The 70,699-nt window shown below is 38.5% G+C and overlaps 6 protein-coding genes, 3 long non-coding RNA genes and 2 other non-coding genes across 11 annotated transcripts; 9 read left to right on the forward strand and 2 right to left on the reverse strand.

The window, feature by feature from the left end:
• The first annotated feature begins 9,407 nt into the window (after positions 1-9,407).
• On the forward strand, positions 9,408-10,702 carry LOC126625706 (uncharacterized). The gene is made up of 2 exons (XR_007624448.1): positions 9,408-9,650; positions 10,502-10,702. It is a non-coding gene; the product is annotated as an uncharacterized LOC126625706 (long non-coding RNA).
• A 126-nt stretch (positions 10,703-10,828) lies between these two features.
• Positions 10,829-11,800, reverse strand: LOC126625704 (uncharacterized). Its single transcript, XM_050294766.1, has 2 exons — positions 11,496-11,800; positions 10,829-11,406 (listed from the first exon to the last, which is right to left on the reverse strand). Exons 1-2 carry the CDS (start codon positions 11,763-11,765, stop codon positions 11,119-11,121), a joined length of 558 nt encoding a protein of 185 aa, XP_050150723.1. The 5' UTR covers positions 11,766-11,800; the 3' UTR covers positions 10,829-11,118.
• Positions 11,801-19,424: 7,624 nt separating this feature from the next.
• LOC126625708 (uncharacterized) lies at positions 19,425-20,127 on the forward strand. The gene is made up of 2 exons (XR_007624449.1): positions 19,425-19,759; positions 19,857-20,127. It is a non-coding gene; the product is annotated as an uncharacterized LOC126625708 (long non-coding RNA).
• A 6,730-nt stretch (positions 20,128-26,857) lies between these two features.
• Positions 26,858-30,241, forward strand: LOC126625703 (serine/threonine-protein kinase SAPK3-like). Its single transcript, XM_050294765.1, has 9 exons — positions 26,858-27,111; positions 28,129-28,203; positions 28,423-28,524; positions 28,651-28,704; positions 28,816-28,908; positions 29,088-29,180; positions 29,377-29,481; positions 29,600-29,698; positions 29,809-30,241. The coding sequence occupies exons 1-9, from the start codon at positions 26,989-26,991 to the stop codon at positions 30,088-30,090; spliced, it is 1,026 nt and encodes a 341-aa protein (XP_050150722.1). The 5' UTR covers positions 26,858-26,988; the 3' UTR covers positions 30,091-30,241.
• A 640-nt stretch (positions 30,242-30,881) lies between these two features.
• TRNAG-UCC (transfer RNA glycine (anticodon UCC)) lies at positions 30,882-30,953 on the forward strand. Its single transcript has one exon. It is a non-coding gene; the product is annotated as a tRNA-Gly (tRNA).
• Positions 30,954-32,360: 1,407 nt separating this feature from the next.
• Positions 32,361-42,957, forward strand: LOC126625702 (uncharacterized). Its single transcript, XM_050294764.1, has 5 exons — positions 32,361-32,958; positions 33,263-33,361; positions 41,222-41,266; positions 42,090-42,227; positions 42,442-42,957. Exons 1-5 carry the CDS (start codon positions 32,548-32,550, stop codon positions 42,802-42,804), a joined length of 1,056 nt encoding a protein of 351 aa, XP_050150721.1. The 5' UTR covers positions 32,361-32,547; the 3' UTR covers positions 42,805-42,957.
• On the forward strand, positions 36,546-39,585 carry LOC126625705 (uncharacterized). The gene is made up of 2 exons (XR_007624447.1): positions 36,546-36,900; positions 37,816-39,585. It is a non-coding gene; the product is annotated as an uncharacterized LOC126625705 (long non-coding RNA).
• Positions 42,958-47,618: 4,661 nt separating the features above from the next.
• On the forward strand, positions 47,619-53,202 carry LOC126625701 (DNA repair endonuclease UVH1). Its single transcript, XM_050294763.1, has 9 exons — positions 47,619-48,578; positions 48,725-48,945; positions 49,027-49,112; positions 49,348-49,509; positions 50,073-51,095; positions 51,648-51,758; positions 51,839-52,099; positions 52,185-52,408; positions 52,793-53,202. The coding sequence occupies exons 1-9, from the start codon at positions 47,722-47,724 to the stop codon at positions 53,001-53,003; spliced, it is 3,156 nt and encodes a 1,051-aa protein (XP_050150720.1). The 5' UTR covers positions 47,619-47,721; the 3' UTR covers positions 53,004-53,202.
• A 3,534-nt stretch (positions 53,203-56,736) lies between these two features.
• Positions 56,737-56,808, forward strand: TRNAW-CCA (transfer RNA tryptophan (anticodon CCA)). Its single transcript has one exon. It is a non-coding gene; the product is annotated as a tRNA-Trp (tRNA).
• A 135-nt stretch (positions 56,809-56,943) lies between these two features.
• Positions 56,944-58,638, forward strand: LOC126627474 (protein FIP2-like). The gene has a single exon (XM_050297037.1). It carries the CDS (start codon positions 57,221-57,223, stop codon positions 58,280-58,282), a length of 1,062 nt encoding a protein of 353 aa, XP_050152994.1. The 5' UTR covers positions 56,944-57,220; the 3' UTR covers positions 58,283-58,638.
• Positions 58,639-66,252: 7,614 nt separating this feature from the next.
• On the reverse strand, positions 66,253-69,480 carry LOC126626817 (cationic amino acid transporter 6, chloroplastic-like). The gene is made up of 5 exons (XM_050296218.1): positions 68,883-69,480; positions 68,551-68,773; positions 67,892-68,222; positions 67,481-67,709; positions 66,253-67,252 (listed from the first exon to the last, which is right to left on the reverse strand). The coding sequence occupies exons 1-5, from the start codon at positions 69,346-69,348 to the stop codon at positions 66,696-66,698; spliced, it is 1,806 nt and encodes a 601-aa protein (XP_050152175.1). The 5' UTR covers positions 69,349-69,480; the 3' UTR covers positions 66,253-66,695.
• Between the last annotated feature and the right edge of the window lie 1,219 nt (positions 69,481-70,699).

A 70,699-nucleotide genomic window follows, 5' to 3' on the forward strand; every position in this document is an offset into this window, starting at 1 on the left:
GTAATCTGTCAGAATGCCGTGGGAATCCTCGTGGGCCACCAACGCTGCTAACTAGAACCTGGAAGGGCGCAAAACAAAGTTGAGTGGGTCAGTAAAAAAAAGCTTTTCGAAAACGTTTCAAATAATAACATTTCTAACCCCTCGCTGTAAAACCTTTGTACTTTCCCAGAAAATAACATAATATGTATATAATCTTCATATATCTCAAAACACAATTATTTATCAAAAATCAGAAAGTATGCCATGCATAAATGTCAATAACTGAATAAGGATGCATCAATATAACAAGTGAAATATTGAATCAACCGGAGACCCTGCAGTTGGTCATGTACGGTTAATTCTAAAGCTCAATATCCAAATCCAACCGGAGTCACCGCAGTGACTTGTACGGCGCTACTCTGCACATAAATCGGAACTACATAAAGTAGTATGTACGATAAGAAAGGTGTAAAAATACGCTCTAGTGCTTCTCTAATCAACAACTGTATAATAATCTAAAATCACCTACAGTCGGAACCACTCTATGGTCTGTACGACATGTCGGAACCCTCTCATGGTTTGTACGACATGCACCTACTTGGATCCAAGGTAAGCGTGTGGTGCGGGGTGAATAATATAAGCACTAACACCAGGGGTGCAGGTTATGAGCTCTCAACATAATTCACATCATCAATAAATCATATGAACAATATAAACTCACCTGATACTCACCTGTGCATCCATAGCACCATTAACATATATATGCGTCAATTACTTATTCATATATTTCATAATATGCATGCATGGCATTTTAAAAACATACTTCCGTTTAAATTCAATTTCTGGGAAATTCAGTAGTATATAGGTAATAACAGAAAATAACTGCCCACTCACTGGTAAGTCGAAGGATCGTAACCCCCGTGACGTCCTTGAATGCGCTCGTCCTTGGGATAGGTATCACCTATATGCGAAACAACTATAAAAATGTTAATTAAAGCACATAACCGACAATTCGTAATAACTTCTTATACGATGCTCAATTTGTGTATATGAATATACCACAGTGACCTACTCGACGTCACGGACGTCGAGGTATTTTTAGAAAAAAATTTGGACTTGCCACGTGCCCCCACGTGCTGGAATGGGCATGGGCCTATGCGCCCCCACGCGCGTCGTCTTCTTCCTCTAGTCGCCGGACTGGTTTCACCGGCGACGGAAAAGTCGCCGGTTTCTGGGAAATTTTTAAATCACCATAACTTACTCATTTCTTCACTATTTTCAACACTCTTTATATCAAAATGAAGATCTTGACGAGATGAACACATCCATACCTGCCTCGTCCCCTAACTCGTCGGGGATTCACCGGAAAAAGCTTTGAAAGTTCCGGCCGAAATTGAAAAGCTCCGTTCTCCGTTCTCCGACGTCCAAATTCTACTAACGAAGTACCCCGACACTCATGAGGACCTCCTTAAGCTCACTGTGAGATTAAAATTCCCTGAAACACAACGTTTTACGTGTGCATGAACAGTGCACATTTTCGGGGTTATGGTTTCACGATGATATCGAAGGTTTTAAGTTCTAAAATTAGTATATTTGAACTCAGGGACTCAAGAGGAGTTTGATTCTTACCTTAGAACCTTCGATTTGTGAAGATTTGAGGGCTTTGTTCTTTGTCTGTACGGTTTCGAGAGGGAGAGAGTGAGAGAACTGCGAGGGAAGAGAGAGAGGGTACGGGGAAGAGAGAGAGGAGGTGTCCCGTGTGTGGTCCAACCAAAACATCACAATCCAATTTTCTTAAGTCCCTAACCACACAAAATACATACAACCTTTAATCCAACGTAAATTTTCCAAAACTTAGGAAAGTATACATTATTCAATAACATGTCACACACATACCTTAATCACCTTAAGGGTAATTTCGTCTTTTCACATCAACGATAAGGTAATTCCGGGACGGGTTGTGACATTAAAGAAATTATGAGTACAAATAAAAGTTAAAAAAAATAAGGGACAAAAAGAAATTAATATATGGGTACAAATTAAAATTTAAAAGACAATTGGTACAATTTAAAAAATGATTGTAAATTAAAAATGGGTACAAACTAGAAATAGAAATATATGATAAAAAGTTTAGCCATAAATAAAATATATCAAATGTAACGTTTCTAACACTAAATGTGTGACGACTCTTCCCTAGTTTTCACTATAATTTCTTTTCCGTTGGTGTAATTTGATGATTTTACCCTTCTTTGGACAAAAATGGAATCTGACGTGGATGTAGTTTTTTTACTATTGTTTTTTTTTCCTGGGTTCCTACTTCAAAAGTTCTCGTCGTTACGAACGCGTAAGCGCGTGTTAAACTCGAATCGGATCTGTAATGAAAAAGTTGTGCTTCCTTAAAGTACGTTAACCATGGGTATTTTTGTACCCACGTGTACAAAATATCAGTGTCGGAAACACTGTCAAGGAGACAAATTTTGTACATTTAAAATTGTACAAAATCCATCCATCCATTCCTTAATTGGTGGATCTGGTCTCCCATTTCAAATCCCACCAATCACTTTCCTCAATTTCCTCTCATCCACTTCTTTTGCTCTCTCCCTCAAATTTGGCACCAATTAGACTTCACTTCATCCTCACCACTCAACCAATAAGAAACCACAATTCTCTTTCTAGCTTGAACTCTCTTCTCTCTACAACTTGCAAGATCGATGTCAAAACTCACGTATCGAACTTTCAACCCACCACCGTTGTGTTCATCTCCTCACCACGAACACAGCCATACCCCTAGATCACGATTTGGACGAGTTTTGACTTGCCAAATTGGAAGGTCTGACTCGACTCAGTTTTTCTCCGACGAGTTACAAGCGATTACAAGTTTTTAGGAAGTCTAAAGGCCTCCACTCAACTCTCCGAGGTCTTTAGTGAAGGTTTGAAGAAGAAACCTCGAAGCACAAGGTTTCGAGAAGTCGGAGTTTAACCTAAACCTTTCAAGCCATTTTCAAGCCACCTCCGTCCACTTTTTGGACTTCCAAAAGATACAATCGTGTTCTACTTTTCATAAGCTTCATTTCCAATTAAATTTTGTGAGAAATGGTTGAGAAATGAACAAGTTTTGAAATTTTGAAATTTTACCCAAAAACCGGCTAAGATTTCCAGATTTCCGGTGAGTTTAGACGGCAACGACCATCGAGGACCACCGGAGAAGACGACGGAATATCCTAACGACGTCAGGTAACGTCGTTACCATTTAACGAAATATTCCATCACTTTAACGGAATATTCTTAATAGCCGTTAGGGCCTCCGTCAATCGATGCCCGCGAGTGGTGGCTCGTAGGGTCGTGCCGTAGGCTGAGCGTCCAGCCCTCGATTGGCTTTTTGTCAATTTGTGTAGGTCCGTGACATCAAATAGATTGATTTCGTATATTCAAACCCTATATTTGAACAAACTACAGAGGTTTTATTTAAATTTCCGTATATGTGTTATTAAACTAATTAAATTAGTAATCTCACGTATAGGGGAAACGTATCCCGAGGAAGTACGGGGTCAAACAAGACTCGGAGGCTTCGTTCCTACTGCGTATCAATGAGTGGGTATTTTGTTTTCAAATATATATATACACACACACACACATACATATATGGTATAGTTTCCACAAATGCTTTTAAATTGGTTTATGCATATTACGCCACAATTTACTTAATTTTAAAATGCTACTACGCGGTTGAGATTTATGTATTGTCATGGCATGTTCATATACATTTTATCTGTTCATAAATGTTGCATTATTATGAGATGCTAAAACAATCCTACGGGATATGCCGGTAAATTTAGGTAAGTTATTATATTATTGCAATCATAGAATCATTATGGCATGCATATATTCATGTAATGCTCATCATTGCTACACCTGGTGTTAGTGCTCCCGCCCCGTGCTAGAGTCAGCCCGTCATGTGTATGTTCACCTCCAGCACTGCACGCTCGCCTTAGATCCAAGTATGTGCTAGCCTGTCATACAGGTTGCATTAGGTGACTTCGACTCTTAGGTGACCGTGCATAGCGCTAGCTCCACATGAGGCGACTCTGACTTGTGTGCTAGCATAGATTATTACACCTAGCTTGTCGTACAAGTCGCATTAGGCGACTCTGACTTGTTTGCTAGCATAGATTAATGAGTCATAGGTGTAGTCGTACAGGTCACATTAGGTGACTCCGACTTGCGTGCTAGTATAGATTGTTGAGCACATGATTATATTCATATTGTCATTGAGATATTCTACTATGGCATATTTCTGGATTTATTGTTGGCATGCATTTGATTTCATACTTATACGTAGTATGATTTCATACTTACGCCTATTCTTTTCTAACCACAATGATGATGGGAAATATGGAAAAATAACCAAATTTTAGATCTCATATAGAATTATAACCACTATTTTAATTTTATGATAATTATAACCAAAACTTGATGTAAAAATATTAATATATCCTTAATACTAGGGTTTCTCATAACAACCACAACACAACCTTTAAACTACCTTAAAATGTTAAGGATTACTGCAGATTGAGGCCATTGAATTAGCTTTCTCTTTAATTAGCAGGACAATCTATGAGAATGTTCTTAAGAAGGTACTAATTTCATGGCTAATTATTATTTTTTAATTAGATACTTGGATTTAGTGTTTCATTGACTAAATTGCATACATTCCGATATATTTTTCCAGTGGATGAAGAAAGAATACGAAATTGCATATGCAAAGTGAATAGTGAAAACAAAAAAGTGATGAAGATTAATTTCTCATTTTAAGATAGTTTAAAGGTTTGTTTTGGTTGTTGTGAGAAACCCTAATATTAAGGGTATATTAGTACTTTTACATCAAGTTTTGGTTATAATTATCATAAAATTAAAATAGTGGCTATAATTCTATATGGGATCTAAAATTTGGTTATTTTTCCAAATTTCCCAATGATGATAGAGTTTTTTTTTTTTTTAATAATACTTGCATCCCCCTCTTGCAAATGATGTATCTTGATTGTACAAAGTTTATAATCGAAACCATTTAATTTCTTAATCTTTATTTGAAGGTCACCTCTACAAAAGTTCATTTCATTCGAATGATTTAGTCATTCAAATCTATGGAACAAATCGACGGTTTAGGTACCAAGTAACATATTCATGATAAACCGTCCATTTATTTGATACATTTGGATGACTAAACGATCTCGAATTCGAATGATTTTTTGTAATAATTAATCTTCAAATTAAGATTAAGGAATTAAATTCGTTGATTATATTTGGTGAAAATACGTTATTCGTCAATCAAAAGATACGCGCATCCCTAAATGGAAAATGCTAAGTATTATCCTTTCTTTTTTATGGATAATTTAGTGATAAAGGTGGTTGTGGGACAAAGATGTGCAGATTTGTAGTAATCTAGGTAGACAAATGGGGGTCGTCTTCCTTCTTCCTGTTGCCTTTTTTTACATGTGAAATGGAGAAAGTCATTGTCAAGTCTCTTTAAAATGGTTAGGGGGTGTTGTGCCTGTCGGGTTGAAATTCAGGCACATATCCTAACCAAGGGATTCTCTACGTTTGCATTTACCTTTGGAAAAATGATAAATACACATCTTTCAAACTTCACACACATCTCTATTTAATAATGTGTTTCGTGTGATTTATTTCATCCACCAACTAGAAATAGAGAAGGATATGTGCAGAGGTGAAGCTAGAAAGTTATTTCATCGGGGCACAATTAAGTAGTGACGGATGCATGACTCTACTCTGTTGTGTCCCTCTCTTTCACCTTTTTTTTTTCCAAATAAAATAAATTTTTAAAGACGAAATAGTTACCTAGAAATTGTTACTAAAGATATAAACAACCTATTCAACAACCAAAACTCGTTTGAAGGTCGTCACCAAAAAGTTTTAACGACCAAAATCATTTATATTTTCTATCCTTTTGTAAATTTTATTTTCAAAATTTAATAACCACATATGCAGGGCCAGGAGACAAATGGGAGGAGGGAGTTAATGGGCCTTTTAGAGCAACTCCACCCCTAAAAAATGCACCAGCACTTAGCCCATTTAATTCACTCACTTAACAGTGATAGACCCAATGAATAGTAATTGCATCCCTAAAAAATATGATGGCACAAACTATCTCCACTCCTACAAAATGTGCTAGCACCCAGCCCATTTAAAATATTATTAATTTTTTTATAAAATAATAAATAAATAAAATTAGTTTTAATTTTGGATAGGATTTTTAACCAATCTTGTCACACCACGTGTCATTATCCAAAAGTACTATTTTGTGGATAGATGTTCGATAGTATTTCAACCAATCCCGACGCGTCATGTGTCACTATCTGTTTACAATAATTTAACCAAGATTTCAATCAGATTTTCAACCAATATGGTCACTCCACGTGTCATTATCCGAACGTACTATTTTATGGATAGATTTTCGATAAGATTTTCAACCAATCCCGACGCGCCACGTGTCACTATTTGTTTACTATAATTTAGCCAAGATTTTGATCAGATTCCCAACCAATCACGTAGTTCCACGTGGCATTGTTTAGAACCTCATCCCTTCTTTTTTTGTCCATATAAACCCTACATCCATCCTCATTCATACACCAAACCCAATCCTTCTTTTTTAGCTCAAAATCCTTCTTCATTGTTTTTAAATCTTGAGGTCTTGCAATGTCTTCTTCAAGGAGATTGTATGAAATCGATGAGCACCAGAAAAACTTGTTGGCACAACAGGAAGAATTGTTCAATGTGGAGGAAGGTGGAGATGAGGCTTTCGCAATTGAAAAGGATGACAATGATGAAGATAAAAGGCAGAGGGCCTCACATTCCCGTTATGTCATGGAAGCTGTGGGTTAGATAGCCAAACCCATACGTGCCATAAACTTCGATAGAAGGAGGGAAAGACAAGGTAAAGATCTCTTGGAAGATTATTTTATCTCCAACAGTGTATTCCCTAATCATATTTTTAGACGTCATTTTAGAATGCAACGAAGTTTATTCGACAAAATCATGAGTGTTGTTTGCAACCATGATCCATACTTTGTGAAAGAAAAAAAAGATGCTTTTCATGTTCTAGGTCTTCTTCTTACATAAAAAATTACGGTTGCCTTGCGGATGCTTGCATACGGAGCATCTGCAGATCAAGTGGATGAGAGAGTGAGGATCAGAAAAACAACTGTTCTGGAGTCCCTGATGCAGTTTTGCTCTGCAAGCGAAGCCCTGTACACCAATGAGTACCTCCAAAAACCCACGCCAAGGGACATGCAAAGGCTTCTGAAGAAGGGTGAGATGCGAGGCTTTCCTAGCATGATTGGAAACATCGATTGCATACACTGGACTTGGAATAATTGTCCAAGTACGTGGCAAGGAGTTTATGGCAACAGAAAATGAGCCAAAAGTATCATTTTGGAAGCAATGACTTCATTTGATACATGGATTTGGCATGCTTTTTTGGTGCTCCAGGAGCTCAAAATGACCTCAATGTTGAGTGAATGGCCATAAATACGAAAAAGCATACTACCTAGCAAACGGCATTTACCCAAGGTGGTCAACGTTTGTCAAAACAGTGCCACATCTACAAAGTGAAAAAGAAAAACACTTCACAAAATGTCAAGAGGGGTGTAGGAAGGATGTGGAGCGTTGTTTTGGTATCATGCAAGCTCATTGGGCGATTGTCAGGGCTGCTACCAGAATGTTTCCTATTGAGGATCTTCAATCCATTATGATGATGTGTATCATCCTCCACAACATGATTGTGGAAGATGAGTATGATTATGATGTCGTCAACGAATACGAGCCAAACACGATGAACAACTCCAAAACATGTATCTATTATGCTCATGACCACACTGAAGATCTTATGCAACACGAGCCATTGGAACGGGATGGAAGTTACAATCACTTGATCGTGGAGCGGTACATAAATATGCAACTACCATACTGGCACTTAACCCATCAAACTGACTTGATTGAGCACTAGTGGAGATTGCAATAAGGTGAAGATTAAAAGGAGCTTGTGGTGGAAGAATAAAGTTATTAGTTTATGTAATTTAAGTTTATATAATTTGGGACTAAAAATAAAGTTATTCATGTGTTTTAAGTTTATTTGGTACTAAAAATAAATAAGAAATAACATCCATTACTAAAAAAAAAAAGAAATTACATCTATTACTAAAAATAAAAAAGAAATTACATAAAGTACTAAAAATAAATAAGAAATTACATAAAGTACTAAAATAAATAAGAAATTACATCTATTGCTAAAAATAAATAAGAAATTACATCTATTACTAAAAATAAATAAGAAATTACATAAAGTACTAAAAATAAATAAGAAATTACATCTAGTACTAAAAATAAATAAGAAATTATACAAAGTCTGATGAGCTAGGATATGTGGTGCTAGGATCTTCGTTGCTAGGATATGTAGTGCTAAAACCTCCTCGACTTGTTTCCTCGTCTCTTGCACGTGTCACAGCCCGTCCCGGGATTTTCTTATTAAGGACGTGAAATGACGGATTTACCCTTAGCGGGTATTAAGGTATGTGTGTGTGTGATGTTATTTGGATTAACTTTATATAAGTTTTGGAAAAATATATTTAAATTGGGATGGATTAAAATTAATGGTTTTGTAAATTTGTATGGTTAGGGTTTGATGTTGGGTTTGTTTGGAGACCACACACACACCCTCGGGACATTTCCCTTTTCCTCCCCCTCTTTCCCGTGTCTCTCTCTCTCCTCCCTCACGACCCTCTCTCACTCTTTCTCACCCAAAACGTACGGCTCACACCCAAAATCCCCCAAAACTCAGTGGATCGAAGCAACCAAGGGAATTCTAAGCTTATAGTGAGCTTAGTGAGGTCCCAAGGAAGCTCGGAGTGCTTCGTTTGAAGGATTTGGAAGTCAGGATCACGAGGGTGAGTTTGGTGAAGGTGTTGTGAAGGAACCACTCCGTAGAAGAAGCTACTTGGGAGACAGAAGATCGTATGAGAGAGATGTACCCAAGATTATTCTATGGGTATTAAGTGGTTTAATTGATTATGGGAATTTCAGGGACGAAATTCTATAAGGAGGGGAGATTGTCACAGCCCGTCCCGGGATTTTCTTATTAAGGACGTGAAATGACGGATTTACCCTTAGCGGGTATTAAGGTATGTCTGTGTGTGACGTTATTTGGATTAACTTTATATAAGTTTTGGAAAAATATATTTAAATTGGGATGGATTAAAATTAATGGTTTTGTAAATTTGTATGGTTAGGGTTTGATGTTGGGTTTGTTTGGAGACCACACACACACCCTCGGGACATTTCCCTTTTCCTCCCCCTCTTTCCCGTGTCTCTCTCTCTCCTCCCTCACAACCCTCTCTCACTCTCTCTCACCCAAAACGTACGGCTCACACCCAAAATCCCCCAAAACTCAGTGGATCGAAGCAACCAAGGGAATTCTAAGCTTATAGTGAGCTTAGTGAGGTCCCAAGGAAGCTTGGAGTGCTTCGTTTGAAGGATTTGGACGTCGGGATCACGAGGGTTGAGTTTGGCCGGTTTTGCTTGGATTTTTCCGGTGACACCTATCCCGAGGACGAGCGCATCCAGAGACGTCACGGGGGTTACGACCCATCGACTTATCAGTAAGTGGGCAGTTTTGTTTTCGTATTACCTATATACAACTGTTTTCCCAGAAAATGCGTTTATATGAAAATTATGATTTAAATTGCCATGCATGCAAATGTTGAGATATTTAGTTTGATAATTGATGCATATATATGTTAATTGACGCGGTGGACGCACAGGTGAGTTTTTATATTATTCAGATGAGTTATTTTATGAGAATTGCATTGAAAGCTCATAACCTGCACCCTAGGTGTTAGTGCTTATATTATTATTCACCACACCGCACGCTCGCCTTGGATCCAAGTAGGTGGATGTCGTACAAACCATGTGAGGGTTCCGACATGCTAGTCGTATAGATCACTAGATGTGATTCCGACTAGTGGGTGACCTTAGTTATGCGTGCTGATGATTGATGAGAGAAGCACTATAGCGTATTTATACACCTTTCATCGTACAGACTACTATACGTAGTTCCGAGTGATGTGCAGTGTAGTGTCGTACAGCTCACAATTGGTGACTCCGGCAGGGCCGTATAGGTCACTGTGGTGACTCCGGCTGAGTGGGATGTTAAGCTTTAGAATCAGCCGTACAGGACCATTGTAAGGTCTCCGGTTGATTTATTATTTCACCTGATTGATATTGATGCATTTCTGATTATATTTGGCATGGCGTGGCATTTTATTTCTGAGATGTTATGTTGATGGATATGAGCTGAGTTTTGATGATATGTGTATATATATGTTTATATACTATTTTTCTGGGAAAGTATACAGGTTTTACGGTGAGGGGTTAGAAATGTTTTAAATGAAATGTTTTGGAAAATCTTTGATTTTACTGACCCACTCATCTTTGTTTTGCGCCCCTCCAGGTTCTAGTTAGCAGTTGGTGGCTCTCGAGGTCTTTTTCCGGCATTCTGACAGACGCTCTACATGTAGGACCCACCTGCGGGTGTTGTACTTCTATTTTGGTCCTACTTGACTGCACTTAAACCTATGCTCTGAATTTATGTGTTTACCTTATAACTCATCCTTTTACTCTAGTAGGTGGTTCTACTAGAGATTGGTTTGAATTCCTTCATATTCTGTTATATCTTGTTTCCGTGTCGCACTTTTGGTTACGTCACGCTCACGTGACGGCCAGCACGCCTTGATCCTCTGGGTCGGGGTGTGTCAGCACGCCTCCTTCGCACCAAGTCTTTTTTTTTCCGATGTCCAAAAATATTTAGAATTCGGAAACATTCCTTCTAGAAGCTTGTTCATAATGTCACGATCTGCTTGAGCCATCATTTCTTCTCTAACCAGTTGGCTTTCTTGATTAAGTATTTCTCTGTCTTTCATTAGCCGCATCACGTCTCTCAGTAGCTCCTAAGATTGTTTCCATAGCCGTAGCTTTTGCCTCATCTCTAGCCGCTTCTCGTGTCATGTTCAATTCACCTTGGCGCGCAAGTTTGTCCATATATTTTGTGTAGTCATTTTTGGAAGAACTTCACTTTTTCTTTGCAGCCTTTTTACCTTGAGGCCTTAGGGACCAACGAGTCGGCTGCGTCTCCGGCACTTCTTCAGGCATCCATTCCGTCTCTTCAAATGTGTTGTCTTCCTGTTCCACCGAGTGTGCTTCTGGCGAATTGTGTAGAGGAATGTCATGCATGACAACTTCTGGACCGATTGGCACAATTTTGTATCTGGGACAATCTTTGACAATTTCCCAACATTCCCATTTGTTGAATGATTTGTTGCTGTTCTTCGCATTGTAGAATGTTTGTGCTTGCAGTGTCTATAAAATGTGGGTGTAACACAAATAAATAAATAAATAAAAATATTGATGCGGATGTAACACAAATAAATAAATAAAAATATTGTCACCTGATCCACTAAACTTGTCCTACTACGCAGATTACTGGATGCATGAGAGAGAGCGTTTTTCCAACAAGTAAACGCTATGTTGAGTTTTTTCCAACGACCTTGAAGACCTTGACTACTTCTTGTGCGATCTCCAAGCTTCTCACAAAACTCTTCCCTAATCATACCCCACATTTCTCGCAACTCCATCTCATTACCCGTAAGCAGGTCATGAGTAATGTGAACCCAACATTGACACAAAGTAACATCTTCGATGAGCTTCCACGTAGCCATTTTTTCCACAAAAAAATATATGAAAGCTTTGGTTGAAAGTGTTGAAAATATTGTAATGTGGTGTAAGGTGGAAGATAATGGCTAAGTATTTATAAAAAAATATAATTTAAATTAAAAAAAAATTGTATTTTTAAACAATTTTTAATAATTTTAATTAACTTAATTAATCTGGACCGTGGATTTGAAAAGGATTCAAATCCAACAGCCTAGATGTTACGTGAGCCAACGCTCATAATCCTGACTGTTTTTTTTTTTTAATGAAAATTGTCGACCGTTGATCTTGGATCGGACAACCCAGAAAGCACCACGTCAACTAGCCATTAGGTTCGAAATTCAAATTTTTTTTACCGTTGGAAATCCAACGACCCATAACGAGCCACGTGGCCACTCACGGGTGCAAATTGGCGCGCTACAACGACAGGCCCCACCGCCTTTTTTTTGTCAGGGACACGCCCCCACTCGTGGGTGTTTCACACGCACCTAACGCAAAAAAAATTTCAATGGCCCTTGACATCAGGCTGAATGCAAACCTGACGTCAGATGGCCCATCCCATAGCTCAACACATTTTGGGCTGGCCTGGAGACTGGCTTAGGTTGGGTGCCAGCCTATTCGCCTGGGCTGGAGCAAAAAATTGGGAGGCTGGCCTATTTGTGTGCTGTGAGCCGGCCTACCCACATGGGGTGGACTAGCTCTTATTTTGTGAAGAGAAATTACTAACTTTAAACTTTTCTGAAAAACGGTGCCACTTATCTATAAACATATAGGATTTTCCCTTGTTAATCTTCGTGAATTGTCATAACCAACTAGGATATCCGCTTCCTAGTGGTCTTAGACGAGAATTGAGTGATACAGTTGCATTGGAGATATGTTGATGTTATTTAATTTTTTTATGAACTCGTCTATTTTCCGAAGAAAGATGGAAGAAGAAATATTTTGTTAAATTGTTTAGAACTAAGTTTTTTTTTTCCAACCCAAAAAATTGAGATGGGGCACCCTTCATCAAATTCGCCACTGAATATGTTGAAGAAGCTAAAAAGAGTGTAAAATCACCTGTTGTACGCCTAATTTACTGAACAATATAAAGGGTAGAGAGGGGTGTGGCACAGAAAGAGAAATGTATTTGTGAGGTGTGTTATGTCACCCCATTGTGCCTTTATTTATGGTAGTAGAAAGGTAAATTCCTTACCCCCAATATGATTACAACTCTAATAGGATAAATCTAATATAAGAGATATGGTAGAATCCCATAGGGATATCCTATATGTTAGGATATACACAATCACATTTCTAATCTAATAGGAGTGCAACACTCTCTTACTTTTGATACTTCCGTTTCATTTTTTTTTTTTCTTCTTTGAAGAATTGTTTCTTTCCTTTTCTTTCTATCAAAGGAAAATGAGTGGTTTGTGAGGTTGCGTCTCTTTTATATATCCATCAATAGTTTTCAAACCCTAGAACATGTATTGTGTGTTCTAAATTTTGTGTCTTTGTTTTGGTTAAGGACGGGCATCCATCCCTTTGTAAACTCGTAATGTCTACAAGCACTCTATGGTTAAGGATGGGCATTCATCCCTTCGTAAACTCGTAATGTCTACAAGTATTCTACATAAATAGCAAGGAAGAATATCACATGGCAGCCTAATTTCGGTTGGACGTCTTGCTCGAGTTTCTTTTTTGGTAGCTCAGATCCACAACACCTATCCATGTAAGGAGAGAAATAAAGAGGACTTTTGTGGTGTTTGAGGGGGAGGAAAGGTGTGGGAGGGACTGGAAGAAGGAACTTTCTCTCCAATTTAGGAACTGTAGTTGACAGAAACTCTTTGAGACTAATAAACTCAACTAAAATAATTATACAAATACTTTTATAATTCATTATAATTACAAGATTGCCACTCAATCCTACCATATTTTTCGACTAGCCAATTTTTTTGGGTCAACTAGCCGATCAATTTTTCCAGCGACCGACCGATCAATTTTTCCAATCTGAAGGTCACTGTCCAACAATGACTTTCAAAACATACATGCAAACCATGTCTCAAAACAAAATTAAAACCTTCCATGTAATTTTTTGGATTAACTACCTAAACCCCCCCCCCCCCACAACCTTTTAATGTCATTCTGATTTGGTCTCAATCTTTTTAAACATTCCAAACAAGTACCAAACCTATTGAAAATGTAACCTCCATTAAGCCCCAGTTAAAAGTATATTAAATTAGCTTGGGCTTACTTTGTCTCCAAAATCAATAGAAGGTCATGGAAGCATAGCCTCCACCAACTAATGGTCACTACGACCCCCATCATGCCATCACCTCCAAACCCAACACAAAACCATCAACTCCACCCTACAACTCAAGCCGCTAGCATCGAGAAGAAGGTCATGGAGATTGCTAAAATGATATGAACTATCATGATGCGGCCACCGCCATCTTTACCACCCACAAAGAAGAACCCAAAGTTTTACGAACTGAGAATCGGCGAATAAGGAAAACACATAAACAGAAACAAGTTCCTTGAAAACCTATCTGAATTCTTAACTCTCTTCTTTGTTAGGTGATTGCCCTCCTATTGTAATTTCAATTTGGATCCATTTTCGATTCAATTCAATAGCTGTTTGATCATTGGATTCCATATTATATCATCTATGTTTCAAATTTAGATTTTGAGGCGACTAATATTAATGTTGACCATAATATACATCATTGGTAGGGTTTGAATAATATATGTTGATAAATTACCTGGAACTTAACGGTTGTGACATCTTCAATAGGTTGGCCCCTTATTTGGAATATTTAAAAAGACTGAGATCAATTTAGAATGACACTAAAAGGTTAAGGAGTTTTAAGTACTTAATCCTTTTTTTTTTAGGAAAACTAATGAAAAGGGCTTGAAAAATTTGAGTTTTAACGATAAAGACAAAATAAAGGGTAAAGTGAATAGTACAAAGATTGATTTTTTAGTGTAAAAATATAATTTTTCGTTAAATTGAACAGTACTGGGAGCTTTTCGTTAAAGTTCCCATTCTATTCTTCATAAAGAAAAAGTGTAAACATAACCAAAGTTTAAACAATGAGAATAGTGCAGCCCCTAAAATGAAGTACATGATGATCCAATTTGGGTCTATAAACCAGATAAAAAATCAGTAGCCCAAAAGCAACCATTGGGCTGATAATGATCCATGATACTTGGGAGTTTTGCATGGCCTTTCACAGCCTTATTTTTGGAATTTACTAGCACAACTTCCCTTTTCCATTTTATTCTTTTAATATTTCCCCCTCCACTTCATCCTTTTTAGCTTTTGGTGATTTCCTTGGTGATGATTAAAATCCTAATGACCCAACCAAGCATAAGACAATAAAACAATAAGCTCCTTTTCTTTTATTTCTTGGTCACTTGTCTTCTGCAAGGGAAAATATTTTGTCGCCACTTCATCCAGCATACTAGTATTTGAGATACGTTTTTACTCATTATTAATATATTATTGAAAATATATTTTGACTTAATCGTACTAGATACAGATTTACTAAAAATTTCTCTCTTTAAATAAAAGTATTTTTCCATAAAAAAAAAATTAAAAAAAAAACATGACATCTTGAAAATTCGGCATGCGGGAACTTCCACTTCCAACTAGACCTGTAAACGGGTCGGGTTTATTGGGTTTGGGTCGGGTTCAACCCGATCCGTTAAGTTAACGGGTCACCCGAATCCAACCCGTTAAGCTAACGGGTCACCCGAACCCGACCCGTTAAGCAACGGGTCACCCATTTCACCCGTTAACACCCGTTAACAATTATTATTATTATTTTTTTGCATAAAGTTTATTTTTTGTTATTAAGACTTTACTAAAATTACTAAAATATCCTCAACTAACGGGTGCTAACGGGTGTTAACGGGTCCTAACGGGTCTAACGGGTTGACCCAAAGTGACCCATTATTTAACGGGTTGTTAACGGGTTCACCCGTTAGCGACCCGACCCGTTAAGCATCCACCCAAATACAAATATTAACGAGTTGGGTCGAATCGGGTTAACGGGTTGGGTTCAAAATGCCAGGCCTGCTTCCAACCCTCTGACAATCGATCAACATCAGATCATTAAGTAAGAAGGCCTCCATTACTTAAACGGTCATTAAAATCAAAGATGTCTGTCTTTACTGTAGTTAGTGGCTGATGGAAGGCTTGTGGGGAACTAAATTAACGAAAGATTACGCTTAGGCATTTTGTTAATTAACGAAAGCTGCCTACCAAATACCAACCGCCATTCGGGACCCACCGGATTACCTTGTAAATTTACTAATATAAGAAAATTTCTGTTTACCAAATCATACCATCACAAAATTGTCCCAAGTACATGCACATCCTCGCCGACCCCTATAAAAATCTTTCTTTATGTTTGAACTTTGATGACGTCATGATTTCAAACAAAAAAACCTTTGTGGACCATTTCTGAGCATATAGGGGGCGTTTGTTTGCCCTTCTTAACCTTCACTGGATTAGATTGGATTAATTATTAATGTAGTCTTGTGTTTGGTGGCTTGTGGGACTAACATTAATGGCACTAGGTGGGACTCGCTTTCACAAACGACTTCACTAGCCGGTCTTAGCGAGAGACCTCGAAACCCACAAGACTAGCTAAGACCTTCCATCGTCCTCTCTTGCCTTTGTCCACTCTCGCTGCATCCTTTATCACCTTCGTCTGCTCAGCTGCTTTGGGTTCATCAACCTCGATTTTCGACAGCATGGGCTTCAATGAAAGCTGGAACTTGGAAGATAGAAAATTTTCGACGGCTGGGTTCATCCATCTATGTCTCTAATTTTTTACGGCATCGACCTCGACCTCGATTTTTTAAGGTTGGGTTCATCCATCTCTATCTCCAATTTTCGACAGCATCGACCTCGACCTTGATTTTTTACGGCTGGGTTCATCCATCTCTGTCTCCAATTTTCAATTTCTTAAATCTAATTCGCAATTTTTCCCAAATTTTCATTAGGAAAATAGAAAATTTGGATCTGCATTTCTTGTCAAGTTTTAGAATATTCTGGTCAAGCATCAAGAGTTAACTCGAATTTGGGGATTAGATTAGGGAGAAAATTACAATCACAATTGAAGAAGCAAATTATGTAGGAAATTTGTTTGGGATTGTGGGAAGAAAATTGCAATTGGTTGTTGCTGCTTGTAATTTCCAACGACGAAGAAGAAGAAAGAGTCCCTACTTGTAATTTCCAGCGAAGAAGAAGAAGAAGAAGAAAGAGTCCTTGTTTGGACCCAATTTGAGTCGTTTGTGCTAATTTGGTGTCAGATTTGTGAATTGCATGTTGAAAATTTTCTATCCTACTTCTTAGTCTGACACTACACCAAACGTTTCACTAAGTAAATCCAGCTTAGTCTAGTCTAAGCTAGTCCAGCTTAGTCCATGAAGCTAGTCTAGTCTAAGATAGTCCAGTGCAACAAACGCACCCCTAGTGGATACCTAGAGAATCTTGCCGACATCTGTTGAAAATTTTGTCTACATATGTTGATAACTATTGTGATCCATAAAGGCTTGTTAAAGGGTGTTGGTAAAAAAGATGTTGAGTCATGTTGAAGACTGTCAAAACTTATCATTTAAGGCATATCATCGAGCACTTGGTGCGTATAATAGAATCTCATACAAAACAAGAGAAAAGAAAGATATAAGAACGATAGAAACAAAAAAGGAGGATGGAGATGTTCTATTTCAATGCTACTGACTCCCTATTTAGTTTGGCATGACTGTTTATATGAGTCAAATTTGAATACACAAATAAATATACACGAGGGTTTTGAAAATGTAAAGGTCATGAGCAACCAATGAACCGATGTTGATTCCACTAATAGGACCTCACAGTGCTGATTTCATTACACACACAAATATTTATAAACTTAAGGCTTGTTCATAAGAGAGATTTATTCTTGCAATGAAAGTTTTTTTTATCAATATTAATGAATGAATGAATTAGATTAGATGGTACTTTATCACATGGAGTCTAATATTATGTTCAACTAAAGGTATGTAGCTAATGACCGACCTATTGGTTCGAGATCCCAAACGCAATTTTGCACAAACAAATGTAGGGTCGGTGAGAGTATCGTGGTCCATCACCATGGCAAGGTGGGAAAATGCCTAACTTGGGGATTATATATTCAGACAAACTGTATGAAGAAGAAAAATTGAGTCTACAACGAATCACTGCGTTACTTTACCGTTTTGTACTTTTTTCGTAACATTTATCAGTCTACAATGTCCTTTGATAATCAAAGTTGTTTGTTTTTAAGTCTATTGTAAAATGTTGTAAAACAAATAGAAGAAAGGAAAAATTACACATATAGTTGTTGACCCTAAAAACTACCAAGCCTACGTGGCGCGCAGGCCGAGTAACTAATGAGCTAACTACGTCATTCGATTAATGCGGGGCATGCCAACTCGTCGGCCGAGTTCGGCCGAGGAGTAAAATATGTTGATGTTGCGTTGGGTGCGCTGCTGAGTTCTCTGCTATTGTGGTCGAGGAAGGAACACTCTCGACCTTCAGGTTCTAGAGCCTGAAGACAAGGCTGCTAGTTTTACGAAGTTCACAAATCATCAGCATCGGATTCAGTCATGGTGATTATATTCATAAGAGTATAAGCACGCCAAATTGACACCAGACTATATGGACACAAGTATTCAAAGCAATGTACGTTTAATCATAAATGTGGTTCGGCCGTCAGAATGCCGAACTCTAAATCCAACTTATGAGTATCCAATCATAAAATAACTAGGCGTTCAATGCACCGAGTCTGGTGATTCGTAACACCTTACTTCACCGAGAAGGTTCGTGAGATGACCTCTGCCAATAATGATTTGCAAACCCTTCTCGACCGAGACTTGGATAGATAACCAGTTGGCCTTGACGCAGTGCTGTTTATCCAACTGAAGGTGCTTCGCGGTTGGCTGATTCTACGACAACAGTGTTGTTTATCCAAACTGAATATGTTCGTCGGTTACCTTCATAGTGCTTTTTATCCAAACTGAAGATGTGTCGGCGAAAAAGAAAATAAAAATCTCAAGGTTGTTGAGAGGTTTCACGTAAAACGAGAGTTTGCGCAGGGCAGTTTGTGTGTTAAATTGGATGGGGCCTTGAATGATGCACTCCTCCCTCTATTTATATTAGCAAACCTGCTTCTGATCAAATCAAAACTATACTCGGATTAGGACTCCTTACCCCGATCCAATCTTATCTCGCCCAATCCTACTCCTATTAGGACTTTGAACTCAACCCCTTATCAGGCCGCATTCATTCCTAAGTTTCAGCATCTTCATCCTACCGAGACTCCTTATTGTATCAAGATTCAACTACCCCATCCTGATAGGACACGGTCGGCCCCTGAGCAAGCTTCTAGGCCAAGAACAATTCTAAACTCAGCCCAAACCAGTATTTTGGGCCCAAACAATAGTACACTTTTAATACTTAATTTTTTTTTTATTGAGACAACACTTTTTAAACATTTCAAAAAGAAACAAAAGTTAATACAAGTGAAAAATGACATCATTAACTTTTTTTTTTCTAAAATGTAAATTACAAAATTACTCTTGATAGTGGTAAATTTTTTCACACACATTTATCTCCGTCATCCTTTATCGTTGCTACCTTCTCTCATTTTCTCTACAATTCCCTCACGCGCCATCGCCTCACATTCAAAACCCTTTGCCTCCACTTCCAAACCCTCACTTATGGCGATGAAGGACCGGCCTCCTTCATCCTACAGCTCCGTCACCACCCCTAATTATACCTCCCTTGTTTAAATTGGCTCCAAGCTCCAGGAAAAACCAGACTGTTGATGCCGCTGCTGCTCTCAATCGGAGGAGCAACACCAGTGGTGCTCTGGCGTAACAGTAGTAGGAGTAGTTGCATAAACCCAAGCTTCAGCAGACTTCTGTTTACGACGACAACGTTTCCGATGAAGGCCTTGATCGCAAAGTTGAGTTGTCACCGCATCCGGTGAGGTTTCTATGTGGATTGTGTACTCGTAGAGTTGTTAATTGAGAAGTCTGTGTGTTTACTAAGTGTGAATTGGTGGTGATTGGGTTTCAATTAGGGCTCAACAGCTGATCACATTGATGACATAATTAGTCTTGTTTTATAAGATCTTATTAAAATTTGAGGGAAGATCAACAGCTGATGTCAACTCACTCTCAAGGCTAATGCTCAGGTGAATATTCATCTTCAGTTTAAATTGTTCCTTCTTTTCTTCTTGTGTAGAAAAAATGTGGAAGTAGCGATGTAACCCATTTATTTTAGTGTACTAGGTTGCCTTCAGCTTCGTTAAACTCTCCAAGTTTAGTTTTAGAAGTACACGGTGGTTCTCATCTCATGTGTCATATGGATATAGTGCTCCTATGATTACACAGGGTTCAGACTCACCAATTTCTCCAAAATAACGACCTAATGTGAAGCAATAAGAAAGACTTGTTCGTATTGGTGCAAGGTCACCTACCAAAAAAAAAAGTGAATACAACAAACTATCAGGCAATAAGAAAGACTTGTGCAGGTTGGTGCAGAAGTTAGACTCTAATGTTTTGAAGAGGTGGATGTGTGGTTCATTTTTTTTAGTTTTTAATTTGGTTGTTGATTGACTCGCGTACTCAGTGTGACGTGTATGTAATTTTGTTCATGTTGTACATATTGAAAATTGATTCTTCTAAAAACTATATAAAATGGTTGTACTAAAAAATATATATATATATAATAATTTATATATTTGAAACTGATTCTGCAAAAATGGTCGAGGATGGGCTGAACTGATTCTGGAACAATGGTCGAGGACGAGTTGAACTAATTCTGCAAATATGGTCAAAGATAGGTTGAACTGATTCTGCAAAAATGGTCGAAGATGAGTTGGACTGATTCTGAAAAAATGATCAAAGACGGATTGAACTAATTTTGTAAAATTGGTTAAAAACAGGTTAAACGGATTCTGCAAAAATAATCGAAGATGGGTTGAACTGATTGATTTTGCAAAATTGATAAAAGACAAGTTGACCTAATTATGCAAAAATGGTTGAGGATGGATTGAAGTGATTCTGCAAAAATGGTTGAAGATAGATGAACTAATTCTATAAGAATGGTCGACGACGGGTTGAACTGATTCTACAAAAATTATCGAGAACGGGTTGAACTGATTCTGCAAAAATAGTCAATGACGGGTTGAACTGATTCTAGTAATAAAGGATACAAACTAATTTTGCATAAAATTTCAAAACTGATTCTGCAAAAATAGTTGAGGATAAGCTTATGACACATATTAATTTTGTTGGATTTGTAAGGGTTGGATTCTATTAACAGCCCTAAAGCATAGGAGTATAGCTGATATTTTAAAACATTGTTTTCATGTTTTTGGTCTGGGCTTTAGTTGTTTTTATGTTTTTGTCTCTCATTAACATGTTAAAAAACTAGTGGCGGTTCTTGAAATATAGTGAAAGTTTTGTCTCTATATATAAAGCTTCCTAGAAGAAACTAGTGTTTTTTAGAGTAAATAAAATGCTTAAATTACCACATCACGTTTTTTAGAGTAAATAAATTATCATACTGTTAATTGAAGAGTTATGTTTTCCTAAATTGTATGGTTCCAGAAAATTGTTTTCAATCACCATCAATCTTAATCTAACAACGTAGGAAAAATTACAATAAAAATGTTAAATGATCATCTACTGAGTATTTAGCTCGAACGACGATTGACCACAATTTCTTTGGATCATAGAGTTAAAGAGAACGAGACTGATTAATTGAAAGAAGAACTAGAATGATTAATTGAAGGATAATTTTTTAATTAAATATTCTTTTTGCATAAATTGTAATATCCCACATCGCTCAGGGGAGTGATCTTTAAATATATATTCCCATCCCTACCTAGCACGAGGCCTTTTGGGAGTTCACTGGCTTCGAGTTCCGTAGGAACTCCAAAGTTAAGCGAGTAGGAGGCCAGAGCACTCCCAGGATGGGTGACCTACTGGGAAGTTACTCGTGAGTTCCCATAAACAAAACCGTGAGGGCGTAGTCGGGGCTCAAAGCGTACAATATCGTGCTACGGTGGTGGAGCGGGCCCGGGAAGTGGTCTGCCCCGGGCCGGGATGTGACATAAATAATCTTTAATTAAATTTCATTAAACATTTGGCCATATATTATTTAACAATTAACGAACAAATTATGTGAGACTAGTACGAAATCGTGATAAAAAAAATTAAAAAAAAAAAACTGAGAGACTTGAAAATACAAAATGTAAATTATCTAACATTTTATTATCGTTTGTCCAACAAGTTGACAAAAGAAAATGGAATCTTGATTCTTAATTCCAAGTCTATTGCTAAACAAGTGGCAGAAGCAGCAGCACTGCAATGTTCCGAATAGGGATAAGCACCGGTTATGGCGAGCAGGTAACCGCAGTTATTTACTCATAACCATTTATGTTAATACCCGCATAACCGTTTACCCATTGGGTAATTGCATAAACGATTATACTCATACCCATAACCGTTTATAAACGGTTAACCATACCCATAACCGTGTACCCATTTACCCATAATCGTTTGCCCATTTAACCATAACTGTTTATCCATTTACTCATTTTTGAACCCGTTTATCTTTTTTTTTTTACCCATTTATCCCTTTTTTTCACTCGTCTACATGTTTTGTTTTAACAACTTGAAAATTACAAAAGAAAAATTTGTCATCATTTTAGTTTTCTGACAATTAAACACCATTATAAGTACATTTTAGCATGCATTTCCCTATTTTAATCATTTAAGTCCTCATATAATTCCAATAATTGAAATAATAGTTTACGAACGATATTTTTCTGCTACACCCAAGCAAGTCTTTAATTATAATTCATATAATTACAAAGTAAAACTTCTAAAAACAGAAAGTAGTCATTATCTTGAATACCAGATGATTCAATGCTCCAGGATATTCTGAAACTAAACACTTTTGAACACTAATGCTTTAGCACGTTCAATCATAAAGTCTCATCGATTCATTGTCACCAAAAGAGGCCTACAAAAGAAATATATAAATTGAATTAGTATCCCATTTAGGAACATCGACACCATTTGTGTGGGTGTAGTTGGTTTCCTCCCTCCATTTTGGTATTGACTTCATTTTTCTATGCAAATATATGTAGTTGATTTTGGGTGACAATGACCCTTTTGTTTGACATTGTGTAATTGTAGTAAAAAATTACTCTTTGTTTTTCTGCTGCTCATTAGATTTCATCATCAAAATCATTCAACTTTCCTGGATTAGTTTGATAGCCTCATAATTATGCTCTTAAATTCTTTTTTTGTTTTTTAGATACTTTGCATTATCTGTTGTTTATAAACTGAAAGTTTCAATATGTGAAGGTTTGGGCGTATGTCAAGAAGAGCATCATGGCTTGGACTTATGCTTCAAGAAAACTCATGACTCATCTGTAATAGAAAATTTTAGGGTTTTTAATTTTTTTTTTAATTTTACATATATTAAATTAAATAGGTAAATAGGTACCCGTTATCATCCCGGGTAATACCTATAACCGCTCATTTAAATTTCACAGATAAACGGTTATAGTTCGTCTAAACGGTTACCTATAACCGTAATAGTGAACTTTAAATAGGCAGGTAACCGCGGTTACCCAAACTCATGGGTATTTTGCCCATCCCTAGCTCCAAAAGTCCCAATGTCGGCAAACGTGACAATCTCCGAACAGCCTCTCATGATTGGTAATGTTCTAAAAAAATGTTAAGGAGACTTTCTAAAATGAAAGAGGATCATTTTAGATTCTTTTTATGAGGATTCCGGAGATCTTCAAATCGTGTTCGTTCATCGTATATCATGCGGTCAGTTTCATCAAGTATTTTTCATATTTAATTTTAAATAAAATTATTTAAAATGATTTCTAACCGCACGATGTACTATGAACGGACACGATTTGAGGATTCTCATTCTTCTCAAGTTACTTTCTTTATAAATTTTGTGCTATTTTATAATTTAATGTTTATTTCTGTATCAAAATTATAAAACATTATACATAAAACATGAGGTGATACTAAATTCATGAAGAGTCTTTTGATAGAGTTCCTTTATCATTTCTCAAAATTTCATTACAAACCTTGAACCTTCCATTCTAGTCTTCTCAACCAAACGTGACTCAACACTGTGGTAGGGACCCAACGTTAGCCAATTACTATGTTCGGACGGTGAATTGAAAGAGACGTAAACCTGCCTGAGCCCGTACCCTTGAAGTTGAAGCACTCAGCTTAAGCATGCGCACGCCTTGAGGAGCCAAGGACAAGGTACAAAAAACATGGACGACTTTAGAGTCTCACAGTTGGTTATGTGTTTTAACAGAAATTTTATTTAAACCCAAATAACCTTACTCTACATCCAATTTAAATTTTAAATGTGAATGATCTTTTTTATCTTATTGTATAATTATTATTAAGTACAAGATAAATAAACAATAAAACTAAAAATTATTAATAAACTCACACCCAATAGTCAACTATTTGTCATCACGCAACCTTTTGTGAATTCGGGTTCATTAAGCATTATGAGAAGATTAAGAAGACAATATGACCTTTTTTTTTGGGCATCCAGGTATCCAATTTTCCTCTTCCACCTCCTCCAGATGCTGATGCCCTGGATAAAGAAAAGCGTTGCTTGAAGAGTCTTCAAGCACTTGACAAAGATGAAAGACTGACACCTCTAGGGAGGGCCATGGCTCATTACCCTATGAGTCCTCGTCACTCTAGGATGCTCCCTATTATTCAAGTCTTGATTAAGAAGAAGAGTTTCGAGGCTAATTTAGTGCTAGCATGCGTAGTTGCAGCTACTGTTGCTTTGAGTTTGAAGATAGCCACAAAGAAAGCTACGGCTTAAATGAGGACGGGAACATTACAGTTATACACAAGCTAGAGAAGTTGGGAAGGAATAAACTAAAAGAACGGTGAAAATGTTCCATGAAATTTTTTCTAATCCCATCAGTGATACTCTATTTGTCGCTTTTGCTTTATAGTGCTATGAACTTGCAGAGATCCTAGTGGAATTGGAATTTATCGAGAGCAACTTTGTAGGGAAAATAACATATGCTTTGATTTTGGGTTTCTATTTTAAATGGGTATAGAAACAAATTTGTGTATTGAATTGGGTTTGTTAGGATAATTTAGGTAGTAAATTTGAGTTACTCTATTTGTCGCTTTTGCTTTATAGTGCTATGAACTTGCAGAGATCCTAGTGGAATTGGAATTTATCGAGAGCAACTTTGTAGGGAAAATAACATATGCTTTGATTTTGGGTTTCTATTTTAAATGGGTATAGAAACAAATTTGTGTATTGAATTGGGTTTGTTAGGATAATTTAGGTAGTAAATTTGAGTTTAAAGAGATATTAATAGTTGAATTACAAATAATTAGGGTGTAGAGAGTAAGTTGAGTGTGGAAAGAGGTTATATAGGTTCAAATAAAATTTCCCGTCTTTTAATTCTTTCTCGAAAAATCGATTCACTCTTTTAGAATTATTTATATTGTAAATTTTTTTATTGTTTATAATTTGATAAAAAAAAATACAATAACCAAGATTTAATAATTTAAATTTTAAAATCAAATTTAGCGTGAGTGTTCAGAAAATGAAAATTGTTGTTTGAAAATGGCTTCTCTAAAATAAATATTGGGTTAACTGCATTTTGTACTAAAAGGTTTGAAAGTCATTTGTAAAATGAGCCACGAAGTTTTAAGTTTGGCATTTTATGCCATGTGGTTTCTGAATTGCACTAATTTAATGTCTCCGTCAATTTAACTGTCTAATTAGACGTTGAGTGCTGATATGACATAGACATGACCCACATTTAAACACTTGTTCACTGTTAATTTCAATGTTTAACATTTACTCTTTTACTTTTTAATCATTTTATGAAATTAACAGTCAGTGTGTGCTTAAATATGGACCCAATATATGTCACATTAGCACTTAATGTCTAATTAGACCGTAAAGTTGACGGAGTGTTAATTTGGTGCAATTTAGAAACTATGACGTGTAAACGCAAAAAATTGAAATTTCATGGCTCATTTTGCAAATGACCCCAAAAACTTTGTGGTGTAAAATGTTGTTAGCTCTAAATAACTTATCAAATTACGATTTCATTTTGAGTCAATTTGACCACAAAAAGATATTCAAAATTGAATGCAAAACCGCAGAGGTAAGCGTTTAGAACATGAGTTAATGCTCCAAGTGTGCGATTTAGGTTTTACTTTTGTTCTTTTTTGTTACAAGGCCTTCCATAGTAAGCAGGAAAAAATGAGTGTGCTATTAATATATTGAACTCACAGTGTGTAACATCTTTGCAAACCATACTCACCCAAACTACTTTTGAAGGCCAAAGCAGCTTGTTTGCAAACAATAAAATATGACTCTTCACAAAGCCAAACATTGTCCTTACATTTTATTACAATTCGAGAGGCACCCCACTCTCATCTGAAAAAGAAAATTTGAACTTGGAACCGCAAAAATAAAGTAGTCTAAAAACTTGACTATAGTTTGAGTGTGTGATTTAAAACATGATTGATCCTCTTTGTGAGGATCCTGGAGATTTTCCAATTGTATTCGTTCATCGTATATCGTGCGGTAAGAAATTATTGTAAATTTTTTTATTTAAAATTAAATATAAACAGTATCTGACAAAAACTGACCGCACGATGTACAATAAACGGATATAATTGAAGGATCTCTGGGATCCTCACAAAGAGGATCGGTTATTTGTACCATTTAAAAGAAGTACGATTCTCTCCCCTCCTCTCTCATTCTCTATTTTATCTTTCTCTTTATATAAAAAAATTAACATAAGATATTAATATTATTTAACCGTGACCGTTTCAGTAGGAGAGGAAATAAGGAGAGAAGAAAATCCTACTCCCATTTAAAATGCGTAGAAGACTCTGACTTTAGGGGACCAGAGAGATTTAAATTTGGGTTTGTAATTTAGTAGGACCAGCTCTTTGCTCTTTTGACGCGTGGTCTTGTCTTGTTTCTTTGAAACAATCTTTTCTTTGGATTGTTTCTTTGAAACAATCTCTTCTTTCTTTATCTCCAACCAGATATTTTCATTTGCATTTTTCCTTTTCGTTCTGATATATTTGTCTCTCTATTATTTGCTGCTGGGGATATTTGGTGCTTGAATTGTTGGAGGGTTTGGGATTGGGATGGAGGAGAGGTATGAGGCAATGAAGGATCTTGGCTCTGGGAATTTTGGAGTGGCAAGGCTGGTCAGAGATAAGAAGACAAAGGAGCTTGTTGCTATCAAATACATAGAGAGGGGGAAAAAGGTCATTGCTTTTCTCTTTTTTTGTTCTTTTTTCACTTCATTTATTTATTGCTTGAATAAAAAATTGAAATGTTTGGACTTTTTTTATTTTTTTATGGAAATGTTACTGCTAATAGTTGTAGAGTTTGTGATGTATTTTAATTTTTGGATGATTTAAGGGTTGTGATTTTTATATCTGCCTGCTGAAAGAAAAGAGTTAGTGGGTTTTTGTTTGGAATTGTGTGTTTCTTTTCCCATTTAATATGATGGGATTAAAGTTTCAAAGACGGTTCATCTGCCCATGCTAATTACCATCGATATTGTCCCCAACTAAATCACCGATATAGTCCCCTGAGGAATGGCTTCAACAAAGTCTAATGTAGTTAACTCTTGTTCTGCTATGTAAAATTACGATGCTTCTTTATAATTTCAGCAGCTGAATATATATGCCGTAACGAATGCCGTTCATCAAGTTCTGAGTTGTGTGATACTGCTTTGTTTTTCTGATCCATGAAATGTTCAACTTCATACCTTATAGCTGCGTTTGTTAGAGATGCTTTAGTTTGGATATGACAAATTTCCAAATATTGTCCGAGTTGAAGGCAAAAGATGGAGTATTCGAAAAGCCTGGTATATTTCTGTGAAGTCAAGCACGCTTCTGAAATATTTATGAATAAAGATAGTGTACCAGTTGACTAATTCCGGTTGCATTTTAGATGTTGAGTTGCAGTTAGGTAGTGCCTACTCTACAATTCCCATCATGCGGAGTTGTGCTCTCAACCTTTTTTGGCACATGATTGTGTTTTGTATCGCTGTAACTTCTAAGTGTATAATTATATCCTTTTTATCATTAGTTAAAGCTGGATATGCAAATTAGGGCTCGAATGCATAGCTATTGCCTTAATTGTCTTTTGCTCGTGTATTTTGGATAACATTTAGTCATCTGATTCATTTCTAGCATTTTCTTCTCGTTGCGTACCTATCATGAATATATATTTTAGTAGGGATATAAATTCTTTTTCGGCTTTCTGAGTTTCAGATTGATGAGAATGTTCAGAGGGAAATAATAAATCACAGATCGTTGAGGCATCCAAATATTGTCAGGTTCAAAGAGGTAACAATAACTTTGTATTAATTCGATTGTGTATTTACACGCACTTCCGGGGGTGCATGTCTCCATGTTTGCGTTTTTCCCTTCCCAGCATGTCATTGTATTATATAATTTTCGGTTAGGATAATCATCAGTCAAACTGGAAGTGATAGCATAGAGCTAGGATAAGGCAGTCTTGCGTTGTAACTTGTACATGAACAGAAGAATCATTTTTGGCTGCAGCTCTTGCTGACTCCAAGTCATTTAGCAATTGTCATGGAATATGCAGCTGGCGGTGAACTTTTTGAGAGGATATGCACTGCTGGTAGATTTAGTGAAGACGAGGTTAGTTTGTTTAGTTTATTTGGCACGTTTGATTCAAATTCCTTTACTTTTTGGTGCCTATCGAAACTATATGTAACTGTTAGTTTTTCAGACTGATTGTTTGACGGTAGTTCCCCTTCATGACAGGCAAGGTTTTTCTTCCAACAGCTGATATCCGGAGTCAGTTATTGTCATGCCATGGTATATTTATATTTGACAAACACAGAGAGACATGCACACACATAACCAAATGTTTCTTGTTTAGAATTAGTCGAGTTTCTCTTCTTACATTTGGCTGTAATTTTACCGCAGGAAATTTGTCACAGGGATCTGAAACTGGAAAACACACTCTTGGATGGAAGTGCTTCACCACGTCTTAAAATATGCGACTTTGGTTACTCCAAGGTTATTATGAATTTCTTGTTGAATAAACTTTGTTTAGTTCAGTTTACGCAGATTATTCTGGTGCTCTGTAGTCTTTTTTACCCATTGTTTCTTAAACAATTTTTTGGTTAGCATCTACTTGCCTGATATGTATAATATATGTATATATATGTAAATTTATATTATTTACTACCTTGCAGTCTGCTATATTACACTCACAGCCAAAATCAACTGTTGGAACACCTGCATACATTGCTCCGGAGGTTCTGTCACGGAAGGAATATGATGGAAAGGTATCTAATTTCTATTTGTTTCCGCAACCAGCCTCAAAAATTCAATCATATTGTGGGATTTTACTGTATGTTGGACAAAAGTAGTTCTGATCATGTAGTAGCTTACACATAATATCATCCGAACTGATACAAACCAATTATACAGTTCATACAATGTACCATAGTATTTGCTTTCTAAGTCGGTACAACTTGGTAGATTGCAGATGTTTGGTCCTGTGGTGTGACGTTATACGTGATGTTGGTGGGAGAATATCCCTTTGAGGATCCTGAAGATCCTAGAAACTTTCGTAAGACCATTGAGGTGAGCTTAACCTTCATCCCCCCCACACACACACATGGTAGTTGTACATTGTGATCTTAATTCCAAAGGGTTATGGCTTTTCGTTCCAACAATCAATTCATTGCAACTTCTGAAACAGAAAATTATGAGTGCCCAGTACACCATACCCGACTATGTACGTGTTTCTGCAGACTGCAAGCAACTACTTTCTCGTATTTTTGTTGCCAACCCTTCTAAGGTAACATGAGTTTCTATTGTTTCATTTGTGTTCACTCGATGCACAAGAACAATGTACGGACTATGGAGATAAATGTATAAAACAGCACTGACAATCCTTGGTCGTTGTAGAGGATCAGTCTTCCTGAGATAAAAAAGCACCCTTGGTTTCTGAAAAATCTGCCGAAAGAGCTAATTGAGGTCGAGAGAACAAACTACGCGGTAGTGGAGCGTGACCAGCCTAAACAGAGCATTGAAGAAATAAATAAGATCATATGCGAGGCAAGGACACCAGGGGAAGGTGGATCCAAAGCAGGAGGTCAAGCCGTTGCTGGGCCGTCCGACTCTGGTGATCTAGAGACTGATTTGGACTCCGAAGTCGATGTCAGTGGTAGCTTTTCAGGCTATCCGTGAGCATGATATCGGAAGGATTTGTTCTTTTTAGAGTTTGTTTACACACACAAAAAATACTTCGCTTGGACATCTCACATTTATGGTGTTGATCACATTCATGCTATGCACATTTGTACAAATAATTTGAACATATTGAAGTGGGATTGAGTTATTTCCATTGTATGTAGATTGTATTTGGACATGTTTTGTGGAACTTATCTTCATAAGTCAGATAGCATGATCTGCATAATTTAAAGCATCTAGTATTTAATAAACTTTTGAATAATAATGATATTTCCAGAATGGATTGATAAAACTGGAGTAGTGTCCCACTGTTTTGGTTCTTGAACTACAAATTCATTTCGTCCAAAATAAAAGGCTGTAAAGGGTGAACAAGAGGAGTTCTAGTGGTGTTGCCCAAAAGATCATTGCTTCACATTGTGACAAATTCAGACATCAATATTCACAAAGTTTCAGTTCATGGACCGAAACTTCAAGTGGATCAACATTTAGATACCAATGTTCCAATTTTCTCGAGTGGATTTTAATCATATAACAAGCGTGTAAGCTTGCCTATCACTAGTGGGTCTTCTAATTACGAGTTCATTTTGGATGGGGCAACATGATCAGTGGTTGGTCATACCACTCTTACAAAAAATTAAAGTCCCTACATTGTGACCTCATCTGACCTAAATCTGGTCCTATACTATGTGAAGTGAGAGTTCCATAAAATTTTGTTCTAGCAATGCGACGATCTGAGAGCTGTACAAATTCATTAAAATTGTAAGAAACAGAGAGGTCTTGCATCAATAGCGTTTGTAGTCCAACGGTTAGGATAATTGCCTTCCAAGCAATAGACCCGGGTTCGACTCCCGGCAAACGCACATGTTTTAAATTTCCTTTTTAAAAGGAAAAACAAACGCCTGAAGACATTCAAACTGACATTTTAGCCCTTTAACCATCTCCATTAAAGATGATCTAAGCGGATCCTATCTAATAGCCCTTTAACCTTGTCGATTGAAGACGTATTAAGCGTAACTGCTTAGTTTCAAAGTTTACCATTACCATTAAAATTCCATCTGGACTTTTCTAACCTTCCAGGCGTAGCTTATCAATTTACCAAATGCTTCAAGGGCACCTTAATTACCGATCAACAACACACACCTTAATTTTACAAGCATAAGACTTCCTATTCACACGGAAGTTTCGGTTCCTATTGGTCAAGTACCCTAATAAGATTGAAGTGGCACATTTAGCTCCAACGATTCAGAAACCCTTAAAAATCATGTGGTATATGCAAACTTCTCGTTTAATATTTGATCTGGATTTTTTTTTCTTGGATTAAATGTCAAATAGTCCATGTGTTATAGTCATTTGGCCAATTTAGTTCCCGTATTTTCAGTTGGCCAATTAGTCATTGTGTTTATTTATGTTAGTCAATTAAGGACAATCCATCCAATCTCTGTTTAAAAATTTCATAAAAAATATTATAACTTAATATAGAAAAATATTTTTCAATTAAAATAGAAAAAAATATAATTTCATAATGAAAAAAAAAAGATTAAACAAACTCACTCTGTCATATGCCTTGTCCTTGACCCAACCTTAACCGCACACGCATGCAACTCGATGAATGCGTCTCTAGATCCACCTTGGCATCAACTGTCACCACGCGAGTTCCATCATTGTAGTCCTGAGAAAATTAACCCGACCACCTCGTCTCCGACTGTATAATCAAGAAACATACCGCAATTGAGAGAGCCATATACTACCCTTTCTCTTTCTTTTTCTTTTTTTAATTTATAGAAAAATACAAATCAATAAGAAATAATATGTATAATAGATAAAACTTCCTATGTGAAAAATTATTAAGGTTGTGACATAGAATTTTTTTAGGGGGGGGGTGTGGAAGAAAGCTAGGAGAGGAGAAACGATAGGAGGAGGTTGGGAAGTTGGGAGATGAGTAATTTTCTTTTTATTTTAATATTTTAATAAAAATGGGTAATTTTATAAATAGGTTTATAGCAGTTTATGCATTTTCTAACCGAAATTAGATGAAATATTCTTAATTAGTTAAAAAAGATGACTACGAATCTACGATGATTAAATTGGTCAAATTGAAAACACGAGAACTAATTGATGCAATGAGTATAACACAATTACCCTTATAGCATTTGAGGTTTTTTTTTTCATTAATCATCTCTTCCCCCATAAATTTGTCCTTAAACAGACCTTAGAAAATATAAAATGACAATGATCCCCTACAATTAGCTAACATATCTTTTGTAAACAAAATTGAAAAAGACAAAGATGACATTGACTCAGTCGCCCAGTTCCCTATTCTGGTGTTCCCCTCTTGCCATGATCAATCTTTGTCCAAAGTCAACGCCATAATCTCCAAGCTCAATTCTTTACCCTTAATCCAGACCACAGATCCCAAATCGCCTTCCGGTCTCACTCTTCTCCCCCAATTCTCAAATGGGTCGGAAGCAAAACGACCCAGAAGCCACCCATTACTTCTCTTTCGTCCTCCTCTTGGTGGTTTTGGTTTCCTGTGCTCTGGTCTACACATTCGTCTCTGCGGTGCTTAAACCCAATGACGCCTCTTCATTCTCGGACGGATTCTCGGAGCTCGAGTCGTTGACGTTGGTTGAGAAGGGCGGCGGCGTTGGGGTGGAGGGGGAGAGTGGCGCCGGGTGTTGCAGAGGGACTGAGAATTTGGAGCTGTGGGGGGCTGCTGTGAAGTGGGGTTCTGAGTTTAAGTTCAGTTCTTCTGAGGAATGCTGCAAGGCGTGTAAATCCATGTGTACTGGGACTGATGGGCCTTGCTTGTGTGATTCTTGGGTGTTTTGTGGGAACAAGGAGGCTTGCGGCTCCAAATTTGGTGAGGTAAGTTGAATCTGGGCACTGGAATTTTGCCCAAATGAATTAACTTTTGATTATTAATTTCGAATGTTTACGACGAATGTATCCAATTTATGTGTAAGTTTTGATTTGGATGGCATTATATAAGCTCAATAAGTCTTAATCTGTGCAATTGATTTCTTGAGCATATTTTCAAAGTCTGAAGAATAATTAGTCTGCATTTTCCTATTTGATAAGGTTGCATCTTTGGATTATGTTTTGTCAAATCTATTCCGTATTTCAGTACATTAACTTGAACTTCTTTTTGGTTGAAACTTTGTCACTTCAGTGCTGGTTGAAGAAACAGAAAGATACATTGGCACCGGAGCGCCAGGAAGTAGGGGAAACAGTTATGTGGACTTCTGGACTCATCTTTGGGAAAGGAGAGGTATGGAAGTTTGGGGAGCATTTGTTTTTATTAATTAATGTGGCTTTGTATACTGAATCTTGTAGTCGTATGTAAGTTTATTTGTTCCCACATGGAATGTTAATCAGTAGAACTGTTGGATTTTATGGAATTTCCATTATATCAGTTCCTACAAGAGGCAACTAGGTTTAGTTAAGTATGAGTTGGCAATCAGAACGTATATGGGTAGAACTTATAGTGGGGTTTTGGAAAACATGTAATTTCTGTTGGGCCTTGATAACAAATCCAGTCTTAAACTAAGATTTCTAGTAGCTATCCCAAATTCAAGATGATCGTGTTTTGCGTCTTCCTTGGAGAAAGAAGATAAAATAATTCCCAAGCATGGTCCTTGCAGATCAGATGATTCATATAATATACAAAAAGAAACTCTAGATAAGTGATTGATTTTTTTTGTCTTTGAATGAGATCTCAATTCCAGTGATGATTTCGGGTGGCCATTTTACCAGAGGTTTGTATTGTATCAATCTAAAGTATATGGGTAACCCAATAATGGAAGTCTCATTACAACAGATAAAAAGTTACTCTAGGGATAACAAGCTCACTGACCCAATAATCGAAGTGTGGAAACTTTTGGGAGAGACAGGTATAACATGGCTCACTGACCTTTTCAATAGGATTTTGAAAACGAAGAAGATGCCAAATGAGTGGCGAACGAGCACTTTGGTGCCTATCTACAAGAATAAGGGCGACGTACAAAATTGCATGAACTATAGGGGTATTAAGCTAATGAGTCATACAATGAAGCTCTGGGAGAGAGTCATTGAGCATAGATTGAGGCAAGAGACACGGGTTTCGGACAACCAATTCGGGTTCATGCCAGGGCGCTCAACCATGGAGGCAATCTATCTCTTACGAAGATTGATGGAAAGATATAGAGATGGGAAAAAGGATTTACACATGGTCTTTATAGATTTGGAAAAAGCGTATGATAGGGTCCCAAGAGACATTCTTTGGAGGATTTTAGAGAAGAAAGGAGTACGAGTAGCATATATCCAAGCTATAAAGGATATGTATGAAGGAGCAAAGACTGCCGTAAGAACTCATGAAGGACAAACCGAAAGCTTTCCCATAACTGTAGGATTACATCAAGGCTCATCCTTAAGTCCTTACCTTTTTGCGTTGGTAATGGATGAGTTAACAAGACATATTCAAGATGATATTCCTTGGTGTATGCTTTTCGCAGACGATATAGTGTTGATAGATGAAACTCAGGAAGGGGTAAATGCAAAGCTTAACCTTTGGAGAGAAGTGTTGGAATCTAAAGGTCTTCGCCTAAGCCGATCAAAGACAGAATATATGGAGTGCAAGTTCAGTGCAAATGGAGGCCAAAACGAGTTAGGGGTGAGGATCGGAGATCAAGAAATACCAAAGAGCGACCGTTTTCGTTACCTAGGATCTATCTTGCAAAAGAACGGAGAATTAGATGGAGATCTCAACCATAGAATACAAGCTGGATGGATGAAGTGGAAGAGTGCATCCGGCGTGTTATGTGACCGCCGTATGCCACTGAAGCTCAAGGGAAAATTTTATAGGACGGCAATAAGGCCGGCGATGCTGTATGGCACAGAATGTTGGGCGGTGAAACATCAACACGTACACAAAATGGGTGTAGCGGAGATGAGGATGCTTCGTTGGATGTGTGGGCACACAAGAAAGGATAAGATTAGGAATGAGGATATCCGGGGTAAAGTAGGAGTAGCTGAAATTGAAGGAAAGATGAGAGAAAATCGGTTACGGTGGTTTGGACATGTGCAAAGAAGGCCTACTGACGCTCCGATTAGAAGATGCGACGATGGGACAGAGGTTCAGGGCCGAAGGGGTAGAGGAAGACCTAGGAAAACTTTGGAAGAGACTCTAAGAAAAGACTTAGAGTACTTGGATCTAACGAAGGACATGACACAGGATCGAGCACAATGGCGTTCTAAGATTCATATAGCCGATCCCACTCAGTGACTTGGATTTTCCAAGTCTCCAACCGAGAAGTTTTCCTCACTCGGAAAATTAAGGGAACACTACCCCAACCTACATGCTCCACTCAGAAAGCTTCAACATACAAGCTTCAATAAAAGAAAATTCAAAGAACTTAGCGAAGAAGGCTTTGGTGTATTTAACACAATACGTTGAAATGAAGGAAAGCTTATTTATTGATATCCCCGATAAGCTACAAATATGTACATATACATGAGTCAAAATAAACACACAAGAGGGAGCCTTCACAAAGGTTGCTTAGGAGAAGTCTCAGCAGTCGGTAGAGCCCCAGAAAGAGAAGGCACCGGAGGGGGATCATTTGGAGCCTCAGTACTGGACAGAACCCTAGAAGGAGGAGGCATCAGAGGTTGATCATTTGGAGCTTCATTACGCGGTACAGCCCCAGAAGACGAAGGCAATAAATGCCTTTGGAACAAACCTACAAATCTCTGATGATCAAGTAAAACCTGACCATCAGTTTCCTTCATCTGGTCAAGCTTCCTCTTCATGTTTGTAGCATAGTCATGTGCGAGCCGGTGCAACTGTTTATTCTCATGCTTGAGCCCTCTAATCTCCTGTTTGAGACTCATCACTTCAGCCGCCAATGATTCAACTTGGCGGGTTCGAGCAAATAGGCGTTGGGCCATATTAGACACAGAACCTGCACACTGAACACTGAGAGCCAGCAAATCCTTAACAGCTAACTCATCAGACCGTTTGGAAAGTAGTCTGTTATCTTTGGGAGTGAGAAGGTTCCTGGCCACCACCGCAGCGGTCATATCATTCTTCATCACGGAATCCCCAACGGTAAGAGGACCAGTAGGGGAGACGAAGGATGGGCGCCATATGTTGTCTGGAGAAGGCGGGGCTGCCTCTTCAACAAGGTTCAAGTCAAAACGACGGTCGGAGGGGCCAGACATTTTCAAAGGTGTTGAAGAGAGAAGAGGTCGGACAAATCAAGATCTTAGAAGTGCAAGAATGAAGCTTCTACTGGTGGAGATTCAAGTGTGCTTTGGAACTTAATGCCAGCCCTTATAAAAATCTGCACTCGACGGAGCTTCAGAAATCGAAGAGGCGCCTGCTCAGAAATCGAAGAGGCGTTTGCTTTCTCAAAAGCTGGGCTGCTTAGAGATCACGAGGGTTGATCTCAAAAATCTAAGAGGCGCTTGCTTTCTCAAAAGTTGGGCTGCTCAAAGACCACGAAGGCTGGTCTCAGAAATTGAAGAGGCGCTCGCTTTCTCAAAAGCTGGGCTCCCCAGAGACCACGAGGGCCGATCTCAGAAATCGAAGAGGCACCTACTTTTCCAGCCTTGTCAGCACCTGTCACACGCACACTCAGCTTTGCGGAAATTATGGGCATTCTGTCGAAGACTTCTGGGGAAGTAGAAAACACATGAATCTTACTGTTCAATCACCCACTTCCCACACGCAACAATAGCTCATGGGTACCACAGAAAACTTTGCCAAAGTTCTCTGCCAAAGTTGAGCACGTGAAGCTTGCAGCTCCTACTACATCGCTCTGACCAAGAAGGGTAAAAGAATAGCAAAGAAACAGCACTAACAAAGTTTAGACCCATAAATTTTGAAGGTCTAGCTACCATATTATTACCCACAAGGGTAAAGGAACAGTACCACTGCTGGATAATTGGACAGTCCCTGTGTGTCAACCTCTGTGCTTCGTGGCAAGGTAGACTAGCAAACATGCCCAACCTTTACTCACATTCGAGAAAACACTCCCAATAAGATTGCTTGCTCCAAAATCGAAGAGGCACCGTCCTCCGAATCTCGAGAGCCAGACTCCCAACATGACTACTTTCTTAAAAATCGAAGAGAGGGTAAAGGAACAGTACCATTGCTGGATAATTGGAAAGTCCCTGTGTGTCAACCTCTGTGCTTTGTGGCAAGGTAGACTAGCAAACATGCCCAACCTTTACTCACATTCGAGAAAACACTCCCAACAAGATTGCTTGCTCCAAAATCGAAGAGGCACCGCCCTCCGAATCTCGAGAGCCAGACTCCCAACATGATTACTTTCTCAAAAATCGAAGAGACACTGCTCCCCGAATCTTCGAGAGCCAGACCCCCAGCGTGACTGCTTTCTCAAAAATCGATGAGGCATCGTTCTTCGAATCAATCGAAGAGGCGCTCGCTTTCTCAAAAGCTGGGCTGCTCAGAGACCACGAGGGCCGATCTCAGAAATCGAAGAGGCACCTACTTTTCTAGCCTTGTCAGCACCTGTCACACGCACACTCAGCTTTGCAGAAATTATGGGCATTCTGTCGAAGACTTCTGGTGAAGTAGAAAGCACATGAATCTTACTGTTCAATCACCCACTTCCCACACGCAACAATAGCTCATGGGTACCACAGATAACTTTGCCAAAGTTCTCTGCCAAAGTTGAGCACGTGAAGCTTGCAGCTCCCACTACATCGCTCTGACCAAGAAAGGTAAAAGAATAGCAAAGAAACAACACTAACAAAGTTTAGACACATAAATTTTGAAGGTCTAGCTACCATATTATTACCCACAAGGGTAAAGGAACAGTACCACTGCTGGATAATTGGAAACTCCCTGTGTGTCAACCTCTGTGCTTCGTGGCAAGGTAGACTAGCAAACATGCCCAACCTTTACTCACATTCGAGAAAACACTCCCAACAAGATTGCTTGCTCCAAAATCGAAGAGGCACCGTCCTCCGAATCTCGAGAGCCAGACTCCCAACATGACTACTTTCTCAAAATCGAAGAGAGGGTAAAGGAACAGTACCATTGCTGGATAATTGGAAAGTCCCTGTGTATCAACCGAAGAGACACTGCTCTCCGAATCTCGAGAGCCAGACCCCCAGCATGATTGCTTTCTCAAAAATCGAAGAGGCATCGTTCTCCGAATCTCGAGAGCCAGATACCACAGACCACTTTTTCAAAGTGCTCTGACAGAGTTAAAACATGTGAAACTGACAGCTCCCACTACCGTGCTATGACCAAGCAGGGTAAAGGAATAGCATTACTACTTGTTAGGGAGACTCCTATATATGTCAACCTCCATCCCCAACGGACAGGCAGACCTGCAAAAATGCTCAACCCTTCATCATATCTGAGAGGGCACTCCCAACGAAGCCTTTCGAAATATTCAGCTTTCTTTCCCCCCGATAATACCTCTGCAAACAAGCTATACTAGAGCAAGAATATCTCATATCATCAGGGTTAAAAGCAAGAGTATCCCATATCATGCTTTTTCCCTGTCTTTTCCTTTGGCCTTGTTTTTACCTGCAAGACAAGGAGAAAGAGAGCAATCAGTCAGCACTTGGAATCAAGCTTCCAGCCAAGAACTGACTGCCTGGAACCCCTTACCTGATTACTTACCTGGCATTGCTCTCGAGTACTCATCTTCAACATCTTATGTTTCCAGGGAAGATTCCGCATCTGCTTGAGGAACAGATAGGGCAAGTGCGAAGGATACAAGGAAGCATGTGGAGACAAGCGTAACAGCACACGTGCCGATACATCCATTACTCTGTCAAAAGCAAAAGTATCCCATATCAGCAGGGTGGAACGTACTCTAGATTTGATGGACTTGTTTTGACCCTCAAATTCTTCAGTCGGCCTTATACTCTGAAGGAAACCAGAAAACCCTCCAGCTCAGTTCAAGAATAAGCCTGTGGAAAGTTACTTCTTCAAAAGCAAAAGTATCTCATATCATCTCTTCTCATTTTTCTTCTCTTTATCCTTCATGCTGCTGCAAGATGGGGAGAAGGTGAACAATCAGTCGGAGCTCTGATTGCTTACCTTGTCTGTCACCTCTTTCAGCAGACCCCCTAGCTCGGCGACTTGGGGGACTCCTACTACATGGTTTGTATCGCGCTTGACCAAGCCTGAAACTACAAGTAAGCTTCAAGTGAAATTGATACATTACCTTGTGCATCTCCACCAGTTAAAGATACCACCCCTGGATGGAGGAAGAGTACTTCCAGAGAAGATGCCACATCTACCTATGAGACAGATAAGGCAAGTCAAGACGACTCCACACTCCGATACTTAGAAGTTTCGTGATTACGAGATCATTCTCCCACAATATTTCTTAATGTCATTTGTACTAAATCATTCACTTGTACTCACTAAAGGAGAGCTTGAACCTATGTACTTGTGTAAACCCTTCACAATTAATGAGAACTCTTCTATTCCGTGGACGTAGCCAATATGGGTGAACCACGTACATCTTGTGTTTGCTTTCCTATCTCTATCCATTTATATACTTATCCACACTAATGACCGGAGCAATCTAGCGAAGATCACAAAAAGCGACCGTTTTCGCTACCTAGGATCTATCTTGCAAGAGAACGGAGAATTAGATGGAGATCTCAACCATAGAATACGAGCTGGATGGATGAAGTGTTAGAATGCATCCGGCGTGTTGTGTGACCGTCGTAGGCCACTGAAGCTCAAGGGAAAATTTTATAGGACGGCAATAAGGCCAGCGATGTTGTATGGCACAGAATGTTGGGCAGTGAAGCATCAACACGTACACAAAATGGGTGTAGCGGAGATGAGGATGCTTCGTGGGATGTGTGGGCACACGAGAAAGGATAAGATTGGGAATGAGGATATCCGAGGTAAAGTAGGAGTAGCCGAAATTGTAGGAAAGATGAGAGAAAATCGGCTCCAGTGATTTGGACATGTGCAAAGAAGGCCGAATGACGCTCCGGTTCGAAGATGTGACTACGGGACAGAGGTTCAGGGCCGAAGGGGTAGAGGAAGACCTAGGAAAACTTTGGAAGAGACTCTAAGAAAAGACTTAGAGTACTTGGATCTAACGGAGGACATGACACAAAACCGAGCGCAATGGCGTTCTAGGATTCATATAGCCGACCCCACTTAGTGGGAAAAGGTTTTGTTGTTGTTGTTGTTGTAGGGATAACAAGCTCATCAGGTTGTTACGCCTTTCGTGCAGGTCAGAACTTACCTAATTCTGATCTTGCTAATGATCTAGATTCATATCAGAATCCCTAAGTATAAAGTAAACTTTGTAGCAATTGAAGACTCATTCAGATAAAACAGAAAGAAGACTCAATATCTTTGCAGCCAGGATTTTTTACGTCATTCATGCCTATCAATTTGCACATGGAATGCAAATGTAAAAGTTTGACTAATATGCCTATCAACCTATTTTTTTTCCTCCTTCATTTTAGATCTAGTATGCTCATCTTGAGCGCATGTCCTGCTGCTGCTAGTTTCTCAGCTACTCCATGTGCATTAGTGTTGTTTTCAGTCTGCCAGAAAATTTTATCTCATTTCTCTCTTTGTTTTACGTGACTAGTTATTGCCACTTATATAATCGAAAATTCCCCAAAATAAGAAATGAAGCTAGAAAGATTTAGACAAAGAGGATAACGGGCTGAATGTGTTATTGTGTATAGTATGAATGCTTAACTTTCTTTGTACAGCAAACAGGCATGCCTAGTAAAGCATTAAGTTTTACCAACTTTCTTTGTACAAAATTTACTGCATTTTCCCCTAATGATTTGTGCCACATGCATTTCATGAAACGAAACTAAAGGTTCAATTCTCTAGATAAAAGGGCAGAAGCATCATTGTAGCTTTTACCATCTTAACAACTCCACTACAAAAAGTAATGCAGAGATCAACAATAATTTGACATTGGAGTTTGACGAGCCGTCAACAGAGAATGTATGATTAACTTAATATACTACTGGTGTAGATTATGTAGTCAGAAGTCAACCATTTTTGTAGATTATGTATCTTGATTTCTTTGTTTGTTGTTGGTTTTCCAGAAATTGGTTGTATGATGGTATGACCAACTTAATATGCTATTGACATGCCTATCTTTTCTTTTTCTAGGGCATTGTTGGCTTGGAAACAGAATATGGAACTCTTCATATAAAAGTAAGTGTTGGTGCCATCAGAATTTTTAACTCATTTTTTCTTATTTCGTTTTGGATACAATATATGAAAATGCTATTTGCAAATGGAATATGAATCGTTATGGCCAGAGGGAAATTTAAAATGCACCAGTCAGAGTGCAACCTCTGGAGTTAACTTTTGCGTACATGAATTTATGTTTGTGTTATATTTCTGACTTGGTTCAATAAGCTCAAGAGAGGTTTCGTAGACATTGCTAAAAATTCGGTATTTCCGTGAAACTCGATTCTTGTTTATGTCTCTTGCCCTCTTGTTTTAACAATGAATGAATAACAACATGAGAGAACATCATCAAGATTAGATTTTCCCTTGACAAAACAAAAAATTCTTTTGAAAAGTAAACTTCATAAATTTTAAGCCTTTTGTTTCGCTTAAAAATAACCAACAACGAAAAAAGAAAAAAAAAACAGTATTTTTAAAATTGGTGTGAATTGAGATGATGTGGTATATGTGCACATTAAATGATATGATTTTGTAACTCTCATGTTTGGATATGCTAAAGTGTTATTTATTAATCCCAAAAGAATAATGTACCGAATTATATCTGTTCATTGACGTTTTGTTGTTTTGATCTTGTGTTACTTGCTGTTACAATTTGATAAGCTGTATACCTCTCACTACAAAAAGACATGGAGTTTTTCGTTTGGCATGTTGTAGGGATTTGCAGTTCACACATAATGCTGATTTTTACCACTCAGCAAATGCCATATTTTTGCTCTTCATTTATGTTTTGTTTGATTTATGACATACACTAATAATTTCTAGTTCTATATATTAATTTGTGCAGCTTTTCCCTGAATGTGCCCCTCATTCTGTAGCCTACATTCTTGAGTTGTTGGCATTGCGCCATTGTGCAGGCTGCCAGTTTTATCGTGCAGAGAGCCGAGGGCAATCATGGGATTCAGATGGAAACCACATAAAAAATGTAAGGCTTGATTAAATTGCTGGACTTCAGTCTAAAATTGATGATATGCATTTGTTAGTTCTGCTGTGTTGTTTATTACCTTGAATGCCCTTTGGCATCTGAATACATGCTAGTTTATGGGAGAAGGGTCACATACGCTTTGCAATTCCAATACTGCACTTAAGAACAGGGGAAATAAACTGATTTGATAACTTTTCCTGTGTGAATTTGATAGACTCCTTTTGGCCCTCCATTTGCACTGGTTCAAGGAACACTAGAAGCTCAAGGAGGCACATTTAAGAAGATTCCGACTGAAGTTTGCCCGACCATTAGAAAGGGTTCTGTAGCATGGATTGGTTCTGGCCCAGAATTTTTTATAAGCCTAGCAAATCACGAAGAGTGGAAAAAAGACTACACTGTCTTTGCTTCTGTTCTTCCAGAAGACATGAGCATCGCCGAGAAAATTGCTCAACTTCCGACCACTCCAGAGGTTTGGAACAGTATCAACGTGACTGTCTTGGAAAAGCCAGTTCCCTTGCTTCTGCAAAGAATCAAGATGAGTCACGGAGATCTCACTGCAAACATGAAATCAAATTAAAAGAATCTATACAATACCGGTGTTTATACACGATGAAATCCGTCCCTTCCGACGCTGTTTTCTCTTATTATTCTGAGTTAAACTTTATACATATATGAGATATAATACCTAGATCGTTTGATCATGGAAATGTTGAGTGGCAGGTTTTGCTTATGTTGCTGTTTATGTTTTCCTGCCTTTTCTCTTATTTTGTCAAAGTTTGTGTGTCTTGCTGGTTTCACTTCACTTAAACAAAATGTAGTGTTTCCTTGTTAAACAAACTTGGGGCTCGTTTGAAAGTACTTTTAAAATGACTGAAAGCGCTTTCAGAGAATGTTTTTATGTTCCAAAAGTACTTAAAGTGCTTCATGCAAGAAGTACTAGTTGTAGGTAACACTTCAAGTGCTTATACAAGATTCACTTGCATTTTTCCAAAAGATTTGTTCCAAAAACATTTTTACAAAAAGCGTTTTCAGTTATTTTAAAAGTAGTTCCAAGCGATGTCTTAAACGACTTACATAAAGCTTTAATGAAAATTAAAACAAGTAAAACTAATTGCATAGTCAAGAATTCAATCAAGAAAGATCAACGGTTCAATTCTATTTTAAAATCAAATGCTTGAAGCGACCCGCCAACTATCATAGATGGATAGTTTTGATGCCAATTTAGTTCTAAAACTCTTTAGCTATGTTTGGGGTTAGGGATTTTTACTCTCAATGGATTTTCAAGTCTCAAGGGATTGATGTCAAACTAGTAAGGAATGAATAAAGGATTACAAAATTCCCCATATGAGCATTACTAATGCATATAAGAGGGATTAGCAAATTCTTCTCATATTTTTTGTAATGCTAGTATGGAGAATCTTCTAATATCGACTATTAACTTTTTGTGGTCCATTTCTTCTAACTTGACCTTAATCTCTTAATAACTTGAAAATCTTGAATCCAAACGTAGCGTATTGTACAATATATGCGAGCGCCATTGCCATAATGGTATATGTTGATGCACAAAATCGGAGGTCTTGAAACAACGTAAATCCGACCGTGAATCTGCAAGTAATGTAAATAATACAAGATGTATCGTGGTTCACCCCAAGATTTGGGCTACGTCCACACTGATTGTATTATATTTCTCTGAGAAGTAAGGGAGAGAGCGTCTGTAATATGAGAGGGGATGTGAGAGGGTTTCAGGCCTAAGAGTTGGCCTCCCCTAATTGTGAGGGTGAGGGGTCCTTTTATAGAATAAGGACTCCTCACTTATTACATATTTGCCCATTCCTTTATCATATAATTACATTTAAATCCCCCGAGTATTTGTACGAGATCTAAATACGAGGCCCTAAATATGGTATAAATAGTAGTCCCCCAAGTCTTTAGTCAAGAGAGTCTTTTGGCTAGAGACTTGAAATTCAGTCCATGTGGGGGTCGAAGTAACTAGATGTTGTCTTGAACTGATGTTCGATATGAGGCGGTGCTCAATCTGAAATCATGCTCAACTAGAAGTAGCACATGATGCGAGACTGCTCGGCTCGTGGCTTATGTTGCCTTGGTTGGCTTGACTTCTGGCGTTTGAAGGTGAGGGAGTCCCTTTTATAGAATAAGGGCTCACTCCTTAATACATAAATATGGGCTAGAGTTAATGCTCTCTAATGGTGGTGAGGGAGTCATTTTTATAGAGTAAGGGCTCGTTCCTCAATACATGAATGATGGGCTAGAGTCCCCCAAGTATTTTTCATGAGGCCCAGTTGAGGTCCAATATATGGTACATAATGTAGTCCCTCAAATCTTCGGTCAATAGAATCTGTTGGCTGGAGACTTCAAATTGAATCCGTGTATGGGCCGAAGTGGTGGTTGTTCGGAGGCGGTATTTGTATACCCTGCACTGAAGCTTTGCAGGTAAAGCTTTGCAAGTGAAGCTTTGAAGCTAGAGCTCTGTAAATGAAGCTTTTGAAGCCGAATCTTTTGTAAATGAAGCTTTTGAAGCTGATTGACATGAGTGATGCACATGAATGTTTATGTTGATTGCCATGAGTGATGCTAAGGGATGTTGTCATGAGTGATGCTCATGAATGTTGACATGAATGATGGTCATGAATGTTTATGTATGATTGTTATGAGTGATGCTCATGAATGTTTATGTATGAATGACATGAGTAATGCTCATGTATAATTTGAAGTACTGGGCGTACTTTTGATCACCTGGTTGGTGACAAGAAGGAGAGTACGGGTTGTACATTTCATCACCTGGTTGGTGGCATGAATGGCTAGTTGCCAAATGATTTTAGAGTACGGGTTGTACATTTCATCACCAATGGCTAGTTGCCAAATGATTTTAGAGTACAGGTTTTGGAGTACTGGGCGTACTTTTGATCACCTGGTTGGTGCTAATAGTGGCAAGTTGCCGAATAATTTTGGAGTACTAGGCGTATTTTTGGTCACCTGGTTGGTGATAATAGAGGGCTTGACTTTTTTGGGCATATGGGCCTTCGCCCTCCACATGACATTGCAGCCCATTATTTTGGGCTTTGCCCTTTTTTTTTTTTTTTTTTTTTACCCTCTGATAGGGTTTATACAGATGTCTCCGAAAGATAAGAAAAATAATTTACACCATTCAGAAACAAGAAAAGTAAATCACATCATTCTGATGGGGTGTTTATTCCTTACTTTTGCTTTTTGCTTTCTGTTTTCAGTTGTACTCTCTCTGTCTCTTCACCTGGTAGACAAAAGGAATTGTAATAATAGGAACCTTATAATTTTGCCCCTTTTCTTCTTTTCTCTTTTCCTTTTTCTTTTCACTTTTGCTTTGCACCTCTGTCTTTGCTTTTCTCGTGGTATTCGCAGGAGATGGTGATGAGTATTCTCACTGCTTGCGCTGACACCACGTGGGGTGGTGCTTGACAGACCCTACAAGTTTTTTTTGTGGGATATGCAAATGCCATCCCTTCAAGTGAGCCATCGATTCAAAAAGCCAGAAAAGTTAAAGCCATCACTAAGAACACCACAATAACCCAGATTTCTCAATCTCCACAGTCCCAAAAGCATTGCTTCTGTCGGTGCTTCCAATCTGCATTCCTGCTGAACTTGTAAAATGGTTCTCAAACCACATTATACTGAAGTTGTCGTCGAAAGAACGTGTCGGGGCAATTTGATGGTGAAGACGGACGGCTCGTCGGGGAGTCTTCCCCTGTTGGATCACGACGACGTCGTCGTAGGGAATGTCCATGTCTGACTCCGTGTTTTCATAGATCTACCCCTGGGAATTATTGGTCTTTAGGAAATGGCCTAGGAGAGGTTTTTTGTGAGGGCATCGATCCTGGTAGCACTGGAGATCTCTATTGCCGTCCCTTTGGGAAAGACATGAGGAAGCCGTGAGACGAACGCTGGAGAGGTCTAATGGACTAGCCGGCCCAACTACAAATTCAAACGCAAAAGCTTCAGCAGCTCGCTTGCCACAGCTTCGATGCTTGTGTCAATGCCCTTTTTGGCGAAAAAAGGATGGCAGAGGCAGAGAGCTCGGAAGCGGCAAGGTTATGCACGACGACAATCCGGCGGAGAAACCGACAGTCCGGTTCGGATCCGTCTATTTGCTCAGCTTGGGAACCCGTTTCGTTTCTGGGTTCATCCAGTTTGTGTTTCCGAGAACCGGAGCTTGGGGCTTGGGATTCTGCTACTGTGGCGGTTGAGCCGACGTCGTTTTGGGGATTTCTTTGCCATGCTTGACTCCTTTGACCTGACCCAAGATGTAAACCTCACTCAAACTAGATGCCATAATCTCACTGGGATAACGTTTGTGAGAGTGGGAATTGTCGAGGTAAACCTCATCTTCAGGATCTCTGCTCTGCTTCCCAGATGGAGGTGGTGAAGAAGACGATGAAGTTGATGTAACAGATGCATTTGCAGATGATGAAGATTATATCTCTGGGTTCTTGACCGGTCTTTGATTTTTCATGCGGACAGACGAGAGTTGTGTATTCTGCCTTGGATTTTTGCATATTTGGAGAGAGAGAGAGTATTGTGTTTCAGATCTGGATTTTTTATGTTTTTGGGTTTTTCTAGGAAGTGATTGGAAAAACTGTGGTATCTCTGAAATGAGATTTGGGTGTTTTCTGTTTCTGGGTTTTTGTGATTTTGCAGATTCACGGCGGAGGTGAAAAATTGAGAGAGAACCAGCATAACTTTTCATGTCGATTCCCACAAATGGCGCCAAATGTTGATGCACAAAATCGGAGGTCTTGGAACAACGTAAATCCGACCGTGAATCTGCAAGTAATGTAAATAACATAAGATGTATCGTGGTTCACCCCAAGGTTTGAGCTACGTCCACACTGACTGTATTGTATTTCTTTGAGAAGTGAGGGAGAGAGCCTTTGTAATATGAGAGGGGATGTGAGAGGGTTTCAGGCCTAAGAGTTGGCATCCTCTAATTGTGAGGGTGAGGGGTCCTTTTATAGAATAAGGACTCCTCACTTATTATATATTTGCCCATTCCTTTATCATATAATTATATTTAAATCATCCGAGTAGTTGTACGAGATCTAAATACGAGGCCCTAAATATGCTATAAACAGTATACATGTGGAATAGTCGAATATGTCTGAATTAACTATAACGAAATGAACGAAATGGTCATAAAGTATATTTCATCACATATAAACCCATAATTCAAATCTCTTTATTCATCGATCATCTTATATAGCTTATCACATGACTTGTCACGTAACGAGAGAAATACACTGGTGATTTCTTATGAATTATCTATCTCCTTAATGGTAATTTGGTAACTAACATTAACCACCCAAACGGTCAAAACCCCCTCCAAACGGTTGCATACGAACTCCCCCGTGAGTCCGTGACCCTGAAAAACCCTCTCAAAACTTGGTTTTGGTCTCCCTCCACTCTCCCGACTCCTCTCTCTCTCTCTCTCTCTCTCTCTCCCGAAATGGTCCAATTCCACGAGCACATCATAACCGAACTCCTCGACGATCCTCAAAACGGCAGCGGCCTCGTCGTTCTCTCCTCCGGCCTCTCCCTCCCCAGACTCATCGCCGCCCTCCTCCTCCTCCACACTCCTTCTCAGGGCACCCTCCTCATCCTTTCCCCCCACCAACCTTTCTTCAAATCCCAACTCCTCCACCACTTCCACCCCAACCCCATCCCCGAAATCTCCGCCGACCTCCCCTCCCACCACCGCCACTCCCTATACACCTCCTCCAATGTCTTCTTCATCACTCCCCGCATCCTCATCGTCGACCTCCTCACCAGCAAATTACCCACCTCCCAAATCGCTGGAATCATCATCCCCACCGTTCATTCCCTCACCGAAACCTCCACGGAAGCATTTATCGTCCGGATTTTCCGCTCCCTCAACAAAACGGCGTTTGTTCGCGCGTTTTCTGACAAACCCCATTCCATGATTTCTGGGTTTGCCAAGGCGGAGAGGATTATGAAGTGCTTGTACCTCCGGAAGATGCACCTCTGGCCGAGGTTCCATGTGGATGTGTCGCAGGAGCTGGAAAGGCAGCCGCCGGAGGTGGTGGATATACGGGTGCCAATGACCAAACACATGGTGGGAATTCAGAAGGCGATAATTGAGGTGATGGATGCTTGCTTGAAGGAGATGAGGAAGACCAATAAGGTTGATGTGGAGGATTTGACGGTGGAGAACGGGTTGTTTAAGTCGTTTGATGAGATTGTGAGGAGGCAATTGGACCCCATTTGGCATACCTTGGGGAAGAAGACTAAGCAGCTCGTCTCCGATTTAAAGACTCTTAGAAAGCTCTTGGATTATCTTGTCAGGTACTTGCATTGGGTTTGTGTTTTTGATTGATAAGGCCGATATGATTCAACTAGTATTTGAGATTTTGTTTTAGCTTTAGTTTTCGGAGAAATACATTTTGGGTCAGTAGTGGAAATCGATTAATGAAATGTTCTTGTTTCGGTAGATATGATGCGGTAACTTATTTGAAATACTTGGATACACTACGCGTGTCAGAGAATTTTCGATCAGTCTGGATATTTGCAGAGTCGAGCTATAAGATATTTGAGTATTCAAAGAAAAGGGTGTATCGGTTTGTGACATCGGATGGTGTGAAATTAAGTGATAAGAGTAAGAGTTCGAAAGGCAAGAAAAGAAAACTGAAAGGGGATGATGATAATGAGCAAGGTGAGGAATTATTACTCTGTGTGGTGTTATTCAGTTTTTATATAGTGTTTTTTGAATTTTTCTTATTTGCATATGTAACAGTTGGAGGCACGTCGTCGACCAGTACAAGTAGTAGGATAGTTTTAGATGAAGTTTTAGAGGAGGCACCAAAGTGGAAGGTTTTACGTGTGAGTGAGTGAGTTCCCATTTCTATGTTGTCATATTGTTATTCGTCTTTCATGAATGCATAGCCTGGCTGATCAATGTACCATAACACCTAATAGTTGTGATTGAACTCTAATTTTCTTTCTTATGTCAGTTGTCTCATTTAATTCTATTGTTTCAGTTAGAATGGCCATAGGGATGGTAGTGAAGTTGATAAAATAATTTTATCAACATTTCAATGTGTCAATTTAATTACAGGAGGTTCTTGAAGAGATAGAAGAGGAAAGGCGACAGGCTTCGTCAAGAGAGGAACTTTTGGTTGAAGGTGATGACGATTATAGTGGTATTGTTCTAGTGGCATGCAAAGATGAACGTTCATGCATGCAGCTTGAAGATTTCATCACCAATGGACCACAGAAGGTTTCCCTTAATTTTTTAATTTTTTATGTTCATTTTGAAGTGTTAGGTTAACTTTGTTTCTTTGGACTTGTACTGTATATAAACTGTCCAATAAATGAAATCTGGAGACTTGCAATTGTGGTGATCTCAGACACTTTTGCTGATTAAGTGGGATTTTTGCTTGTTCGACATGCTTGCTTGGTCTTCTTGATAAATAGGTGCTAGTATTTTGAGAATCGACACAAAGGATATGCAATCATGGTCTTGATTTGATTGTTTAGAGGTTTAACTTTAACGTAAATCTTCAAATACACAAGCTCATGTTAATTTCGATGAAATTATAACTTGTATGTTAAGACATTTTGTTCTTAAGGAAAGTGCATTTGTGAATAGGTTTCTGGGCATTGTTGTGCAAGGATATCGTTAATTGTATAGTTCCACACATTTTCTGTAACTCTTTAAGCGGTCTAAGGTTGTATTTCTGTTTTCTATTATTTAAATATCAATTGGCTTTTCAGAATCAATTATGCATAAGCTTATATAAAAAGCTTATCAACCAATTGATGGTGTATTTTCTTGTGAAGGTCATGCGGGAGGAATGGGAAAACTACTTGCTAGGAAAGGGAGAGCTCCGTGACTTGCATACACGGTATAAAAAGAAATCAAAGAATCCCAAAGGTTTTGGGGTTCTAGATGGAGTTGTTCACGTAGCACCCCCACAGAATGCAGAAGCTAGCAGTGTAAACAAGCAGGAACACGATGCCCTTTTGGCTGCAGCTGCTGAAATTAGAAAGCGAGCTAAAAAAGATGATGCTGTTGGAGATGATCCTCAGCTTCTTGTTAGTGGTAGAGGACATGGAAAGGGAAGGGGAAAGGGAAAAGTAGTTCCTTCAAAATCCCCACAGAACGCAGAAGCTGGCCGCATAAACAACCAGGAACATGATGTGCTTTTGGCTTCATCGTCAGAAATTCAAAGGAAAGCCGAAAAAGATGATGATGTTGGAGCTGATCCTCCTCTTCTTGTTAGTGGCAAAGGACGTGGAAAGGGTAGGGGAAAAGTGAGGACCAAAAACAGCCTTGCCAAGGTTAAATGTTTGGGGACTAAAGCCAGTACTAATGATAAAAAAGTCAGTACTAATGATAAAAAAGAAGTCATACCTGATGATCTTGTTATACCGGATTCGGAGGATGAAGGACAAGAATATGAACTAAATCAGGTGGTGACTGCTGATTCTACTGAACCTACATGCCAGATTGACCCTGTAGATGAAGGGGTGTTGAGGAAGCATACTGGAGTAGCGGATTCAACTGGAACAATAAATGCTAAGCCACTACCTCCAGTTCACTTTTATGCTCTAGAAAGTGGTCAGCCTATACTGGACATTTTGAGACCCTCTATTATCATTGTTTACCACCCAGATATGACTTTTGTCAGAGAAATTGAAGTTCATAAAGCTGAGAACCCCTCAAAGAAGTTGAAAGTTTATTTTATTTTCTATGAAGATTCTTCTGAGGTGCAAAAGTTTGAGGCAAGTATAAGAAGGGAAAATGGAGCGTTTGAATCTTTGATTAGGCAGAAGTCACTAATGATGATACCAGTTGATCAGGTTTGATTTTTTTTTTTCCTATGGAGAATCTTCTCTGGGACTGTTTGTTGCAAATGTACTGGTATTTATGTCAATGTTTACATTCCGTTTCTGGTATTAATATTGCGGTATTATAATTAAGACTCACAACTGGAAATGTGAATAGATTCAGTAAACCAAACAGAGCTTATGAAAATTGTTTAGGATTTCTATATACTTATTTCTTAGTGCTCGACCTTTAGCGTTCTGCATGGACCGTATGAACTACTGCTCTATTACGATTTCTTTAAGCTACTCCCGAGTATACAAGGAAGAGTAGTTTCTTCTTTTTAATACGTAGCTGCATGTATGTTTTATGTATTTGTTCTTTTGGCTATAATCATTTAAGCATACACTACTGGGTTGAATATGTGGTACTTAAAGGCTGATTTCCCAGTGGGCACTTGTCTGTCGGTATAACATTTTTTAACAATGTGTCTTGAATCATTTAATGAATTTTGAATATTACAGTCGATATCTGTGCGATACTTATGTTTCTATATCTGTGCGGGTCTCTCCTCAATTTGACATCAGGATGGGAACTGCTTGGGATTGAATTCTTCCCAAGAACCACAAGCTTTGTCATCCCAAAATTCTTTAACCAGAAAAGCGGGGGGAAGAAAGGTTGCTGAGAAGGAAATGCAGGTGCAATCTTGATCATGTGTTATGTTTTGTATCTCCTTTACTAGAAGGCCAGTGTTTGTTAAGACTTCTCAATCTTTCAGGTCATAGTGGATATGAGGGAGTTCATGAGCAGCCTTCCAAATGTTCTTCACCAGAAAGGCATGCGCATAATACCCGTAACTTTGGAAGTTGGGGATTATATCCTTTCTCCACTGATATGTGTGGAGAGAAAGAGTATCCAAGATCTCTTTATGAGTTTCACATCAGGTCGTCTTTATCACCAAGTGGAAACAATGGTTCGATACTATAGAATACCTGTTCTCCTGATTGAATTTTCACAGGATAAAAGTTTCTCCTTTCAGGTAAATCTGAATCATATCTTTAGAGATTGTTTACTTGGTCGGCCTAATGCTAAGATGGTATATGTTGCTGGATATTTGGTTGCAGTCCGCAAGTGATATTGGTGATGATGTCACACCAAATAGTATTATATCTAAGCTGTCGTTGCTTGTTCTACACTTCCCCCGGTTGCGAATCATTTGGTCCCGCAGTCTGCATGCTACTGCTGACATATTTGCTACTCTTAAGGCAAATCAGGATGAACCTGACGAGAGCAAAGCAACTAGAGTTGGTGTACCCTCTGAAGATGGAATTGTGGAGGATGATGTGAGGTGAGATGCAACTCGTTTTTGCATGTTGTAATTGTAGCTTCTTAAGCTTGTAGTAAAATCTTTCATACTCCTAGAATAGGCATAGGGAGAACTAACTCTTTTTTAGCATAGCACGTGGTCTACACAGGGCCCTCCTTATGCATTTTTTCATTCAATAAAAATAAAATCATCAGTGCATATTTATGGTGATAAAAACATTTAGTCACCAGTGATACGTGTTCCGTGAGAGGGACTTGTATTAGTAGAACCACATCAGTCGTTCCCTGTCAAATACTGAGTCACTGACCTGACCATGGAATGCCTTGTCGTTACTTGAGCTTTGGTTTGCTTGTTCATCACTTCTTACTCATAATGTAAATCTGAGGGGGTGCTGTAAATTTTCAGGGCTGAAAACTACAATACATCTGCGGTGGAGTTTTTGAGACGACTCCCAGGTGTTACAGATTCAAATTACAGGGCCATAATGGATGGGTGTAAGAGCTTGGCAGAACTCGCTCTTATGCCGGTGGAGAAGCTAGCGGAACTAATGGGCGGTCAGAAAGCTGCTCGCATTCTCAGAGACTTTCTTGATGCCAAGTATCCAACCCTGTTATGAAGATTAGCAGTCATCATAATACATATCTAATGTATTCATTGGTGTAACATTGCAGTGATTATTTAGCTTACGATTTTGTCATTTGAATATTGTTGTTGGGTTTAATTTTTTTCATTTGGCAATTCATTGTATAATTTGTTGTAAGCACAGGATATTTACGAGGAAACTTGTTCAACACCGAGGATTTTGATTGCGACTAGCCTTGTCATTAGAAACTAGTACTGTGTTTGCTAGGATGTCACTCCCTTGTGCAAACCCACATTCCCAGTTTCCTACTTCTAATAACATGGAAAGCCTATGTTTAGGTTGTCTTATTTTGTTTTTATGAGGAAACTTGCCACTGGATCTAATATATGGTCCAAGAATTCTACTGTAACATTGTTTTGGCATTTCCTTGAACTACTGATTTGTTTTTGTGCTGTTTGTCTCATGCATAGTAGTTTTTGAAAGGAGGCATTTCCGGTTTCTATCTCCCATACACTTATTTGAAAAAGGAACACCAGGCAAGTTGAACTTCCCTCAGACTCAGTTGATCAGGTAGTTTCTGCTTGTTTGTGTATGGAGGAGGCCTCTACTTGATTTAGTATAAGTATCTTATTACTTACGTCCAACCCTTCACATGATGGCCAAATTCTAAGTTGCTTCACTATGTTTAACTTTGGGTTCTGTCACTAGACAGGCCCCGATAATCCAGCATATGCAACGTCACTTACAGAATCTGATATTTGCTTTACATGACAGGTTGGAAGAGTGGCCGGCCAGTTTGCAAAGCCTAGGTCTGAACCATTTGAGGTTAGAGATGGCGTGAAACTCCCAAGTTATCAGAGAAACAATGTCAACGGTGATGCTTTCGATGAGAAATCTAAAAGACCTGATCCACAAAGGTTACTCAGAGCGTACCTCCAATCTGTTGGCACACTGAATCTCCTTAGAGCATTTGCCATTGGTGGGTGTGCTGCCATGCAGAGTCTCAGATTGGAATCTGGACTTTGTAGAGCATAGTGAGCAAGGAAACAGGTATCTGTTATAAATCATATCTTGATTTTCATGTTGGAACACTTGCAACATATCTTTTGGCTATCTGGCAATTAGCCAGCACTTGTAGGCATCTTGCATCTCCATCTGACCCAGAAAGCTACATACACGTCAAGCACCATATCAGTAGTCTAAAATGTTGTCAGTTACACTCTTCATGTTCTGGAGCGTGCAACAGATTGCCAAGATTTGGTCCTTCTTGTATAATTAAAGCTCTCGTGTCCTTGGCTACCATTTTTACGTGACCCAGATTCTCTATTCTCGTGCCCTCGTAGAAATTGTTGGTGTGAAAAAATACTTGAGTAATAAGCATACACATTGACGAGGTTTATTCTGCTGAGTAAATTTTACCTGGCCGAGGATAGGTACATGGAATTTGCAGAGAGAGTAGAGGAAGCTATTGGTTTCCTTAGTGCTGCTGGGGCTACCGGAGACAATCCAATGGACCCAAAAGAGCTTGTCAAATTGTGTGAAGTTCTTAACCCTCATAACAAACCTGGTAGACAGACAATAATTAGCAGGATGGGGGCACAGATCCCCCATTATCAGAGCTGTGCGTCATGCAGGGTTTTTCGTTACATGGGTCAGTTGGATAACATATTGGTCGAGGAATGACAGGTTAAAATCTAACAAGGGTAAACATCCAAAATAGTTCATGAGATTTGCATGATCAATAGAAATAGTCCCTGAGATTGTCCACTATCCATGATTTTGGTCCTTCCGTTAAACACTCTTTGAGCAATTTTCAAAGCTTTATAACTCAATCGTTTCTTAACCAAATTCGACCTATAGTATATCAAAATGAAGATAGGAAAGTGTAAAACAAGATTATACATATTTGGAAGCCTAATGGTTGCCAGAGATGACCGGAAAATAGCCTGAAAGGTAACTGGTTCGTGGGAAAACTGGAAAATTGGAAAACTTGCAGGAAAACGTTCATAACTTCTTCAATACTCAACGAAATCAAGTGATTCAAAAACGAAAATCATACTACTTGATGAGACGAAGAGAATGGTATATTTTTCGAAGACTAACTTGCCGTGGTTTGGTCGGACAACGGCTCGAAAGTGGCTAACCATTTTCAAATTAGCCACTTTCGAGCAGTTTTCCAGCCAAACCACGACGAGTTATTAGTCAAGAAAGATGTCATTCTCTTCGTCTCGTCGAGAAGTATGCTTTTCGTTTTTGAATCACTCGATTTTGTTGAGCATTGAAGAAGTTATGAACATTTAAAATTTACCTAGTTTTCGGCGAGTTTTCCAGTTTTCCCGCGGACCAGTCACCTTTCAGACTATTTTCCGGCCATCTCTGGCAATCATTAGGCTTCCAAATAGGTATAATCTTGTTCTACACTTTCTTATCTTCATTTTGATATATTATGGGTCGAATTTGGTTAAGAATCGATTGAGTTACGAAGCTTTGAAAATTGCCCAAAGAGTTTTTAACGGAAAGACCAAAATCATGGATGGTGGACAATGTCAGGGACTATTTCTATTGATTTTCAATTTTAGGAACCAATTCTATTGATCATGCCAATCTCAGGGACTATTTTGAATGTTTACCCAATCTAACAATGATATTCAGGTCAATGGCAGTTCTGCAGCGTAAGCTTTTATAACTTCATCGATTTGTTGCTTCTTGGAGATAATTTTATGTTCTTACTTGTAAAATCTGAGAAATATTTTCTTCTTTTCTAGTGATCGTAGTGTGTTATGTTATCACGTAAATTGTTATGTCGAGCATGGCAAATAAATGACTAGCTGCAACCATTCTTGGCAAAAATTGACACATGAAGCAGGATGGTGTTTATGACAAAAAGAGCACAATCTGAAATTAAGAATTGACATGAATACTGGAGATGGGATTCCGGTTCCGGTTACCAGTTAACCCTAGCTTGTATTGAAAAAAATGGCTTCTACTTGTACCTTGTGCCCTTCAGTAGCATAGTTCGAAAGATACAACGTCCATTTGTATTCCTTCAGTGAGGGGGTATGCAAACTTTGGAGCTCATTGGGGAGAAGTTGAGTAACTTCATATTCCATTGTAGTTAACGTACCAAAAACTCGTATCAAAATCTCAAACCTATTTGTATTAAAGGAAGCAAATATACACGTGTAGACTAGGCAGTTGATAATAAAATGCGCCCGCCAACTTTCACCTTAATTTGAATTATTCTAAACGTTGGCTATGATAGTTTAAAATGAGTAATGTTAGAGAGACCAAAATTTTAAATTATAAATCAAATGATGTGGAAGTTGATGATTAGATTATTACGTAATATTGATTTATGTGCTTATTTCTTATTGGTGACACATAATTTAATTTGTAAATTTGGTCTCCATAACATTATCCATTTACAATTGCATTGTTGCAAAAGGAAACAAAATACTACAAGAACATTCACCCAAAACAAGGGAAATTACTATAATAGAGAAATGGAATAGGATCCTATCCGAATCCTTATTGGTGAGGATCCTAAGGATCAGTTTATCCTATTCGTTCATTAGTCATCTTGAGGCTAGAAATTATTTTGATTTTTTTATTTAAAATTGAATATAAATAGTACCTAATGAAATCTGATTGTACGATGAACGGTTGAGATGAATTGATCTCTAAGATTCTTACAAGGAGGGTTGGAAGAGGATTTTCATCCCACGGAACTAGTATATATTAGGATGTGCAAGGAACTATCAGCATCGGATCCGTGGCGCAATGGTAGCGCGTCTGACTCCAGATCAGAAGGTTGCGTGTTCGATTCACGTCGGGTTCAATCCCTGTTTTTTATCTTTTTAACCTCCTAATTTCAAATCTTACTGCTTTTTCAGGCCCAGCTCAAGGCCCAAACTAATTCAAGTGAGAGAGAGGAGTGAGCAGAAAGAGGTGGTTTAAAGTCAGAGAGAGAGAGAGAGAGAGAGAGAGAGAGAGAGGCACCACCGCCTATGCACTAGACAGTAGTGGGCTGGCTGGCTCACCCAGTAGGCGGAGTAGCCCCTCGACAGAGACTGCATCCTGCTTCCACCTGCGCACATTAGCATTACCCAATCACACCCACCCTCTCTCCCCCCAAATTAATACTACAATGCCCTCCACAACCACCACCTCCTCCATCATTCCTCTCCTAACCTACACCCCTCCCTCTTCCTCCTCCTTATCCTACACCCGAACCCACACTCATACCCACCATGGCCTCACCCACCGAACCCAAACCCCGCAAGTTCCCACCACCCTGCTGGACCCACGACGAGTCCCACGCCCTCATCTCCCTCTACAAGGACCGATGGTTAGCTCTCGGCCGATCCAACCTCAAATCTGCCGACTGGGACTCCGTTGCGTCCTCCGTCAACGACCAATGCCCCCTCGTCTCTCCCCCCAAGACCGCCATACAGTGCCGTCACAAGATGGAGAAGCTCCGGAGGCGCTTTCGGACTGAGAAAGAGCGCGCTTCCACTCATCCAGGTCCGGCACCCTTTTTTTCCTCCTTTGATCTGTTTCAGCCTATGATCGACTTGGAATGCGACTCTCCTTTGGTTTTCGGGTCCAACCCAGATCCGGAAAACCGCATCGCTGTTGAATATGGAGGTGGGTTTCGGGCCAGAAATGATGAAAGTTTCAGGTATTTAGCTGATTCTGATCCAAATTTGAGTGACCCATATGAGACAACCTCAAAAGGTTCCGGATTCGGAGGTGGGTTTCGGGTCAAAAATCTTGTTCGAGGTCCGAATTCAGGACTTTCAGCTGGTTTTGATCGATATGGTAGTCGAGGAAGTGATGGTGGTAGTGGGTTTCCTGTAAAATCATTGGGGGATAGGAATTTCTGGCCTTCAGATTTTAGGAGCAAGAGTTACGGTAAAAGTAACGACAAGTTTAATCCCAAGCTTATCTCGAAGCGTAGTGGCAGCAATGGAGTTGGTTCAGGGAGCAGATTTAATCAGAAATTCAAAGGGAGTTTGCATTCTAATGGCGTCGGTATGGAAGATTTAGGTGGGAGTTCATCTGGGAAAGGGACGGATGATCCGATTGAAGCGATGGCGTCTTCGATAGAGTTTTTGGGAGAAGTGTTTGTGAAGATGGAGAAGAGGAAGATGGAGATGGCCGGGGAGATGGCGAAGATGAGAATGAAGATGGAGATGAAGCAAAATCAGCTGGTAATGGAATCGCAGAAGCAGATGGTGGATGCTTGTGTGAATGCGTTGTGGGAAACCAAGAAGAAGAAGAAGAAGGTCGTCTCGCTTGACGATTCGTAGATGGAGTGATCTGAGCAGCAGAGCGGAGGCTCGTTTATGTAAAGTTTGCTTTCAAGATTAATGAATGATTTAGGATTTATGTTTTGTACTGTGTAGGAAAATGAGAGTAAGAACTATAAAAATATATATGGTAGGATGTGTGCCTTGAAGAAGAAAGAGATTGCTCTGGTCTTAACAAGAACTCAGATATGTAGGGTGATGAGAAACTATGGTAGATTTCTTTTGAAACTTGTACATTGATTCACTGATTCACGGTTCTGAACATGTAAGTTGGTATTGTGATGTAAAACTCTTGGGGTATCTCTTGCAGAAGGCCTTCATTTAATCCTCCATCAGTGAAATGGTTTTTGTGTTTCGATCAGATACTGATAGATAGGTGAAGCACACCTGAGACAGAGATGTGTTGAGACAGAGGGATGTGTTTTCTGATGCTAACTAATATTAAAGAAATTTCATTTGTTTCTCTTGTATTATATCGTTGCTTGCAAGCTAATCAATCAGCCCTAAAACACTCATTTCCATTTGGTTTGTTTCTGCAATGTTTTCCATTCATTTCACACACACACACACAATATATATATGGGACGGATTCGTGACAACATTTTTTTTACTCAACTTTTGACACAAGTTTTTGTGGGGTACACTTCGTAATGTATTTCAACAATCCAAAATGTCAATCTTTTAGGCCTTCCCTCAAACCATGTTTATAAAAAACCATCCAAATCTGAAATCATATGACCGTCAGATTTAATGTTTAAGATTTCATTGTACACCCATGCTTGTCTATTTTTTTTACTACAAATGAATGTTTTAATGGTTTTGAATTTGTCTATCTTTTGCAGAAGATATATAGATAGTTCGGTTTGTCAAAATACATTGTATTTCACAAAAACTTGTGTAAAAAAGAATAGTGCCATAGATCCGCTTCCACATATAAATGTAAATCCACCAAGTTTTTAATTGTGTTGCATGTAAAATGTAAACTATTTAGGTTCGATTTAGGTTCTATAAAACTAAAGGCAACCACCGGATCGATTTAGGTTCGATTTAGGTCCTTTAGGATCGTTCGGTGCACGGTCCTTTTACAACCGAACTCAAAAGTGCATTTACAAATCAAATCAAGCTTAACCTACATCATGTAGGGTTTATGGTAATAATATGAAGGTGCCCAATTTGAAACTCAACGAACTTGGCCCGACGCAATTTGAAACCCGAAATTTCGAATGGTTGACATTTCCCATGTCTTAACTTTCACTTGATAACCAAATAGAGAAGAAGGATAGAGAAAGGCTGGGAAAGATGTACCATACAACGGTTTACAAAATGGAATGAAAAGCTAAAGCCCCGAAGACAAGTTTAAGTTGTTTTCACTCTCAAATTGTTGTTTCATACATTCTTGTAAGGCTTATTACATTAACATTTCCGACATACGGCACTCCACCATTTCGAGTTGGGAAGACTCACATAAGCATTTCAGCCTCCATGATATATTGTTGAATAACCCAACATACTTAATACACTACACATTTGCTTTTTAATTAAAAATAGTCTTAATACACTCGATAAGCTCATCAAAATGGAAAAGAAAAATAAAGCACACGGATAATCTCATCAAGATTTGGATCAAACTAATCCATTGAGAGCAACTCCACGGTGGGTTGTTGCTTGGGGGATAGGCCAGCAAACAGGGCCCTAGAGCCCGGCCTATCGACTCCAGCATGTGGGAGCCCGAGGGACAGTGCAGGCCTGAGCACCAGGCCTGTGAGGAATTGTCAGCCTGCGAGCCTGAATTGGGTCTGACGCAGAGTTGATGTCATCCAAGCGTCGGCCCATTTTTTTCTGTTAGGCGCGTGCATCTCACCCGTGTGCGAGGGGCGTGTCACCCGACATGTTTTCAGTGACTGGGGCTCGCGTCGCAGTTTCGCAAAGTTACCGTTGGGAAGCCACGTGGCTTCCCATGGTCCGTTGGATCTCAACGGCTAGATAATGTTGACAGTCTGATTTGCAACGGTAAAAAAAAAAATCTTATTTAATATCAATCATTGGATCTGAGATCAACGATTGATAATTATTATCCTTTATAAAAAAAATTAGTTTTAAAATTAAGAAAAGTTACCGTTGTGCCACATGGCACAATCTGGAGTGTTGGAATTCAATTTTTTTTTAAATCCAACGGCAGAGATTAATTAGTTGAATAAAAATTAAAAAAAAATTGTAAAAAATCCGAAAAAAAATTTGAAAAATTTGAAATTTTTTTTTTTTTACTTTTCTATAAATACCTTCTCATTATCATCTACCTTACACCACAATTTCATATTTTCTCAACTACTTTCAACACATTCCTATCTTTCTCTCAAAGTTTCAATCCAATTTTTTTCAACAAAATGACTACTGATGCAGGTATGAATTGGTCGCTTTTTGAAGATGTTGCGTTGTGTACTAGCTGGGTTGAAGTTACTCATATTTCAGTTACAGGTAATGAGATGCAGTTGTGAGAAATGTGGAGTCTTATTCATACCAATTTTCTTGAGAAAATGGGTGGGAAAAGAACCAAAGAATCGATGTCCAGTCGTTGGAAATTACTTAGCCAATCGTTTAGTACGTGGAGAGACGCCTTGACACAAGCTAGTGGTAATATTCGAAGTGGGGAAAATTTAGCAGATCAGGTAACAATTTATTAATTTGTTAGCTACTTTGATTACAATTATTTGTTTGTATTATTTATTTGTTACCTAATTTGATTATAATTATTTGTTTGTATTATTTATTTGTTACCTACTTTGATTATAATTATTTGTTTGTATTATTTATTTGTTATCTAATTTGATTATAATTATTTGTTTGTATTATTTATTTGTTACCTACTTTCATTATAATTATTTGTTTGTATTATTTATTTGTTACCTACTTTCATTATAATTATTTCTTCTCCCGCATTGTGTAGGAACTTCAAGCACAAGCTTGGTATAGTGCCAAAACCAAAACCAAAAATAAATCATTCACCCGGTGGGAATGTTGGAATATTGTTAAAAATTGTCCTAAATTCAAAGTTGTGCCTGTCGGTCCAGAAGTTTTTATGAATAGTACCCCTCTACACTCTACACCCGATCATGGCTCGCATATTCATGAAGATGATGCAGAAGAAGTGCTCGAAACGCCCTTCCCTGAACAAGCGACGGGTTCGACCCGTTATCCAATTAGGCCTCAAGGTAAGAAGGCTTCAAAGAGAAAAGGGAATGCTTCCAAGAATGATTATGCAAAGTACATGGAAGAACTTGCTCGCCAAGGTGAATTGACTTTGGCGCGGGAAATGGTGAAATTTGAGGCTGATAAGGCTAGAGAGGAGGCAAAAGTTGTAGCTGTTCAGAGAGCATTTTAAACTAATGAGAGAGAAAGAGAGCTACTTAGCCAAGAAAGGAAACCTGTTAGAGAAGAAAGAATGGCTCAACGAGATAGTGACATTATGAACACGCCTTTAGAAGGGAAATCTCCAAATTCTAAATATTTTTGGAAGTCGGAGAAAGAGGATGTTGTGCAAAGGAGACGCGCAAGAGAAGCGAAAGCAAGAGGAGATGGTCCTAGCACAACAAGAGAAGATCATCCTAGCACCACAAATTGGTTAAGTGATGATGAATAAAGTACTTTGGGTTGTAATTTATTATTTATTGAATAGAGTACTTTATGTTGTTTCCAATTTATTGAATTTAGTACTTTATTTAAAGTGAGAGTAAATTTATTTAATTTGGTAATTTATTTATACTAAAAGAATCTTTATTCAAATGACATAAACACACCAAATAAAATTACATAAATATACCAAATAAAAAAAAAACTCACTAAATGAACTAAAAAAAACACACCAAATAAAATTAAATAAACACACCAAATAAAAACAAACACACTAAATAAAAATTAAATAAACACACCAAATAAAAACAAACACACTAAATGAACTTAAGTATCTTGAGCTTGTTTCAATTGTCACTGGTGCTCTATCAAGTCAATTTGCTGGGCATTGTGCATATATGGCCTTTGAAGTGCATTATATCATTGAATGAGTCTTTCATTGTAACGTCCATCCCTTTCTAATGGCTCATGTTGCACGGGTTCTTCAGTGGAGTCATGAGCATAATATATTTGTGTTTTGGAATTGTTCATCGTGTCTGGCTCATATTCATCAATGGCATCATAATCGTACTCATCTTCCACAATCATGTTGTGAAGAATGATGCACATCATCATGATGGATCGAAGCGACTCTACATCAAACATTCTGGCAGCACCCCTGACAATCGCCCATCGAGCTTGGAGGATACCAAAACAATGTTCCACATCCTTCCTGCACCCCTCTTGACAGCTTGCAAAATGTTTTTCCTTTGCACTTCGTGGTCGTGGCATTGTTTTGACAAACGTTGACCACGTTGGGTAAATGTTGTCTGCTAGGTAGTATGGCCTGTCGTACTGACGTCCGTTGACCCAGTACGTGACTTTTAGTGCATTTCCTTACAGGACTTTGTTGAACATTAGGGATTGGGCAAGGACATTGAGGTCATTTTGAGCTCCTAGAATCCCAAAAAATGCGTGCCAAATCCATGTATCAAAAGATGCCACCACCTCCAAAATGATATTTTTTGCTCATTTTCTATCCCTATAAGTGCCTTGCCATGCACTTGGACAGTTTTTCCATGTCTAGTGCATACAATCGATGCTTCCAATCATCCTAGGAAAACCTCGCATCTCGCCCTTCTTCAGAAGCCGTTGCAAGTCCATCTCAGTAGGTTTCCGGAGGTTTTCTGCAGTGTAGATAGATTAGATTGCTCCGCAAAACCTCATCAGGGACTCAAGGATGGTTGATTTCCCCATTCTCGCTATCTCGTCCACTTGGTCTGCAGATGCTCCATATGCAAGCATCCGCAAGGCAACAATAATTTTTTGTTTAGGAAGGAGACCCATAGCACCAAAAGCATCCTTCTTTTGCATAAAGTAAGAATCATAGTTGCAAACAGCAATCATGATTTTGTTGAACAAATGTCGTTCCATTCTATAGCGACGTCTAAAGTACGTATCAGGGAATGCATTGTTACGGACAAAATAATTGTCCAAGAGTTCCGTACCTCATCGTTGCCTGCTTCTATCAAGGTTTGCGGAACAACTGGGCCTACAGATTTGAGCCACAACTTGGATGACCCAACGGGAATGTGAGGTTCTGGCCATTCTTACTTCGTCATCTCCTTCTACGCTCCTCATCATCTTCCATTTTATTTTGGGCCACCTGGAGATTGGACATTCCTTCTGATTGGTTAAACAATTCTTCCTCTTGCTGATCAATTTCCCACATCATCCTTGAGGAAGAAGAAGACATTGTAAGAAGAAAGCAGAAACTATGAATAATGATATAGATTTTGATTTTGGTGAAGAAGGAAGCAGAAACTATGAAAAATGATAGAGATATTGAGAAAATTGGTGTGAGATTTGTGAGGATGGATGGTGGATTATATGGAGGATTCAGAAATGATTAGGTTGTAGATAATGCCACGTGGCATGCCGTTATTCGTTAAAAATCTTACTGAAATCTATCCTCAAAGATTGTAAATAGATTGTGACATGTGGCGCGACGTGATTGGTTAAATATCTTATCGGAAATCCATCACCAATAATTGTATTTTCAAATAATGACACGTGGGGCAACGAGAACAATTAAAAATCTTATCGGAAATCCATCACCAATAATTGTCTTTTCAGATAATGATTAAAAATCTTATCTGAAATTACAAATAAAATTATTTTGTATTATTTTATAAATAAAAAAATAGTAATATTTTATTGCTAATTGCCAGAGCTATTCAGTGTAGGGGTGGAGATGCAAAAGACTGTTACTGTTTATTAAGGGCAGTTACTGTTCATTGGGTGGATTGAATAGTGAATAGCCTAGGGGGAGGGCTCCCATGCTGGAGTTGCTTTGAAGGTAGTACCTCTTTGATTGGAGCTTTTACTGGAACCCTGCGATTCACCCTGGATAATCACAAGTAGGTATTTGGGAAGAAAGAAAGGCCTCCTATCAAACTGAGTAGACTCTAGCTCTTGTGTCTGCATGATCTGACTTCTATGACTTGTAGTATAAAATAGAAAAGTTATTTAAGCTATTCCTGGGTTCCCGTAAGCCTGCTTTTGCTTCCTAAGCAGGCATTTGGAGAATCGCAAACAGAGTTATCAGAACCCATAAATATCCACAAGTACATTAGAAAAGCTTAAATAACACGAGCTTATAGCTTAAATAACGCATGTATTTTGGAAGCAAAAGCAGGCTTAAATAATTTCCAATGTCGTTGAAATTACTAAAACAATGAAAAGTACGAAGTCTTACATTCTGTGAAGTTTCTGAAACGTCGATTTTATGTTTCATTCGTAAAAAATAATTGGGGTTTTAATCCAAATAGTCCCTGAAATTGACCCTAACAATAAAGATGATCTCTGAAATTGAAAATCAATCAATATAGTCCCTGAAAATAGGTGTCGAAAATCAATGTGGTCATTCCGTCACAATTATGTTAAGAAATCTGTTAAGTGTTGATGTGGCACATAAATGGGCCACATAAGTGATTTTTTCCTCACACTACGGTATTTGAAATTGATCCATGACATCAAAATGGCCCATAAAATTGAAAATTGATCAATGTAGTCCTTCAAGTAAGTGTCTCAAATCAATGTAATTCTTTCTGTCAAAAATTCTGTTATGTGCTGATGTGATACATAAATGAGTCACACAAGTCTAATTAAATTAAAATAAATTACAAATAGGCTTAATAATTTAATAGTTAAAAAAAAATTGTCAGCCCAAAAAACCTAGTCCTCCAATTCCAGTCCACATTTCTATACCACCTTCACTCTCTATTCTCTAAAAAAATCTCAATACACTCATCTTTACACACTTCAACACCATTCGCCTAATTGAACCTGGATCGAGATCACTTTTGGTGACGGCTTGGTCCATTGGCAACGACTTCTGGGACATCACCGTTAACATTTAGGTGATCAACATCCTCACAACCTATCTTGGAGAGCTTGTTCGACACTTCCCTGATGGTCTGGTAATGTAAAGAACAACGAGGTTGCCTTGAGATAATGAGGTTATAATCGAGATGCGTCCATTGTTGGTTGAAAACTATTTCCACACCCCCTCTTAGGCCTTGGTTAACCTTGTGCCTTTGAAAATTTATGGAAGAGAGCTCTCTTTGGAGTAGGCCCTACTATAAAAAAAAATTCCAATGCAAAAAGGTATTTAGACAACTTTTTTAATTAATTATTAAACCCACATCAGCACATAACAATTTTTTTTTACAGAATTGTGATGGAAGGATCATAATGATTTGCGACAGATCAAGGGCTACATTGATTGATTTTCAATTTCAAGGACCATATTGATGGTGTGGGTCAATTTCAAGGACCATCTTGATAGTGTGAGTCAATTTTATAGACCATTTGTGATAAAAACCCATAAATCTTGTGGGGCCACATCACATTTAACAAAATTTTTAACAGAATTGTGATGGAAGGACCACATTGATTTGCGACACCTATTTTTAGGGACTACATTAATTGGTTTTTAATTTCAGGGACCAATCTTGATGGTGATGGTTAATTTCAGAGACCATTTGTGATAAAAACCCAAAATAATTTTTCTCAATTGATGTGTTTGTAGTTTCATTGGTTAGGAATTTGTTGTTAAGAGTGAGGGATTTTGAGAGTTGAAGAAGATAAATAATACATTAAAAATGATTAAAACATGGAAAGTTGACTTTTTTTCCTAGAGGTTCATAATTCCCCCCTTTCTTTTCCTTGGACCATGATATTATTTTAGTTTAGTGTCCACCATTTACTTGCTTGGTGACCCCAATCATCTTTTTTCCGCTCCCATTAAGAGTTTCTGTGATGATAGTTACAGATGAAGCAAAAATGGAAAACCGCAGAAAAAAAAAAAGTACAGCATGTATATCCTTGCTTTGAAAAAACAATTCTTGGGTAGGGGCTTCCCTATGCTTGGGTAGGGGCTTCCCTATTCTTGGGTAGGGGCTTCACTATGTATGTCATAATCCACTCAAGACACAGACAAGGTGATCCCACCTTCATTCAACTCCTCCAAAATAGGCTGGTCTGGGAACCAGTTGCAGGCGAATGACGTGTCACGGAAGCTCCTGTCCGAGAATCTCTCAACACACATAGACAGCACTTTGGTTTTCCATTACTCTTTGTTTTAATATGGCAATGTCATACAGAATTAACTTTGCTATTTTGTTTCATTGGAATTCCTTTTTGCTTGATTGGAACTCCTAAACCCAAACTTAAATACCACAAAAACTGCTATAGGAAGCAAAAAAATAGAAACAAAGAAGAAAGAAGATATTACATAATTTAGTCAAAGTACTTGCATATTGTCTAGCTTAGTTTGTTGCACAGCTGAGCTTGGATTCACTTCATCCTCACCACTCCCCATCTCCTCTGCCTGATAGGTTGAGTGAACACCATACAACAAATAGAACAGCGTTATGAAACATGCCCATATTGCAAACCTTTCGAACGAGAACTTTTTCAGTGTCGTCATGAGGAACACATTAAGGAAGATGGACAGTGCAGCAGGCCATGGCATGAATGGCATCGACCACCCTATCTGATGGCGAACGCAAGGAATTGCGTAGTTGAAGAAGGCAATGATGGTGACTGTGGACACCCCGAAAAGCGGTAGCCCCCACCATTGTTGATGAAACTTCCATGACATGGAAAAGCCAATAGCACTTGATGAGAGGAGGAAGAGGAACAAGAGAGTTTGAAATGGAGGGTTGTTGCTAATGATCACGTATCGCCGGTAAATGAGAGCATTCGCCACAAGGTAGAACACCAAGAGCGTGCCGATAGAGATCATTTCCATTACTATTTCGAGGTCGGTGAAGAGCGCAATTGATGCTGTGCAAAGTCCTGCATCATATTTAGGAGAGAAAAGGATATTCATCAGTTTGCTCGGTTTTCTACTCTATTTTTTTCTTTAACCGTTCCTAATCTTGTATGATCAAAGGGGTGCATTTTCAACACTTAAAAATCAATTCAAGATCAGTACTTGTAAGTATATAAAGAGTTGAACTCTCCCGTATGCGTGACAGTTATTAAACGCCTACGGGGAATATAGTCAAAGGTTTACTAAATTACCCAAGAAAAGGGTGGCATTCAATGGAGTGCCAGTTGAAGGATGGACCTTGGCTAACCATGAGGGCACCAGCCGGGCCCTTCCAATGACACAAAGGTATCTTGCTTGGCCTAACATTGCTACCAAAAGTGAAGCGACAATCCCCAAGCTTGCACCTGCCCCTACCACATTGCTTGCCCATCCCCAACCAATTTCTTTGAATGCCGTTGAAAATGTCACTTTTTCTGTTATCTATCAATCCATGCATTTTAACGATTAATTCCAGATCACTCATTAGAAATACAGAAAAAATACTAATCTAAGTTAGACTAAAAGGAGGGAGAATTTGAAATTCGGATTGAAGATAAAAGCCCTATCCACCAGGGCTAATCCACCACTTGCGTATAGTACTCATTTTTAACAAAAATTGTTACCTTGTTGTAAGGAACCATCAAACACAAGGACAAGGCCATGAGGCAATAAAGCACAGAGGTGATGACTACGGAACCAACGATTCCAATTGGCAAGCTCGTCAAAGGGCTTTGGATCTCTTCCGCCATGGTTGAAGCCGAGTCATAGCCGATATAGCTGAAGTAAACCCTAGCTGCCCCATCAAGAACACCTCTAACACCATAAGGAGCAATTCCTTTAGGCTTCACCAAGTTTTTGGAAGTCCCATTGCAGAAACCAGCAATTATAATAAATCCAAAGAAAACCACATGGAAGACTGTCATAATTAAGTTCAACAGGGAGCTTTCCTTTGTGCTGCATTATTAATCCAAAAAAAGAAATTAATATAAATCACCCATCGTTTTCATGATCCACTCAAACAAATTAAAGATACCATCACTTGAGAACCCAAAAAAAAAAGAAAATAAACACTTGAGAAATTATTATCAATATGCAATGGTAATATACTAAAAAAAAAAGTTGGTAAGTGATAAATATTTGGACTTTCTGTAGTGTAAAATACTCTAAAAAAGTTCTTGCCAGTTGCAAAATGTTGGTCACACAAATTATGAAAATAGGAAAGTAAAATATAATATATAGTAAAAGGAAGGGAAAAAAATTATAGGCAGGAAGATCATGTAACCTATGGCAAAGGCAGAGAGTGAGAAGAAGAACAAGAGCAACAGCTGGGAAGTCCAACATATCATATCCCTTTACCAAACCATTCACTTCTACTCTCCATGTCCTTGGATCATTTTCTCCAAATGTAGAGGATAAATACTCAGTAAAACTTCTGGCAACAGCGGCGTTCGACAATACGTACTCCATAAGTATATTAGCCCCAGCAAAGTAACCCACAAATTCTCCTTCATTATACAAATGAAAGTAATTAAAAAAGAAGAAACTGAAGAATATATTTATATATTTAGCTAGTAAGTAGGCTAATTAAATAAATTTTCATACGTATGTACGTACCGAAGGTCAATCGGAGATAACTAAAGGCACCACCTGCAACTGGGATTTGGACAGAGAATTCAGCGTAACACAAGGAAGAAAGGAGGGCTGACATTCCAGCTACGATATAGGAAATGAAGACGGAAGGGCCAGCCGTCTGGTGGGCGACAGGTCCAGTTGTGACAAAGACTCCAACACCAAGCATTCCTCCAACGCCGAGGGCAATCAAATCATACCACTTGAGTTTCCTTTTCATGTCTGCCCCTGACCTTTGCCTCACTTGGTTCAGCTCTTCGTCAGGGGTCCATGTGGCAAGCATTCTCCTCCTAAGCCTGTGGGGTGTTTGGGACAGCGAATGAAGATACTTGGAGAAGCAAATGGAGGCAGCAGCAGTGGTGCTGTTTCTGGGTGCTGTAGTTTGGCTGGTGGTGGTGGCCATGCTTTTTGTGCTACAACATACGATAAGTTTAAGTGCTTTGGCTTCCATGGGACAGCTGGGTGTGAAGGGTTTAAATATGCATTTGGGGCAATGGTCTATTGCTTGATTCTTTCACTAAAGATTGAAATGTGAGAACCCATACCTTTAGTGAAAGCCATGCACCAAGTTTTAAAATGACCTTTAAACCCTTCCCCTCTCTCTCTCTCTCTCTCTCTCTCTCTTTCTCTCTCTCTCTCTCTCTAATGCACACACATGTACACTACACAGTGTGTGTGTATATATATACATACACACGCGCGCACACACACATATATACATGGAAGGCTTTTAAAGGAAGAGATTTCTACTTTTTTTTAATGGGATCCTTGTGGGGTCTACATTACATCGAATTTTAACGATTCGAACTGTCTATTTTTCAAGTTGCACTTCTTAGATCATTCTTGCAAAATATTGGCCAAATCGGAAATATATGAGACATCTAATTGAGTTCAAAGAAATTGACGAACACTTTGTTTATTCTATAAAAAACAATGAAATTTCATTGTGATAATTAAATAGGCAAATGATTTTTGATCGAATTGAATTTTTGTAAGAATGATTTATGAATCGAGACTTATAAAATAAATGGATTGAATCATTGAAGTTCAATGTAGAACGAGTCTCACAACTAATCCCTATTTTTTTTTTCAAAAAATGAAAATCTCTTTCCTTAAAGGCCTGTCTAAACGTGTAAACAAACATATACATACATATATATATATATATATATATATATATATATATATATATATATATATATTTCTATATAAAATCTTTTGAGTGTCCCAATAAGAAGTAGCCCCAAAGTTCTGGTTCTTGTGTTCTAGGGGAGAGCATGCAGAATAAGATAGAAAAAGGCGCAAGCATTTTGAAAGATTAAGAGGGACTTTGACCCAATATATCTTTTGGAATTTCCTCATCACCAGAAACTTTGAAAAGATGTGACAAGCATCCATTCCAACACTTTGATAAAGCAGCAAAAGCCGAAAGGTTTCCTTCCTCTCACAGTCTCATCAGTGTCAAGAATAAATGGACTTGATTCCTCAACAGGATATAAATATGTCTTTCACTATTGTTGCTGATACAGTTTTAATGACCAGCATCAATAGATATCCGTGTATTTTGGTACGAAACAAAGTGTTAATCAATGAATTCTGATTGGTCAATATCCGTTTTTTATTTTTATTTCAAGATCCTGATCGATATGCTCTATCTTATATGATCAACTCAAGAATGATTTAGTGGAGGTAATATGTTTAGAGTCAATTTAAAATTCTGTATAAGGTGCCAAATGAGTGGTAACCTGCCACATTGAGAGAGAAGCTTTAAAAAGTTACCACGATTATGTTTTAAATATAGA

The sequence above is a fragment of the Malus sylvestris genome, chromosome 6, assembly GCF_916048215.2.
Source record: "Malus sylvestris chromosome 6, drMalSylv7.2, whole genome shotgun sequence".
NCBI lineage: Eukaryota > Viridiplantae > Streptophyta > Magnoliopsida > Rosales > Rosaceae > Malus > Malus sylvestris.

Coding starts and splice junctions, on each gene's coding strand:
- LOC126626817 (XM_050296218.1), bottom strand. CDS start 69,348: ATGGAAGCCAAAGCACTTAAACTTATCGTATGTTGTAGCACAAAAAGC. Junction 68,774..68,882: donor TTATCTCCGATTGACCTTCG/GTACGTACATAC, acceptor TGTATAATGAAG/GAGAATTTGTGGGTTACTTT. Junction 67,253..67,480: donor GAATGCCACCCTTTTCTTGG/GTAATTTAGTAA, acceptor AATATGATGCAG/GACTTTGCACAGCATCAATT.
- LOC126625704 (XM_050294766.1), bottom strand. CDS start 11,765: ATGGCTACGTGGAAGCTCATCGAAGATGTTACTTTGTGTCAATGTTGG. Junction 11,407..11,495: donor GGACAAGTTTAGTGGATCAG/GTGACAATATTT, acceptor CACATTTTATAG/ACACTGCAAGCACAAACATT.
- LOC126625702 (XM_050294764.1), top strand. CDS start 32,548: ATGGGTCGGAAGCAAAACGACCCAGAAGCCACCCATTACTTCTCTTTC. Junction 32,959..33,262: donor GCGGCTCCAAATTTGGTGAG/GTAAGTTGAATC, acceptor TTGTCACTTCAG/TGCTGGTTGAAGAAACAGAA. Junction 41,267..42,089: donor ATGGAACTCTTCATATAAAA/GTAAGTGTTGGT, acceptor TAATTTGTGCAG/CTTTTCCCTGAATGTGCCCC.
- LOC126627474 (XM_050297037.1), top strand. CDS start 57,221: ATGGCCTCACCCACCGAACCCAAACCCCGCAAGTTCCCACCACCCTGC.
- LOC126625703 (XM_050294765.1), top strand. CDS start 26,989: ATGGAGGAGAGGTATGAGGCAATGAAGGATCTTGGCTCTGGGAATTTT. Junction 28,525..28,650: donor GTAGATTTAGTGAAGACGAG/GTTAGTTTGTTT, acceptor CCTTCATGACAG/GCAAGGTTTTTCTTCCAACA. Junction 28,909..29,087: donor GCGACTTTGGTTACTCCAAG/GTTATTATGAAT, acceptor ACTACCTTGCAG/TCTGCTATATTACACTCACA.
- LOC126625701 (XM_050294763.1), top strand. CDS start 47,722: ATGGTCCAATTCCACGAGCACATCATAACCGAACTCCTCGACGATCCT. Junction 48,946..49,026: donor GGATGATGATAATGAGCAAG/GTGAGGAATTAT, acceptor CATATGTAACAG/TTGGAGGCACGTCGTCGACC. Junction 52,409..52,792: donor ATTGTGGAGGATGATGTGAG/GTGAGATGCAAC, acceptor GTAAATTTTCAG/GGCTGAAAACTACAATACAT.